This window comes from Coregonus lavaretus (genome assembly GCF_964263955.1).
Source record: "Coregonus lavaretus genome assembly, chromosome: 4".
NCBI lineage: Eukaryota > Metazoa > Chordata > Actinopteri > Salmoniformes > Salmonidae > Coregonus > Coregonus lavaretus.
Window position 1 is genome coordinate 614,345 of NC_139991.1, and position 67,739 is coordinate 682,083.

General features: G+C 45.6%; 3 protein-coding genes across 7 annotated transcripts; all 3 read left to right on the top strand.

The window, feature by feature from the left end:
* Positions 1-579: 579 nt before the first annotated feature.
* Positions 580-3,393, top strand: LOC311127208 (membrane-spanning 4-domains subfamily A member 4A-like). 2 transcript variants are annotated; one of them, XM_084159003.1, is made up of 7 exons: positions 580-722; positions 925-1,031; positions 1,176-1,286; positions 1,405-1,458; positions 1,567-1,728; positions 1,940-2,062; positions 2,507-3,393. In XM_084159003.1, exons 1-7 carry the CDS (start codon positions 716-718, stop codon positions 2,543-2,545), a joined length of 603 nt encoding a protein of 200 aa, XP_084015129.1. In that variant the 5' UTR covers positions 580-715; the 3' UTR covers positions 2,546-3,393. The 2 variants fall into 2 exon arrangements, with proteins under 2 accessions (XP_084015129.1, XP_084015128.1); XM_084159002.1 differs by lacking the exon at positions 580-722 and having other exon boundaries at positions 855-1,031.
* A 4,483-nt stretch (positions 3,394-7,876) lies between these two features.
* Positions 7,877-22,270, top strand: LOC311127937 (membrane-spanning 4-domains subfamily A member 4A-like). 4 transcript variants are annotated; one of them, XR_014613156.1, is made up of 8 exons: positions 7,877-8,003; positions 8,205-8,311; positions 8,728-8,838; positions 8,957-9,010; positions 9,119-9,280; positions 9,492-9,614; positions 12,405-12,568; positions 21,311-22,270. XR_014613156.1 is itself a non-coding variant. In XM_084159837.1 (7 exons), the coding sequence occupies exons 1-7, from the start codon at positions 7,997-7,999 to the stop codon at positions 12,411-12,413; spliced, it is 573 nt and encodes a 190-aa protein (XP_084015963.1). In that variant the 5' UTR covers positions 7,877-7,996; the 3' UTR covers positions 12,414-12,672. The 4 variants fall into 4 exon arrangements, 2 of the variants coding, with proteins under 2 accessions (XP_084015963.1, XP_084015962.1); XR_014613157.1 differs by lacking the exon at positions 21,311-22,270 and adding an exon at positions 17,197-17,399; XM_084159837.1 differs by lacking the exon at positions 21,311-22,270 and having other exon boundaries at positions 12,405-12,672.
* A 4,770-nt stretch (positions 22,271-27,040) lies between these two features.
* Positions 27,041-30,799, top strand: LOC311128537 (uncharacterized protein; the record flags this gene model as incomplete). Its single annotated transcript, XM_084160728.1, has 4 exons — positions 27,041-27,058; positions 27,193-27,258; positions 30,085-30,207; positions 30,648-30,799. 4 exons carry the CDS (start codon positions 27,041-27,043, stop codon positions 30,684-30,686), a joined length of 246 nt encoding a protein of 81 aa, XP_084016854.1. The 3' UTR covers positions 30,687-30,799.
* Between the last annotated feature and the right edge of the window lie 36,940 nt (positions 30,800-67,739).

Consider the following 67,739-nt stretch of genomic DNA (forward strand, 5'->3'; position numbering starts at 1 on the left):
TGTAAAAGGATTGATGGGACAATGGTGGACACGCTATTGCTATATTAGCTTTTATTTGTTCCAATCAAAGAGCAAATTAGGTAAATGAGTAAGACTTGACTTCCTGGTTTTCTGAGGCTTGTCTGGAACTTTGCTCTGGCAGTGTGTCTACAGCTGTAGAGGAAATTACAGTACCTTCATTTAATGGCTCCTTTCAGAGAAACAATGTGTTGGTGGTTGATCATGGAGTTGAGGAAAATAAACCTAGGGCACCAGTTGACTGTAGTTTATCAGTCCTCAGTTCTTTATCAGTTGGTTGTACAGGGCAACAACACCCTGACTCTGACTCCTATCAACCTGCCTAATTAGATGAATAAGCTGAGGGTAAGAAATATGCTGCATCTGAAATGGCACCCTACCCTATATAGTGTACTACTTAGGGTATCATTCTGAACACAGACATAGTCTACAACACTTTGCCAGTCAAAACCATCAGTTAGAATTTCCTGTCCTGCACTGAGGAAATCTAACAGTTAAGGGGGAGGAGTGTGTAAGACTGCAGAGGGGTCAAATTCCTCTGACGACAAGGGGGCGGGATTGGATAAAAAATAACGGGGAACAAAAAGAGTTGAGGGGCGTTGGTGGTTTTGCTCAGAATTTCCGTCAAAGGAAGTCTAAAGCAGACTATTTTAAAGATTATCGAAGATTTCAGAGATCTTAATAGCATCCAATAGTTATGGCAGGTAAAACAAATATAATTTAATTGCATGGTTAGTAAAAAACAAGATAATCTGGACTCTGATCTGCATGTTTGCTTTAAAAACAAACGCAATCTCATACCAGAACATTTGCATGTGATCATTTCAATATTTTCAGTAAATTGGGTTGTATTGCAGTAGGTTCAGCAGTCTATTGCTAGACAGTTTACTCAAATGCTCTTATCAGATGAAGAGGCCATGCCCGGCGTAGAGGGTCCCCTTGTCGCAGTCACATTTCAGAGGACTCCTCACCAAAAACAGAAGTACCTGGAGTCTGAACCGAAAGCATTGGGGGTAAATCATCCTGAGCACATAAAAGTGTAGTCTGGCAATCCATTTAAATGTCACTATAATGTATTATAATCTATGAAATGTTATTTAATGTTATTTAATCTGTAGCTCATTGTACTTTATCTCTCTCTCTCTTCTCCTCCTCAGGTGACTCAGATTGCCCTCAGTGTGTTCAATATCAGTTCTGTCATTGTCATTTTCAACAACAGCATGAGCATTTTTGTTGAAGACTTATCCCAAATCATTGGATCAGTGTTTGTGAGTGACCATCATACATGTGCCCCCTGTACTCACTTGATTGATGTTAAATGACAAGAAAATGAAAGAGTTGAGTGTTTAGAGGTTAACATGACTTTTACTGTTGTACTCTCTACAGGTGATCATAGCTGGGAGTTTGGCCATAGCTGCACAACATCTCCATCTTCCCACTGTAAGTTATGCAATTTGTAGGCGTACAAGTTCTTTGAGAAAACAAGTGATATATACTGTACCAGTGGCATCTCCTCTTCTCTGCTCTCCTCTCCTCCCTCTGTCTCAGCTGAAGGCCTGTCTGGGGATGCAGGTAGTTGCCTGTGTAGCATCAGTGTTCAACTTGATCTTCTCTGTGTCAAACATGGCTGGACACAAATATAGTTATGGCTGCTGGAAATACGTTGAAATCAACAGCACTGATCACGACAATACTTGCTATTCATTCAAAGTGAGTATGTACAGACAGTATGTCAGTATGTGTTGGATATAATTAAATGTAAATGGATGTGGAGAAAGGGGATGTTCAAACTGGGATGCTCACATTAGATGTTAAAGTGGGCTGAGTTTAAGAATATCCTATCAAATGTTTCATGCAAATACGTCATACAATAGGAAAAAACATGAAACAAAGTACACATTGCTCCATTTCTTGTCAACAGGATTCTACTGCACATTACTTTGCTGAGTTGGTCCTGATACATACTGCTCTCATCGCTATCTCTGTCACGCTGGCTGCCTACTGCTGCAAGGTGGTCAACTGCTGCTCCCCGGGACCACGAATGGTGAGTCAGTGTAGAAATGGAGCCAATAGAATCAGAAACGGACTGGCCATAGGTCAGTACTGGCAAATGCCAGACAGATCCATTGGCCAGTGGGCCAGTCTAAATGTTGGTTTTATCGTTGAATTATCATGATTTTATCATGATAGGAACGACAAGGGAAGAAAATGGTCCAGTGAGTTGTAAATGCACACGCCAATTTCTGGTCCCATGCAGTCCATCCCTGCCTAGAGCAGACATCACCTTGAAATGCAAAGTTTGATTGAAGGCCTACCAATACTATGCCTGTGGTGTGTCTAGAATGGGCTGGGTGGCCTGTTCACATCACTCAAATATTGTATTTGTCCAGATACCAAACAGAACATCTGCATTATCATCAGAAATGGAATGTTGTTATAACATGACGGTTATAACCTCTTAATTGAGTGTGTGAGTTCTCTCTTCTAGCCGGTGATCACAGTCCAAGTCCCTCCTGCTCAGCAATGAGGAGCGATACCATGTGAGGACCAACCAAGACAAGAGATCCAACCCCTTAACCAACCAGCAAAAAACATGTCTTATACTTCCGTCAACAAAAATATTTTAGGCCTATATTCCTACACATACACTGAGTGTACAACACATTAAGAACACTGTGCTTCCCACAGTTATGTCAAGATGGCTGGATGTCCTTTGGATGGTGGACCGTTCTTGATATACACGGGAAACTGTTAAGTGTGAAAAATCCAGCAGCGCTGCAGGTCTTGACACAAACCGGTGCGCCTGGCACCTGCTACCATATCCCGTTCAAAGGTACTTAAATATTTTGTCTTTCCCACTCACCCTCTGAACGGCACACATACACAATCCATGTCTCAATAGTCTCAAAACTTAAAAATCCTTCTTCAACCTGTCTCCTCTCCTTCATCTACACTGATTTAAGTGGATTTAACAAGTGACATCAATATGGGATCAATGCTTTCAACTGGATTCACCTAGTCAGTATATGTCATGGAACGAACAGTTCATAATGTTTTGTGCATTCAGTGTAAGTCACGCTGATGGATTTAATTTTGTAATTAAAAACTGCTTGACATGATGTAGCCTAATGTGAGTTCCATTTTATTAGAGGTCCTAGCAGGTGCAGGAACTATATTGTTTTGTTACTGTTGTCATTATATTTACTGGGTCTTCCTCCTTTTGGTCAATATCTCCACAACCAATTGGTAAAAAGTTGTAAAAAAAATAAAAAATAAATAAAAATAAATGTCAGGTTGGAAGAACCCTTATATTATGATATATGGACGGTTTCTAAATGGCTTACTATTCACCAATAAAGAATATACATAGGTTTACTACTGGCTCGTCGGCTATGTGGGTTAGAGCATGGTGCTGTCAACACCAGGGGGTTGGAGTGATTCCCACATGTGCCACATACTGAATGTAAGTATCACTGGCAACTGTAATTTGAGTCACTTTAGATAAAAGTTTCTACCAATGACCATATCATTATCATGTGGTATCACAGTGGAAAGAACCCAATTCAATATCATTTCCATTATTTCAATGTGCATGAACAGTGACAAAGTAGTAGTGGCTGGAACATGAAAGTTATTCTATTGTTTCTATTCAGTGAGCAACTAGCTCTCACTGTCTCACGTCAGAATTTGACGTTCATCCATATTCCTCAAACATCACTTTTTTGAAGTTGTTGCAAACCTCAAATTTCAAAGTGTTTAATGTTAAGTTTAGTCATTAAATCCAAAATATTAAGGTTAGGCATTAACTCAGAATGGTTAAGGTAAGGTTTAAGGATTGGGATAGGCTTAAAAAACTTGATTTGAACTTGCAACCTATGGAATCAGAGTCAGATGCTTACGCCCATCCCCTAGCAAAACTGAAGCCTACTTGAATGTAACAGCGCTCACTGTTGCCCCTAGTGGCCGGTTTCCAAGTCACCTCCTGACGTCCTTAGACAGAGATGGACTTCGAATACTGACTTGTATAACAGGTGACCTGGCTGCAGTGAGATCACAACATTATCAATGGGCCCACATTCATGAAGCGACTCAGAGTAGGACTAATGATGTAGGATCAATTGAGCCTTTTATCATAATGAATATCAGATTACATGGACAGTGGGAACCTGATCCTAGATCAGCTCTCCTTCTCTGAGACGCTTTATGAATAATGGCCCAGAGGTTCAATTTGTATTACAATGCCACACCTTTGTGGATAACGCAGCACTAGATATCAATTTGTAGATGGTAGATTTGGAGTAATGGTAAATGGATAACTATAATGTTATGAGCAAGGGATAGAGATAAGAGGCAGAGGGGCAAGGGTACAGCTACAAGTTTTATCCAAAGCCTAAAGAGTTCAATTAAATCATAGAACTGAATAAACTGACACAATATGACTATTATTATATGATTGAGAGCTCGATTCAATTTGATTTACGCTAGCTGACACCCGCATAGCTGGTGTTTTCACGCTGTCGGAAGTGGAACAGGGTTAGACCTGTCAAATCCACAAGCGGCTCTCGGTGTGGTGACACTGATGGTTTCTCGGAACTGATGGCTTCTACGGATGTGGCTAGAGTACAGCATTTTAGCTAAGCCTAACCCTTTTCCAAACCTTAACCTAATTCTCCTAAACTGCTACTTTAATTCTTCTAACTTCTACTTTACAGCCAGTGATTTTTGTGCTTCACACCAGAGTAACATAGCCCCAGCTCAATGATCTAAGAGCTGGGGTGTGAAAAACCTTGCATGCTTTCTGTCACACATCCTAAACAATTTGCTGCCTAGAAAATGTATGGAAATGCATAACCTGGTCAAATGAAACATGAAAACAACAAGGTAATAGGATTGATGTGGACATGTTATTGTTGATGATATTAGCTTTTATTTGTTCCAATTAAAGAGGATGATGGGTAAGTCTTGACTTCCTGGTTTTCTGAGACTTTGCTCTGCCGGTGTGTCTACAGCCATAGATGAAATTACAGTACCTTCATTTAATGTCTCCTCTCAGAGAAATAATGTGTTGGTGGATGATCATGGAGTTGACTGTAGTTTACCAGTCCTCTGTTTTTCATGAGTTGGTTCTACAGAACAACAACAACCTGACTCTGACTCCTATCAACCTGCCTCATTAGATGGATAAGCTGAGTGTAAGACATAGGATGCGTCTGAAATTCTAACTGATGGCACCCTTTTCCCTATATAGTGCAATACTTAGGGTGTCATTTTGAACACAGTCATAGCCTACAACAAGTTTCTAGTCAAAACCATCAGTTAGAATTTCCTGTCCTGCACTGAGGGAATCTAACAGTTAAGGGGGAGGAGTGTGTGAGCCTGCAGAGGGGTCAAATTCCTCTGACAACAAGGGGGCGGGATTTGATAAAAAATAACAGGGCACACAAAGAGTTTAGGGGCGTTGATGGTTTTGCTCAGAATTTCCATCAAGGAAGTCAAAAGTTGACTATTTTAAAGATTATCAAAGATTTTAGAGATCTTAATAACATCCACCAGTTACGGCAGGTTAAACAAATATCATTGAATTGCATGGTTAGCAAACATAAGATAATCTGGACTCTCATCTGCATGTTTGCATTGAAAATAAATTGAAAACAAACCCAACTTTGAATAGCCTACTCTCTCATTTTCAGCAGGGATGAAGCCAAAGTTCTCAATCTCTGCAGTTCTTGACACAAACCGGTGCGCCTGGCACCTTCTAGCATATCCCGTTCAAAGGTACTTAAATCTTTTGTCTTCCCCACTCACCCTCTGAATGGCACACATACACAATCCATGTCTCAATAGTCTCAAGGCTTAAAAATCCTTCTTGAACCTGTCTCCTCCCCTTCATCTACACTGATTTAAGTGGATTTAACAAGTGACCTCAATAAGGGATCAATGCTTTCAACTGGATTCACCTAGTCAGTATATGTCATGGAACGAGCAGTTCATAATGTTTTGTGCATTCAGTGTAAGTCACGCTGATGGATTTAATTTTGTAATTAAAAACGTTTTGGCATGATGTAGCCTAATGTGAGTTACATTTTATTAGGGGTCCTAGCAGGTGCAGGAACCATATTGTTTTGTTAGTGTTCTTATTATATTTCCTGGGTCTTCCTCCTTTTGGTCAATATCTCCACAACCGATTGATAAAAATATGTACAAAATATATATAAAATAGTAACAAATGGCAGGTTGGAGAACCCCTACATTTTGATCTAGGGAGGGTTTATTAATGGCTTACAACTCACCAATAAATAGGTTTACAACCGGACAAGCGGCTATGTGGGTTAAAGCATGGTGCTGGCAACACCAGGAGGTTGGAGTTGATTCCCACATGGGTCACGTACTGAATTAAGTATCACTGGCAAAGTAGGACTAATGATCTAGAGTCAGTTTTGCCTTTTAGATCATAATGAATATAAGATTACATGGACAGGGGGGACCTGATCCTAGATCAGCTCTCCCACTCTGAGACACTTTATGAATACGGGCCAAGAGGTTCAATTTGTATTACAGTGCTGCTCCTTTGTGGCAAATGCAGCACTGAAAATCGATTTTTAGATGGTAGATTTGGAGTAATGGTAAATGGATAATGAAAGTGTTATGAGCAAAGGTTAGAGGTAAGAGGTACAGGGGCAAGGGTACATCTACAAAGCCTTATGCAAAGCCTAAAGAGCTGAATGAAATCCAAGAGCTGAATAAACAGACACAATATTATAGTGATTATATGATTGAGGACTCGATTCAATCAGATTCGGCTAGCCAACACCCGCATAGCTGGTGTTTTGATGGTGTCGGAGGTGGAACCACTTTAGACCTGTCAAATCCACAAGAGGCTCCCGGTGTGGTGACACTGATGGTTTCTTTGAACTGATGGCTTCTGCGGTTGTGGCTAGAGTATACAGAATTTTAGCTAAGCCTAACCCTTTTCCCAACCTTAACCTAATTCTCCTAACGTGCTACTTCAATTTTCCTAACCTTCTATTTTAATTATTCTAACCTGCTACTTTAATTCTCCTAAAATGCTACTTTAATTCTCCAAACTGCTACTATACAGCCAGTGATTTTTGTGCTTCACACCAGAGTAAAATAGTCTCAGCGCAATGATCTAAGAGCTGGGGTGTGCAAAACCTTGCATTCTGTCACAGATCCTAAACAATTTGCTGTCTAGAAAATGTATTAAAATGCATAACCTTGTCAAACGAAACATAAAAACAACAATGTAAAAGGATTGATGGGACAATGGTGGACACGCTATTGTTATATTAGCTTTTATTTGTTCCAATCAAAGAGCAAATTAGGTAAATGAGTAAGACTTGACTTCCTGGTTTTCTGAGGCTTGTCTGGAACTTTGCTCTGCCGGTGTGTCTACAGCTGTAGAGGAAATTACAGTACCTTCATTTGATGTCTCCTCTCAGAGAAATAATGTGTTGGTTGATGATCATGGAGACGAGGAAAATAAACCTAGGGCACCAGTTGACTGTAGTTTATCAGTCCTCAGTTCTTTATCAGTAGGTTGTACAGGGCAACAACACCCTGACTCTGACTCCTATCAACCTGCCTCATTAGATGAATAAGCTGACAGTAAGACATATGCTGCATCTGAAATGGCACCCTACCCTATATAGTGTACTACTTAGGGTGTCATTTCAAACACAGTCATAGTCTACAACACTTTGCCAGTCAAAACCATCAGTTAGAATTTCCTGTCCTGCACTGAGGGAATCTAACAGTTAAGGGGGAGGAGTGTGTGAGCCTGCAGAGGGGTCAAATTCCTCTGACAACAAGGGGGCGGGATTGGATAAAAAATAACGGGGCACAAAAAGAGTTGAGGGGCGTTGGTGGTTTTGCTCAGAATTTCCGTCAAAGGAAGTCTAAAGCAGACTTTTTTAAAGATTATCGAAGATTTCAGAGATCTTAATAGCATCCAACAGTTATGGCAGGTAAAACAAATATAATTGAATTGCATGGTTAGTAAAAACAAGATAATCTGGACTCTGATCTGCATGTTTGCTTTAAAAACAAACGCAATCTCATACCAGAACATTTGCATGTGATCATTTCAATATTTTCAGTCAATTGGGTTGTATTACAGTAGGTTCAGCAGTCTATTGCTAGACAGTTTACTCAAATGCTCTTATCAGATGAAGAGGCCATGCCCGGCGTAGAGGGTCCCCTTGTCGCAGTCACATTTCAGAGGACTCCTCACCAAAAACAGAAGTACCTGGAGTCTGAACCGAAAGCATTGGGGGTAAATCCAGGCTCTGTCGTAGCCGGCCGTGACCGGGAGACCCATGGGGCGGCGCACAATTGGCCCAGCGTCGTCCAGGGTAGGGGAGGGAATGGCCGGCAGGGATGTTTGTAGAGCATGGCGTTTGCAACGCCAGGGTTGTGGGTTCGATTCCCACAGGGGGGCCAGTATGAAAAAAAATAATATATATATATATAAAATGTATGCACTCACTAACTGTAAGTCGCTCTGGATAAGAGCGTCTGCTAAATGACTAAAATGTAAATGTAAATGTAAATCATCCTGAGCAAATAAAAGTGTAGTCTGGCAATCCATTTAAATGTCACTATAATGTATTATAATCTATGAAATGTTATTTAATGTTATTTAATCTGTAGCTCATTGTACTTTATCTCTCTCTCTCTTCTCCTCCTCAGGTGACTCAGATTGCCCTCAGTGTGTTCAATATCAGTTCTGTCATTGTCATTTTCAACAACAGCATGAGCATTTTTGTTGAAGACTTATCCCAAATCATTGGATCAGTGTTTGTGAGTGACCATCATACATGTGCCCCCTGTACTCACTTGATTGATGTTAAATGACAAGAAAATGAAAGAGTTGAGTGTTTAGAGGTTAACATGACTTTTACTGTTGTGCTCTCTACAGGTGATCATAGCTGGGAGTTTGGCCATAGCTGCACAACATCTCCATCTTCCCACTGTAAGTTATGCAATTTGTAGGCGTACAAGTTCTTTGAGAAAACAAGTGATATATACTGTACCAGTGGCATCTCCTCTTCTCTGCTCTCCTCTCCTCCCTCTGTCTCAGCTGAAGGCCTGTCTGGGGATGCAGGTAGTTGCCTGTGTAGCATCAGTGTTCAACTTGATCTTCTCTGTGTCAAACATGGCTGGACACAAATATGGTTATGGCTGCTGGAAATACGTTGAAATCAACAGCACTGATCACGACAATACTTGCTATTCATTCAAAGTGAGTATGTACAGACAGTATGTCAGTATGTGTTGGATATAATTAAATGTAAATGGATGTGGAGAAAGGGGATGTTCAAACTGGGATGCTCACATTAGATGTTAAAGTGGGCTGAGTTTAAGAATATCCTATCAAATGTTTCATGCAAATACGTCATACAATAGGAAAAAACATGAAACAAAGTACACATTGCTCCATTTCTTGTCAACAGGATTCTACTGCACATTACTTTGCTGAGTTGGTCCTGATACATACTGCTCTCATCGCTATCTCTGTCACGCTGGCTGCCTACTGCTGCAAGGTGGTCAACTGCTGCTCCCCGGGACCACGAATGGTGAGTCAGTGTAGAAATGGAGCCTATAGAATCAGAAACGGACTGGCCATAGGTCAGTACTGGCAAATGCCAGACAGATCCATTGGCCAGTGGGCCAGTCTAACTGTTGGTTTTATCGTTGAATTATCATGATTTTATCATGATAGGAACGACAAGGGAAGAAAATGGTCCAGTGAGTTGTAAATGCATACGCCGATTTCTGGTCCCATGCAGTCCATGACTTCCTAGAACAGACATCACCTTGAAATGCAAAGTTTGGTTGGAGGCCTACCAATACTATGCCTGTGGTGTGTCTAGAATGGGCTGAGTGGCCTGTTCACATCACTCAAATATTGTATTTGTCCAGATACCAAACAGAACATCTGCATTATCATCAGAAATGGAATGTTGTTATAACATGACGGTTATAACCTCTTAATTGAGTGTGTGAGTTCTCTCTTCTAGCCGGTGATCTCAGTCCAAGTTCCTCTTGCTCAGCAATGAGGAGCGATACCATGTGAGGACCAACCAAGACAAGAGATCCAACCCTACTAACCAACCAGCAAAAAATTTTCTTATACATCAACTAAAATATTGTAGGCCTATATGCCTAGACATATGTCACACTGATGGATTTATTTTTGTAATAAAAAAAAAACATTTAGACATACGGTGAGGGAAAAAAGTATTTGATCCCCTGCTGATTTTTTACGTTTGCCCACTGACAAAGACATGTTCAGTCTATAATTTTAATGGTATGTTTATTTGAACAGTGAGAGACAGAATAACAACACAAATATATACATTGATTTGCATTTTAATGAGGGAAATAAGTATTTGACCCCTCTGCAAAACATGACTTAGTACTTGGTGGCAAAACCCTTGTTGGCAACACAGATGTCAGACGTTTCTTGTAGTTGGCCACCAGGTTTGCACACATCTCAGGAGGGATTTTGTGCCACTCCTCTTTGCAGATCTTCTCCAAGTCATTAAGGCTGACGTTTGGCAACTCGAACCTTCAGCTCCCTCCACAGATTTTCTATGGGATTAAGGTCTGGAGACTGGCTAGGCCACTCCAGGAACTTAATGTGCTTCTTCTTGAGCCACTCCTTTGTTGCCTTGGCCGTGTGTTTTGGGTTATTGTCATGCTGGAATTCCCATCCACGACCCATTTTCAATGCCCTGGCTGAGGGAAGGAGGTTCTCACCCAAGATTTGACGGTACATGGCCCCGTCCATCGTCCCTTTGATGCAGTGAATTTGTCCTGTCCCCTTAGCAGAAAAACACCCCAAAGCATAATGTTTCCACCTCCATGTTTGACGGTGGGGATGGTGTTCTTGGGGTCATAGGCAGCATTCCTCCTCCTCCAAACACGGCGAGTTGAGTTGATGCCAAAGAGCTCGATTTTGGTCTCATCTGACCACAACATTTTCACCCAGTTCTCCTCTGAATCATTCAGATGTTCATTGGCAAACTTCGGACGGGCCTGTATATTTGCTTTCTTTAGCAGGGGGACCTTGCGGGCGCTGCAGGATTTCAGTCCTTCATGGCGTAGTGTGTTACCAATTGTTTTCTTGGTGACAATGGTCCCAGCTGCTTGAGATCATTGACAAGATGCTCCCGTGTAGTTCTGGGCTGCTAAAACTTCTTAAGTAGATTTACATTTTAGTCATTTAGCAGACGCTCTTATCCAGAGTGACTTACAGTTAGTGTGTGCATACATTATTATTATTATTATTTATTTTTTCATACTGGCCCCCCGTGGGAATCGAACCCACAACCCTGGCATTGCAAACGCCAAGCTCTACCAACTGAGCTATATCCCTGCCGGCCATTCCCTCCCCTAACTTGGACGACACCGGGCCAATTGTGCACCGCCCCATGGGTCTCCCGGTCGCGACAGGCTACGACAGAGCCTGGATTCGAACCAGAATCTCTAGTTTCACAGCTAGCACTGCAATGCATGATGTAGCCTAATGTGAGTTCTATTTTATTAGGGGTCCTAGCAGGTGCAGAACCTTATTGTTTATGTTAGTGTTCTAATTATATTTCCTGGGTCTTCCTCCTTTTGGTCAATATCTCCACAACTGATTGGTAAACAAATAAAATAATAATAATAACAAATGGCAGGTTGGTAGAACCCCTACATTATGATCTATGGAGGGTTTCTAAATGGCTTACAATTCACCAATAAATTATATCCATATGTTTACAACCAGCTAGGCAGCTATGTGGGTTAGATCATGGTGCTGTCAAAACTAGGGTGTTGGAGTGATTCCCACATGGGGCACATATTGAATGTAAGTATCACTGGCAATTGTAATATAAGTAGCTTTAGATAAAAGCATCTACCAATGACCATATCATTATCATATGATATCACAATGTAAAGAACTGTGATGGAACATTTTATGTTTGTGCTTTTCTGTGTTCATGCAAGTGACTGATTGAACGAACCCTCACTATCAGTATCTGCAATTTGGCAGTACGCCCAGACACTTGTTTTCAGTTTCAAGCTCTCAGCTTAGAGAAGAAGCCTCGTGAGGTATTTGTCTATCCCTTAAATGACCCAGTATTGGTCGGTCACATGAATGACGCAAACGTTAATGATGAATTAATTATGAATCAATAAGCTAAATCATGCAAATATAACTTGTCTGTATATAAGAGATCTTGACAGATGTTCACCATGGTGCATCAAGTTTGTTGGAACCTCTCCAGTTAACTGTTGATAAACAATGATTAATTTAAGATTGACTTTGAGTGTCCCATGTGTAAGAATTTTCACTACAATTTGGCATCAATGAACAGGATGATTGATTCTGCCTGCTGAGAATGGCGCATTTTATGAAGCGTGAGGGAAATTCCTGTCTGACCAAAAGACGATGAGACCCGCCCAGACCAGACCCTTACTGTGAGCTTCCCAGGAGGAGACACATCATCCGCAAACAATTGAAGGACGGCAACTGATTTCAGTAAGTCAATTTAAATGAATTTGTATAAAAATACAAATAAATTATAAAAAATTAAATGAAGGCGAGTAATGCATAAAAAGGTACCCACAGTCTTATAGAGAGAAGGCTATTCACTAGTCTTATGAGAAGACTAGAGCGAGGGCGTAATGGTACCATGGAAAGCCCTGCTGACAGCTGTCTGTAGACATTTATAAGAAATGTCTACGTGGTCTGCAGCCACTACAAATAACACAAGGTGTTATTGAATACGGGGTGTTATTTATACGTATTGGAAGTAGCGACAAGAGAACCGTTGAAGATGCACATGGGGTAATGAGGGAGATTACCGAGCGTGTTTGGGAATAGTACTAAGTGAACGTGGATGTGAAACTTCTATGATGGTGAGAGATGACATATTAAGCTGATTTACATTTGGCTGATTAAAATGTGAATAATAAATGGATTTAAATTATTACTATTAAGATTGAAACTTGGATAGTAAGCTGATTGAAATTTGGATAATAAGACACTGAAATTGAGCTATAACGTACTGAGTGAATGAGAGCTGTCAGGGGACTAGCTCCAGTGTGAATGTGAGTTGAGTTTTCTAGTTCTGTGTGAGAGAGCTTTCCCATCTATAACGTTATATAGGGGTTCCGTCCACCACCACCCATCATAGTCTGGGACTACTAATAATAGCACAGGGTGTTCAAATAAAATAAAATAAAATTTTATTGGCCACATGAGCCGAATACAACAGGTGCAGACATTACAGTGAAATGCTTACTTACAGCCCTTAACCAACAGTGCATTTATTTTTAATAAAAAAGTAGAATAAAACAAAAAAGTGTTGAGAAAAAAAGAGCAGAAGTAAAATAAATTAACATTAGGGAGGCTATATAAACAGGGGGGTACCGGTGCAGAGTCAATGTGCGGGGGCACCGGCTAGTTGAGGTAGTTGAAGTAATATGTACATGTGGGTAGAGTTAAAGTGACTATGCATAAATAATTAACAGAGTAGCAGCAGCGTAAAAAGATGGGGTGGGGGGGGAAGTGCAAATAGTCTGGGTAGCCATGATTAGCTGTTCAGGAGTGTTATGGCTTGGGGGTAGAAGCTGTTGAGAAGTCTTTTGGACCTAGACTTGGCACTCCGGTACCGCTTGCCGTGCGGTAGCAGAGAGAACAGTCTATGACTAGGGTGGCTGGAGTCTTTGACAATTTTGAGGGCCTTCCTCTGACACCGCCTGGTATAGAGGTCCTGGATGGCAGGAAGCTTGGCCCCAGTGATGTACTGGGCCGTACACACTACCCTCTGTAGTGCCTTGCGGTTGGAGGACAAGCAGTTGCCATACCAGGCGGTGATGCAACCAGTCAGGATGCTCTCGATGGTGCAGCTGTAGAATTTTTTGAGGATCTGAGGACCCATGCCAAATCTTTTCAGTCTCCTGAGGGGGAATAGGCTTTGTCGTGCCCTCTTCACGACTGTCTTGGTGTGTTTGGACCATGATAGTTCGTTGGTGATGTGGACACCAAGGAACTTGAAGCTCTCAACCTGTTCCACTACAGCCCCGTCGATGAGAATGGGGGCGTGCTCAGTCCTCTTTTTTTTCCTGTAGTCCACAATCATCTCATTTGTCTTGGTCACGTTGAGGGAGAGGTTGTTATCCTGGCACCACATGGCCAGGTCTCTGACCTCCTCCCTATAGGCTGTCTCGTCGTTGTCGGTGATCAGGCCTACCACTGTTGTGTCGTCGGCAAACTTAATGATGGTGTTGGAGTCATGCCTGGCCATGCAGTCATGGGTGAACAGGGAGTACAGGAGGGGACTGAGCACGCACCCCTGAGGGGCCCCCGTGTTGAGGATCAGTGTGGCAGATGTGTTGTTACCTACCCTTACCACCTGGGGGCGGCCCGTCAGGAAGTCCAGGATCCAGTTGAAGAGGGAGGTGTTTGGTCCCAGGATCCTTAGCTTAGTGATGAGCTTTGAGGGCACTATGGTGTTGAATGCTGAGCTGTAGTCAATGAATAGCATTCTCACGTAGGTGTTCCTCTTGTCCAGGTGGGAAAGGGCAGTGTGGAGTGCAATAGAGATTGCATCATCTGTGGATCTGTTGGGGCGGTATGCAAATTTGAGTGGGTCTAGGGTTTCTGGGAAAATGGTGTTGATGTGAGCCATGACCAGCCTTTCAAAGCACTTCATGGCTACAGACGTCAGTGCTACGGGTCGGTAGTCATTTAGGCAGGTTATCTTAGAGTCCTTGGGCACGGGGACTATTGTGGTCTGCTTGAAACATGTTGGTATTACAGACTCAGTCAGGGACATGTTGAAAATGTCAGTGAAGACACTTGCCAGTTGGTCAGCGCATGCTCGGAGTACACGTCCTGGTAATCCGTCTGGCCCTGTGGCCTTGTGAATGTTGACCTGCTTAAAAGTCTTACTCACATCGGCTACGGAGAGCGTGATCACATAGTCATCCGGAACAGCTGGTGCTCTCATGCATGCTTCAGTGTTGCTTGCCTCGAAGCGAGCATAGAAGTGGTTTAGCTCGTCTGGAAGTATTGTGTCACTGGGCAGCTCGCGGCTGTGCTTCCCTTTGTAGTCTCTAATAGTTTTCAAGCCCTGCCACATCCGACGAGCGTCAGAGCCGGTGTAGTACGACTCTTTGCCTGTTTGATGGTTCGTCGGAGGGCATAGCGGGATTTCTTATAAGCGTCCGGGTTAGAGTCCCACTCCTTGAAAGCGGCAGCTCTACGCTTTAGCTCAGTGCGGATGTTTCCTGTAATCATTGGCTTCTGGTTGGGGTATGTATGTACGGTCACTGTGGGGACGACATCATCGATGCACTTATTGATGAAGCCAGTGACTGATGTGGTGTACTCCTCAATGCTATCTGAAGAATCCACGTACTGATGAGGGGATATGAACCAGGTGTGTGTAATAAACAAGACAAAACAAATGGAATGATGAGATGAGGAGCGGCAGTGTTTATAAGGCCAGTGACAATGAACACCGAAGCCTGCCCGAACAAGGAGAGGAGGCAGCTTCGGAGGAAGTCTTGACAGTGCCCCCCCCCCCTTGACACGCAGCAGCGCACCGACACCAACCTCGGGGACGGCCAGGAGGACGCAGAGCAGGGCAAGCCGGATGGTGACGGTGGAAATCCCGCAACAGGGAGGGATCAAGGATATCCCTCTCCGGGACCCAGCACCGCTCCTCCGGACTGTACCCCTCCAACTCCAAGAGGTACTGAAGGCCCCCCACCCAACGCCTGGAATCCAGCATGGAACGAACAGAGTACGCCGGGGCCCCCTCGATGTCCAGAGGGGGCGGAGGAACCTCCCGCAACTCAGACTCCTGGAGCGGACCAGTAACCACCGGCCTGAGGAGAGACACATGGAACGAGGGGTTAATACAGTAATCTGGAGAGAGTAATAACCTATATGTAACCTCGTTTATCCTCCTCAGGACTTTAAACGGCCCCACAAACCGCGGGCTCAGCTTCCGGCAGGGCAGGCGGCGGGGCAGATTCCGGGTCGAGAGCCAGACACGATCACCAGGCCTCACTGCGGTGGCGGTCAGCGTTGGCCTTCTGGCGAAGCACGGCGCGCCGAAGTTGGACGTGAGCAGCGTTCCACGTCTCCTCCGTGCACTGAAACCAGCCATCCACCGCAGGAGCTTCGCTCTGGCTCTGATGCCACAGTGCCAGAACCGGCTGATAACCTAAAACACATTGAAATGGCGATAGGTTAGTGGAGGAGTGGCGGAGAGAGTTCTGGGCATATTCGGTCCATGGCAAGAACACCGACCACTCCCCCGGCTGGTCCTGGCAGTAGGACCGCAGGAACCTACCCACATCCTGATTCACCCGTTCCACCTAACCATTACTCTCGGGAAGAAACCCAGAGTCAGGCTGACCGAGACCCCCAGACGTTCCATGAACGCAGTTAAAGGTACTGATAAAGAAATGTGTGAGTAAGATATGACTAAAATGTCACACCCTCAGTTAAACTAATAATGTATGACTATTAGTAGACTAGAGCTTAGAGAGTTAATCAAATGTGTTTATATAAGATGCATATTTGCCCAGCAACAGAGTATTTCTGTCTTGTAATTAGGCAAGCAGAAGTGCAAAACGATTGAAACCAATAACAGGAGACCGGTTCCCACACAGGGAGGGGGAGTGAAAAAGGCTTGCAGAATATTGTGAGAACAGCGATAACTATATATGGGAATAGAGAATAAATGCAGCCTGCCCGAGCAAGGAGTAGACTATGATAAGAACGTGTGTGTGTGTGTGTGTGTGTATGTCTGTGTATGTATGTGTGTGTGTGTGTGTGTATGTGTGACCTGATGGTCAGGAGAGCAGAGGATAATCACATGAGCTAAACCAGGTGTTAGCTTACAAGATGTGTACAGTGGAAAAATACAGCCCGCCTAAAGCGGGGTGGGATTTTTCCTCTGACGTGTGTGTATAAAAATATTGTACGTCCATTTTGTGGCAGAGCGCTCTCATGAATAAAGGCTGACCATTGCAGAAAGGGGTCTTTGTTTAATTTATTTAAACTATAGATTTACACCTCTGGGAATTATTCAAAGATTTAAGAAGTGTTTCACTTCAACCATTGAGATAACAAAATTCTCGTGACAGCTTGGTCCTTCGAGCCGGATATCAATACCCATCTTCTGTCATTCCGGGGGACACCGAAAACTGTGCACGGGAGGATGATATATCCGTATATACAAAGACCTGACCTCTGAGATTGAGGGTTAAATCAGGCCAGTGGTGAACTGGTTCACGACAGAAACAGTGACGATATCTAACCAAAATTGAGTCCTAGCTGCAAGAATAAGGTCAGTAATCTTTATTCATGTTTTTTGAGGGAATTGAATCTGTAACCTGCAGTAAAAATTAATAGTTTAAATTTGCTGTAGTGAGGTTCCGTCAATAATCCGAAACGGGATCGACATCCCGGTAGCCCGTTTTTAGACGTTTATCTAGAGAAAACCCAATGCGCCAGTATTCTAGATAAATATAAGACGGGGGGGGGAGGGGTGTAAGATCAAAAACGGAGTGTGGGTCCGAAATTGACTCCAGGTAGTTGAGGCCATTACCAAAAATAAACTAATCTTGTGTTGAGATAATTCCCCATCTCAATAGTGGACAAGGGGGAAGTGAACTTCTGCGTTTTTAGAAGTTTATCTAGAGAAAACCCAATGCCCCAGTATTCTAGATAAATAGAAAACGGGGGTGAAAACTTCAAGGAGGGGACAAAGATAGGTCGCGTGAGAAAGAAGGTTACTACAATTGAGTATTTTAAGAGAGGTATGGTTTTGAGGGACGTCTGGATGCAGACAAACTCGAATCCATGGTAAAACAGATGCACTAGGTGTGTAAAGGCAGAGCAGAGAGAGAGCGAGTGGAAGGGCTAGATACGGCCAGGATGTGGCTCTCTGAGTCTCGAAAGAGAGAGGAGGGTGAGAGACAGAAAAAGGAAGTTAAAGAGAAAGTAAAAAAGGAAGGTCTAAGACAGAACCCACAGCTCCCCCTGTAGAACGGTCTGGATCCAGATTATACCCCTCCTTGGCTTTGGAGCCTCCACCCCCTTACCAGAACCAAGGGGAAGCCGAGGGAGGACAGGGAGGAGGTGAGGATAAAGAAAAGGAAGAAAGTACAGTTGAGGTTCTTAAGAAACTTTTGGAACAGCAGCAAACCCAATTGGAATTGCAGAAAGTAACTAGAGTACTAGGGTACAATAGGGGCGTCAAGGGACCGAAGGGTGGAAGACCCAGGTCCCTGAGGAGACTTGAACCCCACAAACAAAGTCCAGTTAGGAGGGAAGAACAGGAGGATTCAGAGCTGAGCTCAGGAGGGAGTCAGTATGAGTCAGGAGATGAGGGAGTAGGAGGGGGCCGGTACCCAATGATAGCCTTACCCAATCCATTGGCAGGGGCTGAGGGATCCCCGGCAACCTTAGATGTATACAGGGCATGGACCCAGAGAGATGTGGTCCGAGCCGTAGAAGGGGTGGTACACCCGAAAACAGGAATAGAGGGATTCAGGAGAGATATGGAAGGGCTCACTGCAAGGTTTAAGTTAAACACGGGGGAATTGGAAAGGGCAGTGAGACAGATAGTGGTAGGAAAGGATTGGGCAGCTGTGAAGGGAGACTGGACCCCAGGAAGGGGGGACAGAGTTATTTTACAATGGGCCGTAGATGGAGAGTATCGAGATAAACTTAATCAACTATGTAACAATCTCAGAGATTACTACCATAGACATGCTGATTTTTCTAAAATCCATGAGCGCAAACAGGTAGCAGATGGACCATATCATCAACAATTAAAAATAGCCTTTTTAAGCGGAATGAGGCCTGAAATTTCTCAAACAATAAAAAAAGACCCTGATTGGCTGGGGCACAGCAACACTGAGGTTAAAAGGTATGCCGTTCACCAAGAGCAGAACGGGAGAGAAAAGAGGAGTAAGAGAGACCTGAAGGGAGTGCCAACACTCAGGGAGATAGGAGGCCAGAACAAAGGGGCAGTGTCCTGGAAATCACAGTCTGTGTTTTTTTTGTCAGTTCTGCTGGGAGTATATTTGATGAAGGGGATTTGTGTTGAATGAGAGGCTAGAGATTTCATAAAATAATAATTGGAATAATAATTATATATTAACTTGCTCACCCAAACGTAGACATACGTCATGAGTGAGACATAATTAATATGGGTTTCCTGAATAAACTGACCAGAAGTAATGTGGTTAAAGACGTAAGTTATAATATTGTACAAAGCCAATTTAGGGTTTCCATTAAGGAACGTCATTTTGTATCAGATGGTAAGACGACAAACCATTGTGATAGTAGTGGGATTTATTTGTCATTTTAATCACATAGAGTGAATAAATCTGTCTTTATGAGTGTGAATTACTTGTAGCCTACTTAGAAAGGACAGTTGCCTAGATCTGCTGTATTCTAAACAATGACAGATTGGGGGTTTCATAAGAGGTGCCTATAATTTTAGTTGATAACAGAGGTAATGGGATGTAGTTTATGACGCCTAGAGAAGCGAATGTCTTACAGTGGGGGAAAAAAGTATTTAGTCAGCCACCAATTGTGCAAGTTCTCCCACTTCAAAAGATGAGAGAGGCCTGTAATTTTCATCATAGGTACACGTCAACTATGACAGACAAATTGAGATTTCTTTTCCAGAAAAACACATTGTAGGATTTTTTATGAATTTATTTGCAAATTATGGTGGAAAATAAGTATTTGGTCACCTACAAACAAGCAAGATTTCTGGCTCTCACATACCTCTAACTTCTTCTTTAAGAGGCTCCTCTGTCCTCCACTCATTACCTGTATTAATGGCACCAGTTTGAACTTGTTATCAGTATAAAAGACACCTGTCCACAACCTCAAACAGTCACACTCCAAACTCCACTATGGCCAAGACAAAAGAGATGTCAAAGGACACCAGAAACAAAATTGTAGACCTGCACCAGGCTGGGAAGACTGAATCTGCAATAGGTAAGCAGCTTGGTTTGAAGAAATCAACTGTGGGAGCAATTATTAGGAAATGGAAGACATACAAGACCACTGATAATCTCCCTAGATCTGGGGCTCCACGCAAGATCTTACCCCGTGGGGTCAAAATGATCACAAGAACAGTGAGCAAAAATCCCAGAACCACACGGGGGGACCTAGTGAATGACCTGCAGAGAGCTGGGACCAAAGTAATAAAGCCTACTATCAGTAACACACTACGCCGCCAGGGACTCAAATCCTGCAGTGCCAGACGTGTCCCCCTGCTTAAGCCAGTACATGTCCAGGCCCGTCTGAAGTTTGCTAGAGTGCATTTGGATGATCCAGAAGAGGATTGGGAGAATGTCATATGGTCAGATGAAACCAAAATATAACTTTTTGGTAAAAACTCAACTCGTCGTGTTTGGAGGACAAAGAATGCTGAGTTGCATCCAAAGAACACCATACCTACTGTGAAGCATGGGGGTGGAAACATCATGCTTTGGGGCTGTTTTTCTGCAAAGGGACCAGGACGACTGATCCGTGTAAAGGAAAGAATGAATGGGGCCATGTATCGTGAGATTTTGAGTGAAAACCTCCTTCCATCAGCAAGGGCATTGAAGATGAAACGTGTCTGGGTCTTTCAGCATGACAATGATCCCAAACACACCGCCCGGGCAACGAAGGAGTGGCTTCGTAAGAAGCATTTCAAGGTCCTGGAGTGGCCTAGCTAGTCTCCAGATCTCAACCCCATAGAAAATCTTTGGAGGGAGTTGAAAGTCCGTGTTGCCCAGCGACAGCCCCAAAACATCACTGCTCTAGAGGAGATCTGCATGGAGGAATGGGCCAAAATACCAGCAACAGTGTGTGAAAACCTTGTGAAGACTTACAGAAAACGTTTGACCTGTGTCATTGCCAACAAAGGGTATATAACAAAGTATTGAGAAACTTTTGTTATTGACCAAATACTTATTTTCCACCATAATTTGCAAATAAATTCATTAAAAATCCTACAATGTGATTATCTGGATTTTTTTTTCTCATTTTGTCTGTCATAGTTGACGTGTACCTATGATGAAAATTACAGGCCGCTCTCATCTTTTTAAGTGGGAGAACTTGCACAATTGGTGGCTGACTAAATACTTTTTTTCCCCACTGTATTGTTGCAACTTTATTAGGGGGGGCTCTGACTGGGATGTTCATGTTGATGTTATGTGGATGTTGGTTAATTCTGTGTGTGAGAAGTCTTGTGTTCAGGTCTCTGGAGAAAGCAGTGACCCAGCAGATGCTGAGGTATGGGCCCATTCCCGACTCAGACCAATGGAATGAACGCTACATGCCTCCCGCTCTGGTGGAGGATGCAGAAGATTTCAATCCTGATGAACCTGAATTGAATGAGACAATTTTTTATGTTTAGTATGCTATCTTTTCAATGAAAGTTATAGTGAAAATCCTAACAAGGAGAGTTAAATTTGATAGCATGCAAGACAAATTGTATTCTTATTGTGTGATTCATACGAGTGATTCATTTTATGTGCAAAATAAGTTGTATGCCTTGTTGTGTGTTTCATTTTATAAGAATGTATTTTAAATTTGTGTGTGAAATTTAGTCAAAGGGTGGATTGATAAAGAAATGTGTGAGTAAGATATGACTAAAATGTCACACCCTCAGTTAAATTAATAATGTATGACTATTAGTAGACTAGAGCTTAGAGAGTTAATCAAATGTGTTTATATAAGATGCATATTTGCCCAGCAACAGAGTATTTGTGTCTTGTAATTAGGCAAGCAGAAGTGCAAAACGATTGAAAGAAATAACAGGAGACCGGTTCCAACACAGGGAGGGGGAGTGTAAAAGGCTTGCAGAATATTGTGAGAACAGCGATAACTATGTTTGGGAATAGAGAAAAAATGCAGCCTGCCCGAGCAAGGAGTAGACTATGATAAGAACATGTGTGTGTGTGTGTGTGTATGTGTGTGTGTGTGTGTGTGTGTGTATGTGTGACCTGATGGTCAGGAGAGCAGAGGATAATCACATGAGCTAAACCCAGGTGTGAGCTTACAAGATGTGTACAGTGGAAAAGTACAGCCCGCCTAAAGCGGGGTGAGATTTTTCCTCTGACGTGTGTGTATAAAAATATGGTACGTCCATTTTGTGGCAGAGCGCTCTCATGAATAAAGGCTGATCATTGCAGAAAGGGGTCTTTGTTTAATTTATTTAAACTAGAGATTTACACCTCTGGGAATTATTCAAAGATTTAAGAAGTGTTTGATTTCAACCATTGAGATAACAAAATTCTCGTGACAGGTACCCAGATCCAGCTGTCGAACTCCCAAATTAAGTAAGTCCTGGCCATTTTGTTTGTTTTTACCCTACGATTTCTACTACATACAGTGGGGAAAAAAAGTATTTAGTCAGCCACCAATTGTGCAAGTTCTCCCACTTAAAAAGATGAGAGAGGCCTGTAATTTTCATCATAGGTACACGTCAACAATGACAGACAAATTGAGAAAAGAAAATCCAGAAAATCACATTGTAGGATTTTTTATGAATTTATTTGCAAATTATGGTGGAAAATAAGTATTTGGTCACCTACAAACAAGCAAGATTTCTGACTCTCACAGACCTGTAACTTCTTCTTTAAGAGGCTCCTCTGCCCTCCACTCGTTATCTGTATTAATGGCACCTGTTTGAACTTGTTATCAGTATAAAAGACACCTGTCCACAACCTCAAACAGTCACACTCCAAACTCCACTATGGCCAAGACCAAAGAGCTGTCAAAGGACACCAGAAACAAAATTGTAGACCTGCACCAGGCTGGGAAGACTGAATCTGCAATAGGTAAGCAGCTTGGTTTGAAGAAATCAACTGTGGGAGCAATTATTAGGAAATGGAAGACATACAAGACCACTGATAATCTCCCTCGATCTGGGGCTCCACGCAAGATCTCACCCCGTGGGGTCAAAATGATCACAAGAACGGTGAGCAAAAATCCCAGAACCACACGGGGGGACCTAGTGAATGACCTGCAAAGAGCTGGGACCAAAGTAACAAAGCCTACCATCAGTAACACACTACGCCGCCAGGGACTCAAATCCTGCAGTGCCAGACGTGTCCCCCTGCTTAAGCCAGTACATGTCCAGGCCTGTCTGAAGTTTGCTAGAGTGCATTTGGATGATCCAGAAGAGGATTGTGAGAATGTCATATGGTCAGATGAAACCAAAATAGAACTTTTTGGTAAAAACTCAACTCGTCGTGTTTGGAGGACAAAGAATGCTGAGTTGCATCCAAAGAACACCATACCTACTGTGAAGCATGGGGGTGGAAACATCATGCTTTGGGGCTGTTTTTCTGCAAAGGGACCAGGACGACTGATGGTGTAAAGGAAAGAATGAATGGGGCCATGTATCGTGAGATTTTGAGTGAAAACCTCCTTCCATCAGCAAGGGCATTGAAGATGAAACGTGGCTGGGTCTTTCAGCATGACAATGATCCCAAACACACCGCCCGGGCAACGAAGGAGTGGCTTTGTAAGAAGCATTTCAAGGTCCTGGAGTGGCCTAGCTAGTCTCCAGATCTCAACCCCATAGAAAATCTTTGGAGGGAGTTGAAAGTCTGTGTTGCCCAGCGACAGCCCCAAAACATCACTGCTCTAGAGGATATCTGCATGGAGGAATGGGCCAAAATACCAGCAACAGTGTGTGAAAACCTTGTGAAGACTTACAGAAAACGTTTGACCTGTGTCATTGCCAACAAATGGTATATAACAAAGTATTGAGAAACTTTTGTTATTGACCAAATACTTATTTTCCACCATAATTTGCAAATAAATTCATAAAAAATCCTACAATGTGATTTTCTGGATTTTTTTTCCTCATTTTGTCTGTCATAGTGTCACGCCCTGGCTCTGGGGACACTTGTATGTTGAGCCAGGGTGTGCATTTCATTTGTTTATCTAGTATGTGTATTTCTATGTTGGCCTGAGTGGCTCCCAATCAGAGGCAACGAGTGTCAGCTGTCGTTGGTTGTCTCTGATTGGGAGCCATATTTAAACTGTCTGTTTCCCGTTTGTGGGATCTTGTTTCAAGTCTGTTTATGTTAGACCGTGAACTGTCACGTATCGTTTGTTGTTTTGATCGTGTCTCTAATTAAAGAGTATGTTTGCCTGCAACGCTGCGCCTTGGTCCTCTGTTCCCGACGAACGTGACACATAGTTGACGTGTACCTATGATGAAAATTACAGGCCTCTCTCATCTTTTTAAGTGGGAGAACTTGCACAATTGTTGGCTGACTAAATACTTTTTTTCCCCACTGTACATGCCAGCACCCACACACAACCCACCTGTTAATTAATATTTGTTAGTGGTTAATACTCTGTTTGATGTATTGTGTGGGGTCTTTTTATTTTTGTTTTAGTGGGTTTTTCACAGGTTAGAAAGGATGCTGTACACAAATGACATTTTCTGAAGTTTCTATTGTCAGAGTTTTGGTTGCACACATGTACATTCTCTTGACAAGAAATGTACTGAAAAACCCAATGTAAACCTGATACACAAAATGTTTTAAATGTTTTAAATATCTTAAAAATAAGGCCTGATCACCCTCACTAGAAAGATTGGAGACATTGGGTGAGATTTAACTGGGCTATGTAAACACAAATAATTAAGAAGAAGTTTATAATTTATCAATAGTCCTATGTTTCGGACCACGAGAAGGACAGAGAGAGAGCGCTGCCCCTGAATGAGGAACACCTATCTCTAGTCTATTTTACCATTACCTTATGGGAAACAATTATTTCCTTATGGAGTTATCAAGAGTTGTAACTCTAATTTGATTTGTTTTTCTAATTTGTTTATTTTTTATTTAACAGGCAGTGTTGTTGTTTTTTTGGATGCATTAATCACGATGTGAGTCATGTGTCCAAAGGGGAATTACCAGTCCCCTGGGGTACTAAATATGCAAATGTTATTATTCACATAAAAGGAATAAATATATGTTGGTAATTGTTGACAGTTACTACAAATGGATTTAAGAATTTGTCTGGATTTCCTGAATCAGGTAGTAGTAATAATTTGTCATACAGTAAATCATTTGTTAAGATTTCCTGAATCAGAAATGCCCTAAACTAAACTGTTGTTCTGGTCTGTCCTCTCTTGAGGTTATGGCGAAGGTGACCACAGATGGTATCTAGATGCATGGAAGGGATAATGTGACCAAGAACAGTGTGAAGCAATGGCGACAATGGCGTTCAATATGGTCCTTCTCCACTTCTACCCTGAGACCTGAGTCCAAGCCAGCAACCTGTACACATCATCCAGTCGAAGCTATCAACTGCTTTTTCTCTCATGCCGTTTCTCTCAGACTGCAACATGAGTCCACATGGAGTGAGCATGGAGAGAGATCCCGTACAAACTTGCTTGTGTACTGGTAGGAAAATGGACAAGACATAATGGACTGTAAAGGACAGTGGCGGTTCAGGTGAGAGACATTATCAAGGGCCATCCACTTTGAACATGTGCCATTGGGAGGACAAACTGAAACACTATCTGAAGAAGAACATGAAGAAATGCCAGAAGGATGAGTGCCCGGGAGGGAGGGGGGTGGTCTACCGTGCCCGTAATTGATTTAGGCTTATCCAAAATTGTTTATTTGGGGTATCATGTTGATTGCGGAGGTCTGCACACAGTAAAATGTATAGTAATTTAGACAAAAAATGTATTGAGATACCAATCTGTCAAGTGATGAGAAAAGTGAATGCTAGAAATATGAGATGAATATACTGTAAGTCAATGTAAATGTACATTCTGCCAGTATCAGTGTGTGCTAAGTTGAAGGTCTTAAATTAAAGTGATAGAACCAACGTGAAGCACTAAGGACTGTCATTCTAAATTTGGGTTGGATAATTTATCAATAGTTATAATTATGATTTGGAAAGGCGAGGCTTCTAGAAACAGAGCTATGCCCCTAAATTGTCACTAGATTGTAGCTTGGGCTAACCTTGGCCCAATCTCATTCTTATCAAGGTTGGTGTGAAACTGTTAGAACATGTGTTCTCTCTCTTCCCTGTGAAAGTCAATATGCATGTGCCCTAGACCAAATTCAGGAGATATCTATAGACGTAGAGAAAATTGGCAATGCTAAAAAAATGGTGTAAATTGGCTCTGCAAAAAAGAGAGGCTCATGACTATCTTTTGGCAGGTCAAGGGGGCACTTGTGCAATCATTGGCGATGAATGTTGTACTTTTGTCCCAGATAACTCTTCTAATATGACTGATCTCGCTGAATACATTGCCACTGTTGTTAAGAATAATTCCCCACAACCAGAGTGGATGCCTGCAACTTGGTTGGAATCCCTGTTTGGAAGTTGGGGATCCCAAATTGCCAAATGGGCTGCAGCGTGTGTTTTTTTCTTAGTTCGTCAAAATTGTGTTATTCAACATGGTGTGTATGTGTGTGTATTTTTCATAAATTCACTCCCATTAATAGAAGTATATCCTTTATTATGATGATAGTATTACCATACAAATTAGATTGTACAACCCAGAATAAAGGGTTTGAAATGATGAAGTGTTTAGTTTTCTTCTGTGTTGATTTCCCTTACTCAAATAGGAGCATAGAATATTTTGATATAGAAGCTAAAATCTAAATGCTTACATTAAAATGTAATGATTATTATCACACAAGTGATAAGAGGATGGAATGTGATGGAAAATGGTAAATGTTACGTTGGTGCTTTCTATTTACCAATTTCTGTGTTCTATGTTTGTGCTTTTCTAATATCCGTTTTCTGTGTTCATGCAAGTGACTGATTGAACAAACCCTCACTATCAGTAACTGCAATTTGGCAGTACGCCCTGACCCTTCTTTTGAGAACAAAATATATCTCAGTTTCAAGGTCTCAGCTTAGAGAAGCCTTGTGAGGTATTGGTCTGTCACATGCATGAAGCAAACGTTAATGATGAATTCATTATGAATGAATAAGATAAAACAAGTGAGATATACTGTACCATTGGCATTTCTTCTCCTCACCTCTTCTCTCCTCTCCTCTCCTCTGCTCTGCTCTCCTCTCCTCTCCTCTCCTCTCCTCTCCTCTCCTCTCCTCTCCTCTCCTCCCTCTTGTCTCAGCTGAAGGCCTGTTTGGGGATGCAGGTAGTGGCCTGTGTAGTGTCAGTGTTCAACTTGATAGTCTCTGTATCAAACATGGAAGGACCCCAGTGGAGGCTCCTCAGAGGAGGAAGGGCAGGACCATTCTCCTCAGTGAATTTCATAACAATTATCCTTTTTAGATAAAACTATACTACATATAATCACGTCACCAAATAACTGATTAAAACACACTATTTTACAAGAAGGTCTACAGTAGCCTCAACAGCACTCTGTAGTGTAGCACCATGGTGTAGCCGGAGGACCGCTAGCTTCCGTCCTCCTCTGGGTACATTGACTGCAATACAAAACCTAGGAGGCTCATGGTTCTCACCCCCTTCCACAGACTTACACAGTAATTATGACAACTTCCGGAGGACGTCCTCCAGCCTATCAGAGCTCTTGCAGCATGAACTGTCATGTTATCCACCCAATCAAAGGATCAGAGAATTAATCTAGTACTGAAAGCATAAACTACTGCTAGCTAGCACCGCATTGTATAAAATGTGGTGAGTAGTTGACTCAAAGAGAGAGAAAGACAATAGTTGAACAGTTTTAAACAAATTAATTTATTCCAAAATGAAGGAGAAGCAAGAGAGAAATAGAGAGATTTCATTGTTTTATTTTTCACTTTCATTTTCACTTACTTAGCTAGCAAATGAAGCTAGCTAGTTTAGCCTACTGAAACAACCTGCTCAAACAGAGGGATGCTATGTTAGCTAGGTGGCTATAACTTTCCAACACAACACTGGAACTCTTCCAAGTCAAGATAAGCTTTCGGTATTAGTAATTTATTGCCACCGGGGCCCGCCGGTGTAACTGCTTACTGACTGTACAATAATGTTACTGCATGATTGTAGTGGGTTTACTAACTCGTTAGTTCTATTAGCTATGCTGACTATGACGTTACTTTAGCTAAAATGGTGACAACGATGTAAGCTGTGTGTAGCAGTTTGGCTTGGAAAGGTTTTTTCACGTGGTCACATACAGCTGATGTGTTGTGCATTGAAGTCCACAAGCGAAGGGAAGAGAAAGAATGCAACGTGGCTGTTATGAGAGTGAACTCTGTTTACGGGTGATCGGGGTGTATTCATTCCGCCGGTTCTGTTGAAAAATGTTCCTTAAACGGAAGCAAACGGAACAAAACGGGGATAAACATATCTGAATTTGTCCGATAGAAACTCTCGTTTGCAACTGTTGGACTAATAATTACACCCTATATCAGCTAGATGCAGGCAAGAGTGTGCAAGGTGGTATTGAATTGTCTCTCGACCTGTGTGCACCTACGTTGTAAACTTTCATTTATAGGCTAGCTTGTAGCAACCTCATGATGGGTATAGGGAAAATGTGAGTATCATGTCGTAGCCTAAACCTATCGCTGTTACATTGAACTGGGTGAATGGAATATGAATGAGAGTCGTCTAATATTCTGTAATAGAAATACGGCCATGGTCATGAAAAAAAATGTGTCCTCCCTCATCTTAAATGGCACTAACCGCCACTGAAGGACCCAATTATGTCTGCTGGAAATATGGTCTAGGCAACCGCACTGATTACCACAAAACTTGCCTTTCATTTGATGTGAGTATTTACAGTATTTACAGTATGTGTTGGATATAATTCAACGTAAATGCAGCAGTGATGCTTATATTAGATGTTAAAGTGGGCTGAGATTGAGAAAGTCCTATCAAATGGTACATGCAAATATTACTTATTAAATGTGTAGAGGCAAATACACAATATATATAAAAGTACAGTGGATTCGGCTATTTCAGCCACACCCATTGCTGACAGGTGTATAAAATCGAGCACACAGCCATGCAATCTCCATAGACAAACATTGGTAGTCGAATGGCCTTACTGAAGAGCACAGGATGCCACCTTTCCAACAAGTCAGTTCATCAAATTTGTGCCCTGTTTGAGCTTCCCCATCAACTGTAGGTGCTGTTATTGTGAAGTGGAAACATGTTGAAGCAACAACGGCTCAGCCGCGACGTGGTAGGCCACACAATCTCACAGAACAGGACCGCCAAGTGCTGAAGCGCGTAGTGGGTAGAAATCGTCTGTCCTCGGTTGCAACACTCACTGCCGAGTTCCAAACTGCCTCTGGAAGCAACGTCAGCACAATAACTGTTCATCAGGAGCTTCATGAAATGGGTTTCCATGGCAAGCAGCTGCACACAAGCCTAAGTGTGGCAAGCTTCACCATCTGGCAGTCCGACGGACGAATCTGGGTTTGGTGGATGCCAGGTGAATGCTACCTGCCCCAATGCATAGTGCCAACTATAATGTTGAGTGGAGGACGAATAATGGGGGTATGTCTGTTTTTCATTGTTCGGGCTAGGCCCCTTAGATCCAGTGAAAGGAAATCTTAACGCTACAGCATAAAATGACATTGTATACCACTCTGTTCTTCCAACTTTGTGGCAACAGTTTGGGGAAGGCCCTTTTCTGTGTCAGCAAGATAATGCCCCCATGCACAAAATAAGGTCCATACAGAAATGGTTTGTCGAGATCGGTGTGGAAGAACTTGACTGGCCTGCACAGAGCCCTGACCTCAACCCCATCGAACTCCTTTGGGATTAATTGGAACGCCGACTGCAAATTCAGGCCTAATCGCCCATCATCAGTGCCCAACCTCATTAATGCTCTTGTGGCTGAATGGAAGCAAGTCCCCGCAGCAACGTTCCAACATCTAGTGGAAAGCCTTCCAGAAGAGTGGATGCTGTTATAGCAGCAAAGGGGGGACCAACTCCATATTAATTCCCATGATTTTGGAATGAGATGTTTGACGATTTTGGTCATGTAGTATATGTCATACAATAGGAAAAAAACATTAAAGAAAGTACACAATGCTCCAATTCTTGTCAACAGAATTCCGCTATACATTACTTTGCTGAGTTGGTCCTGATACATACTGCTCTCATCGCTATCTCTGTCACGCTGGCTGCCTACTGCTGCAAGGTGGTCAACTGCTGCTCCCCGGGACCACGAATGGTGAGTCAGTGTAGAAATGGAACCTCTAGAATCAGAAAGGGCCATAAGTCCATTTTGGCAAATGCCAGACGGGTCCATTGGCCAATAGGCCAGTCTAAATTGTGGTTTTAGCGCAGAATTATCATGATTTGGCTTATGATGAGGACAACAAGGGAATACAATTGTCCAGTGACTTAGAAATGCCCACGCCAATTTCTGGTCCCATGCAGTCCATCCCTGCCTAGAACAGACATCACCTTGAAATGCAAAGTTTGGTTGGAGGCCTACCAATACTATGCCTGTGGTGTGTCTAGAATGGGCTGAGTGGCCTGTTCACATCATTCAAATATTGTATTTGTCCAGATACCAAACAGAACATCTGCATTATCATCAGAAATGGAACGTTGTTATAACATGACGGTTATAACCTCTTAATTGAGTGTGTGAGTTCTCTCTTCTAGCCGGTGATCACAGTCCAAGTCCCTCCTGCTCAGCAATGAGGAGCGATACCATGTGAGGACCAACCAAGACAAGAGATCCAACCCCTTAACCAACCAGCAAAAAACATGTCTTATACTTCCGTCAACAAAAATATTTTAGGCCTATATGCCTACACATATGTCACACTGATGGATTTAATTTTGTAATTAAAAACTGCTTGACATGATGTAGCCTAATGTGAGTTACATTTTATTAGGGGTCCTAGCAGGTGCAGGAACCATATTGTTTTGTTAGTGTTCTAATTATATTTCCTGGGTCTTCCTCCTTTTGGTCAATATCTCCACAACCAATTGGTAAAAAGTTGTAAAAAAAATGTGGCTAATAATAACAAATGGCAGGTTGGTAGAACCGCTACATTATGATCTATGGAGGGTTTCTAACTGGCTTACAAGTTATCAATAAAGGATATCCATAGGTGTACAAGGTTTGAACAGGCTATGTCAGTTAGAGAATGGTGCTGGCAACACTAGGGTGTTGGAGTTGATTCTCACATGTGCCACATACTGAATGTAAGTATCATTGGCAATTGTAATTTAAGTAGCTTTAGATAAAAGCATCTACCAATGACCATATCATTATCATGTGGTATCACAATGTAAATAACCCAATTCAATATCATTCCCATTATTTCAATGTGCATGAACAGTGATAAAGTAGTAGTGGCTGGAACATGAAAGTTATTCTATTGATTCTATTCAGTGAGCAACTAGCTCTCACTGTCTCACGTCAGAATGTGATGCTCATCCATGTTTCTCAAACGTCAAATTTCGAAGTTGTTGCAAATGTGAAATTTTGAAGTTAAGTTGAGGCATTAACTCTGAATTTTTAAGGTTAGGGTTAAATTTAGGCATTAACTCCGAAATCTTAAGGTTAGGGTTAAATTTAGGCATTAACTCCGAAATCTTAAGGTTAGGCATTACCTCCGAATGGTTAACGTAAGGTTTAAGTTTTGTGATAGGCTTAAATAAAAACGTCAATCACTGGATTTGAACTTCCAACCTATGGAAACAGATGCAGATGCTTACGCCCATCCACCATCCCCTAGCAAAACCGAAACCTACTTGAACATAACAGTGCTGACTGTTGCCCCTAGTGGTCAGTTTCCACGTCATCTCCCGACGTCCTTAGACATAGATGGATGTCAAATACTGACTTGTATAACGGGTGACCTGGCTGCAATGAGAGCACAACATGAACCATGTAATGAGTAATGATCTAGGATCAGTTTTGCCTTTTAAATCATAATGAATATCAGATTACATGGACAGGGGGAACCTGATCCTAGATCAGCTCTCCCACTGAGACGCTTTATGAATAATGGCCCAGAGGTTCAATTTGTATTACAATGTCACCCCTTTGTGGATAACGCAGCACTAGAAATCTATTTGTAGATGGTAGATTTGGAGTAACCTATACGGTTATGAGCAAGGGATAGAGGTAAGAGGTACAGGGGCAAGGGTACAGCTACAAAGTCTTATACAAAGCCTAAAGAGCTGAATGAAATCCAAGAGCTGAGTAAACAGACACAATATTACCGTTATTATATGACTGAGGGCTCGATTCAATTTGATTGACCCTAGCCGACACCCGCATAGCTGGTGTTTTGACGGTGTCGGAGGTGGAACTGGGTTAGACCTGTCAAATCGACAAGCGGCTCCCGGTGTGGTGACACTGATGGTTTCTCGGAACTGATGGCTTCTATGGTTTTGGCTAGTGTACAGCATTTTAGCTAAGCCTAACCCTTTTAAAATGCTGCTAGATATGAAGTGCCCATCTCCTGTAATCCATTTGTAGATGGTAGATTTGGAGTAATGGTAAATGGATAACTGTAGTGTTATGAGCAAAGGTTAGAGGTAAGCCTAAAGAGCTGTCATCAAGTCCACAAGCGGCTCCCATTGTGGTGACACTGATGGCTTCTCGGAACTGATGGCTTCTACAGTTGTGTCTAGATGGAGTACAGCATTTTAGCTTGGCTTAACCCTAACCCTTTTCCTAACCTCAAACCTAATTCTCCTAACCTGCCACTATAATCTAGCCACAACCGTAGAAGTCATCAGTTCCGAGAAACCATCAGTGTCACCACACCGCCAAAACATCAGCTATGCGGGTGTCGGCTATCGAGGGTTTACACTTGATCTGATTGTATCTAGGCCTTAACTGCTGTACATTTGATTCGAAAGGTGAGCATTGGGCTCCCGAGTGGCGCAGTGGTCTAAGGAACTGCATCTCAGTGCTTGAGGCGTCACTACAGACCCCCTGGTTTGGATAATAATAATAATAATATGCCATTTAGCAGACGCTTTTATCCAAAGCGACTTACAGTCATGTGTGCATACATTTTTACGTATGGGTGGTCCCGGGGATTGAACCCACTTCCCTGGCGTTACAAGCGCCATGCTCTACCAATTGAGCTACAGAGGACCACCGGATCCAGGCTGTATCACAACCGGCCGTGATTGGGAGTCCCATAGGGCGGCGCACAATTGGCCCAGCATCGTCCGGGTTTGGCCGGTGTAGGCCGTCATTGTAAATAAGAATTTGTTCTTAACTGACGTGCCTAGTTAAATAAAGGTAAAATAAACATAGAGACTGGACTACAGTTTGAAGTTTGATTTTAAGCTTGCTTGTTTCAGTCGTTGCTTACTTTGATTTTTTTGATTTTATGTGTGAGTTCCCCTCATACTGACCGCCCCATATTGTCAAAGACATCACTGCTGGTATTCTGAACGATGGATATAGGAAAGGCATTAGCTCAGACTAGAGGCCACATCCTCTTTGAAGGTGGTTTTGGGAATGTGTTCGTCAAAAAGAAGCTGTTATAAAGAGGAAATGTCTAACAACAAAAACTGAATTTCTTCGGTATTAGTACCCAAATGATCATTGAGTAGATAAAGTAGTTTTTAAATGCATATTGTGAGGGACTTCATTTAATTCTCCTAGGAGATCTGTAGCACAGATTAGAGCGGCAGTCAAATTGTCATACCCAATAATATATGCTGCAGTGGTCTAAAGCAACCACTTGAGGGAACTGTTGTGTAAATTAGAGCATGCTATCTGTTGACTAGTGTGGACTGTGGGGCCTCATCTCTTACCATTTTCCTATGACACATTTGCTTTAGATTCCCCTGACACTAACCTTTCATCCATCACTTTCTATTAACTATAAGCTTCAAACGTTCTACAGAACTCAATCACAGAAGTGTCTGAGGCACAAATGATCAGAAATAGGGGTGTTTTTTCACCCACATCATAACTCTGTCTGTAGGGTGCACTGTGATCATTTACCAAGACATTTAGCCAGTTAATTGTCATTCATCTAAATCGGGAAATCACTTGATGTGAGACGATGATTAATTGGCTGTGTTTTGACAACTCATTCTAAATAAAACAGTGCAGGTGGAAATTTTAATGCTGTTTCTTCCTACAACAATAAAATACTGAAATACTCATTAATACAAAAAAGTATGCAGTGGAGGTGTGGGAGTGAGAGAAACGGGTGAAATAAATAGTTTAGCTATTGGGAGCATGTATCTATGCATCATGCTCACATACTGTGTTTCTGATGTAATGTTGAAAGAGCTCATAAAAACACAACGATGGAAACAACACATTCCGATTGCCATCTACTCCTCATGCATTCTTTGATCTGAGAAATAAAATACCAGCGGAAAAAAATATTTTTGGGGACTGTCTGTTGTTTTATTATTGTTATATTATCATTGTTTCCTCCTGTGTGCCATGATTAGTTTATTGCATTTTTCATTATGTTCTGAGGGGAAATCATCAAATGTCAGACAAAGGAAGTATGTAATGAAAGGCTGACTGGGGGGTGTGGTTTTAAAGTCTGTTTCTTCCTAAATCTGACAAGGAGGCAAGCCTACGACAGGGAGTAGCAGAGTGTCACACATGTATTGTCACACAATTGTCTTTATCCAACCAGCACAGCATAGTTATTGCTATATCTGATGAATATCTAAAGTTCTGTGATATGAACTAGGGTTGTGGCCTGGTCTGAGTCAATTTAAACGAACTGGCACACTGTGCTTTAGTATCCTTTCATTTAACCCAGTCTGACCATGGACATGAATATCTGGGATGATTTAATGAAAAGTTGCTTGTTTATGGTGAGTTCCTGGGTGTGGTACGTACAGATGTTACTGTGTTGTTGATACAGTCTTTGCACTTTCTAAATGATGCACTGTGACTGTAGACACAGCTTTATGATTTGTGTAAAAATGTAGAATTTAGGAAGCAGACAAAATACATCTTCTAGAGTAATATACAGTACTTGGCAGAAATCACTGCCTTATTTCTTCTTCTCTTATAGCTGAAACCATACCCATTCCAGGAGCAATGATGCTAGCCAAGTCTCTACAGAGTACAGACCATTCCTACTAATTTCATCCCTCAGTGATGAGGTGATTCTTGGGTCTGTGTGGGTCTCCAACGGTGCGGGACAACTTCTTAAATCTTGCCCAGACATATAATAATGTTTTTCACAGATATGTTACAGAGAGTCTGGCTACATTGTGTGTCTGATGATTAAGGGGTGGAAAGAAATCCCCAAATTGTTTGCAAAGGAGGATAATATATCCTGTTAACCCCTGGAGTCTATGCAGTCCTGCTGATATAACCTTGGAGCTAATTGTATCTCTCGTGCCAATTAGAAATCTCTGAACAAACAAACAGGAATATTCTGTCCATGCCGCTCTGTCATTGCTTGTCCATATATGTATATATTCTTAAATTCCATTCCATACTAGATTTGTGTGTATATTTTGTGAAATTGTTAGATATTACCTGTTAGATATTACTGCACTGTCGGAGCTAGAAGCACAAGCATTTCGCTACACCCGCAATAACATCTGCTAAACACGTGTATGTGACAAATACAATTTGATTTGATTTGAACAGGGAGTCAGATGACAGAAGAGCCAGGATCTAGCTGTCACTGTTATACTTGTTCTTTAGTGTAAAAAGACAGTAAGGACTAGTGTCTGGGTGCCAACGTCTTGACACACCAGTCACCACCAAGCTCTTATGCTCTGGGTCATTGGTTGTAATGAAGGATCAAACTGATGTTGATCTGTTGATGTGGTGCAGGCCTGTGAGCTCTGCAATGGACACCTAGTGACAGACTGACATGTCTATGAATAGCCAGGACTGGGACTTCTCCATATATCTACTGTAGCCTCTAGCTTGTTCCAACCACACAGTCTATGGATCCAGCTAAGTACAGATCCCTGGACCTGAGCAATGGAGTAATAAAGGGGAATCAAGATGCCGATGGGACTCCAAGTTTCTATGGTCCTCCAAATCACCCTGTGAAAGAGAAGGAGAGAAAGAGGGGGATTTTAGAGGGAGATAATGTTCATTTTTCCACAATACCCACAGAGAGCCCCAGCCAAACCCCGACATGGCGGAAATGTTCATCAGCATGTGGTTTATTGGACATTAAAGTAAAGTCCTGCTCCATATGGACTCAATTCAGCTCCCTGCACTGCACTAAAGCAGCTGCAAAGCACTAAATAACTTTACTCCACACAGCCATTTTAACCTGATGGCTATGAATAACATAGCACAGCACAGCCATTGCAGGCTTATGGCAGTGAATAATGTAGTTCAGCGCAGCCGTTTCACCATCATGCATTTTTCTGCTCTTAAGATATCAAAAACAAGTGGTGATCTTGACGTTAGGCCAGGTGCATCGAGTGTGCACGTAATGTGGAAGAAAAAATGTAGGCTAGGAGTTGTTTTGAATACTAAGATATTGTAATACAAGATGTGTGATTGTGGATGTGACTGCAAAATAAATCTGGACCGCTCTTGCTTTGTGCTTGGTGTTAGATCAGTCAGACAAGGATAGGACTGGGAGGGTAGAGTAGGTCCATCCATTACCTGATGGGATCAGTCACAGAGACATTCTCTATTTCCTTATCAGTGTTTGGACAGGAATGTAGTGTAGGTACCTATTACTACCTGTCTGTAAATTGGCTCCATGGTTCCATAGCCATCATCAGTAGCTGTAAATGTCAAGCGGACATCTTTCTTTTATTTTCTTTCTCCACAGACAGACAATAAAACCGAGTGCACTGTGAGGTCAGATTATGCATCATCATATCAAACTTTATGGACTGCTGAAATTCATGGGTTCCTTAAATCACTGCGCTGAGAACTTGTGGTGCGTTGGTCAAAATTAAACCATTAAATGCAGTGTAGAGGGTCCTCACTCAAAAAAGAGAGTTGAGCTCTGCTGAAATTCATAGAAATCTGGAAGATTAAATCGAAGGTGTGTGTGTCACGGTTCAGACAGACGACCAGAGGACCACAATTGCGTCACACCAGAAAGTTTATTAAAACTTAAGGGAAAAGGGAAGTAGGGAGTGAATGAAGGCTCCAGGGGTAACAGGGATCCCGTCCAATGTGCTGGGTCTGTGCCCCCCCCAGTGGCAGCGATGCGTCCTATGAAGCCGGTGGTGGGTGGTCCAGAAGTCCTGGGGGGGGGGAGACACAGACACAACAGGGCGGAATGAAACAAGGCAGCAGTACAGTTCAAGGGAAATCCAAAATACGTAGTAGCAAGGCAGAAGGCTGGTCAGAGTTACCGGGATTGAAGAGTAGTCAGGAGTCGTTATGGCAGAAGCAGGTCTGGATCTCCTGGGGCAGAAGAGTATCCAAAAATCAGGCAGGTCCGGGGTCACAAAACCAGGGTGAGCCAGAAGCGCGAGCAAACAGGTTCCGGGTGTGAGCTTTGCAGACGATCTGACACCGGAGAGCTGAAAGACAGGGCCTTAAATACTGGGAGAGGTAGTGGGTAATGCAGCGCAGCTGGCAGAGTAATAAGAGCAGAGCAGAGCAGGGACAGGTGGAGCTAGTTAGGCTGAGTAGAGAGAGTGGAGAGCAGAGTGGAAGAAAATTAAGGTGGTAACCCGGTGGAGTGAGAGGCTCATGACAGAACCCCCCCCCCAAGGGACGGCCCCAGAAGTCCCAAGAGCAACACCACGCCGGGCGGGAGGAGGGGAGCCGGAGGAGGGCTAGAACTCCTCCGAACGGTCCGAGTGAACGTCCTCATCCTCGGAGGAAGCCGGAGGGCCGTGGTCGGGAGATGGGACAGGTCCCGAGACAGGATCAGGCACAGGACAGGAAGCCGAGCGGGCAGGACGGTTAGGGACCCCTCTGGGGCGGCCCCTACGGATTGCAGGTTGATCAGGATGCCGTTGGTGGAAAGCGGTGATGAGAGTCCTATCCACAATCCGACTAGCTGGCACCCAGGTCCTTTCCTCAGGTCCATAGCCCTCCCAGTCAATGAGGTACTGGAGACCCCTACCCCTCCGTCTGGACCGAAGCAGGCGGCGGACGGTGTAAACCAGACCACCATCGACGAGCCGTGGAGGAGGAGGACAAGGCGCAGCAGGGACCAGCGGACTCTCATGGATGGGCTTAATCTTAGACACATGGAAAGTGGGGTGCACCCTCAGGGAATTAGGCAGTTGGAGCCGGACAGCAGTTGGGCTAATCACTCTTATGATAGGGAATGGGCCAATGAACCGAGGTGCCAGCTTCTGCGACTCCACCCTGAGTGGCAGGTTCTTCGATGACAACCACACCCTTTGACCAACATGGTAGGTGGGAGCAGGAATTCTCAGACGGTTGGCCCCGGTAGTGTAGCTGGCAACGGATCTGAGGAGTGTGGCTCGGGCTTGTGACCAGGTGCGGCGACATCGACGGGCAAAAGCAAGTGCAGATGGGCAAGTAACCTCCTCTTCCTGGCTGGCAAATAGAGGAGGCTGGTATCCATAAACACATTGGAAAGGGGACATACCGATGGCAGAGCAGGTCAGAGAATTGTGTGCGTACTCCACCCATGTCAATTGCTGCGACCAGGAGTGGGGGTTGCGTGAAGTCATGCATCGCAGTGCCTTCTCGAGCTCCTGATTAGCCCGCTCTGACTGCCCATTGGATTGGGGATGGAATCCGGAAGTCAGACTGACTGTGGCTCCCAGCAGGTGACAGAACTCCTTCCAAAAAGCGGAGGAGAATTGTGGACCACGGTCAGAAACTACATCCTTTGGCAGTCCGTGGATCCGGAAGACGTGTTCCAGGACCACCTGGGCGGTCTCCTTGGCGGTTGGGAGCTTGGGGAGGGGAATGAAGTGTGCCATCTTGCTGAAACGGTCAACTATGGTGAGAATGACGGTCATGCCACTTGAAGGGGGCAGCCCCGTGACAAAGTCAAGGGCGATGTGAGACCAGGGACGTCTGGGCACAGGCAGGGGCTGCAGCAATCCGGCTGGGGGCTGGCAGGACGACTTGTGTTGGTTGCAGATGGGGCAGGCTTGGACGAATTCCCGTACATCCTTTCTCAGAGAGGGCCACCAGAACCTCTGGGCGAGCAGGTTGTAAGTGCGGGTGGAGCCAGGGTGACAAGCTAGGCGGGAGTCATGTCCCCACTGAACGACCTGGGACCTCAGGTCTTCGGGGACAAAAAGGCGGTCAGCTGGGCAAGTGCTGGGACCTGGCTGGTTACGGAGAGCCTCCAGCACCTGTTCCTCAACAGCCCAGGTCAGAGCTGCAACGATGCAGGGACTTGGCAGAATCGACACAGGGTCCTTGGAGGGGGTGTCATCCTTCTGGAATTGACGGGAGAGGGCGTCTGGCTTGGTGTTGCGTGATCCAGGCCGGTATGACAGAGTGAAATTAAACCTGGTGAAGAACAGGGCCCAGCGGGACTGCCTGGAGTTCAACCGTTTGGCCGTGCGGATGTACTCCAAGTTCTTATGATCGGTCCAAACGAGAAATGGAATGGTGGACCCCTCCAGCCAGTGACGCCACTCCTCCAAGGCAAGCTTCACAGCCAGCAGCTCACGGTTCCCTATGTCGTAATTGCACTCAGAGGGGGACAACCGACGTGAGAAAAAGGCACAGGGATGGAGCTTCCTATCCTCCGCAGCCCACTGAGAAATCACAGCACCAACTCCCACATCCGAGGCGTCCACCTCCACAATGAATTGCCGGTCCACATCAGGCATCTGGAGGATGGGAGCGGAAGTGAACCTCACCTTGAGGGTACTGAAGGCTTTGTCGGCTGCTGGGGTCCAGGTGAAGGGTTGCTTGGTGCTGGTTAGAGCAGTGAGAGGGGCAGCAACGGTACTGTAGTTCCGGATAAACTTTCTATAGAAGTTAGCAAACCCCAGAAACTGTTGCAGCTTCTTTCTGTTCTCCGGAACTGGCCATGAAGTGACTGCTGATACTTTGGCAGGATCCATTTGGATACTTCCCTCTGCCACTATGTACCCCAGGAAGGCCACTGTCTTGACGTGAAACTCACATTTCTCTGCCTTGGCGTAGAGGGAATTCTCCAGAAGACGATGAAGGACTTGCTGGACATGGCGGGTGTGTTCAGACAGGTTTCTGGAGTAGATTAAGATGTCATCCAGGTAAACGAAGACAAACTTGTTTAACATGTCCCGCAGTACATCATTCACTAGAGCCTGGAACACAGCAGGAGCATTGGTGAGGCCAAAAGGCATAACCAGATACTCGTAGTGGCCTGTTGGTGTATTGAATGCGGTTTTCCATTCATCTCCCTCCCGGATCCGCACTAGGTGGTAAGCGTTTCTGAGATCCAACTTGGTAAAAACAGTGGCTCCCTGGAGCAACTCAAAAGCAGAGGTGAGCAGAGGCAGAGGGTAACGGTTTTTCACTGTGATGTCGTTGAGTCCCCTGTAGTCGATGCAGGGGCGAAGAGATCCGTCCTTCTTCCCCACAAAGAAGAAGCCAGCACCAGCAGGAGATGAAGATGAACGGATTAATCCTGCGGACAGAGAGCCATTGATGTAGTCCTCCATGGACTTTCTTTCAGGAGCAGACAACGAATAAAGACGACCCTTTGGAGGGGCTGTTCCAGGGAGGAGGTCGATGGCACAGTCGTACGGTCGGTGAGGGGGCAGAGATGTGGCTCTTGCTTTGTTAAACACCTCTCTGAGACCATGGTAGCATTCTGGGACATTGGAGAGGTCAGGAGCGGAGTTAGTAGGTACTGGCCGAGGGGGTAGCGCGGCAGCAAGCAGGCAGGTTCGGTGGCAGTCCTCTCCCCACTCCCTGATCACCCCGGTCACCCAGTCGAGCTGAGGGTTGTGCCGGCGGAGCCATGGGTAACCCAGGATGAGGGGTTGGCCTGGAGAGGGGAGCAGGTGAAACTGGATAGTTTCTTGATGGTTTCCGGACAGACCCATCGAGACCGGGGCCGTGACATGAGTGACCGATCCGAGTAAGTGTCCGTCCAGTGCCCGGGCAGGAATAGGAGGTGTCAAACGGAGGTTCTCCAGTCCCAGTTGGCGTGCCAGCTTGATGTCCATTATGTTGGCTTCGGCGCCAGAATCCACCAGAGCAGCCAGGGTGTGAGTTGAGTCAGAGAGGCGGAGGTGAACTTGCAGCAGGGGTTTGCGGTCGGAGGACTGGATGGTCATTGAACTCAACCGGACTCCCCCTATGCCCGGTGAGCTTCGGCCCTTTAAAGGGCAGGTTACCACACGATGTCCATCACCTCCACAATAGAGGCAGAGGTTTGAGGTGAAGCGGCGCTGGCGCTCTGCAGGAGTGAGAGAGGCTCGCCCAATCTCCATAGGCTCAGACTGATCAAGCTGACCTGGGTGAGTGGCAGTAGATGACAGGAGCCCAGTCGGATCTCTCCGAATGCCGGTAGTAGGTGGACCTTGGCGCCCCCTCTCACGACGACGGGTCTGTATCCTTCTGTCGATCCTGACAGTCAGTGCGATGGCTTCATCAAGAGTGGAAGGCAGTTCATGGGAGACCAACTCGTCCTTGATATAGTCAGCCAAACTATGGAAGAACGCGTCCACCAACGATGGTGTGTTCCAAGAACTTCGTCTAGCCAGGGTTCGGAAGTCGATGGAATGGTCTGCGACTGTACGTCTGCCTTGTCGAATACTGAACAGTTCACGAGACGCCTCTGCGGTTGGTGAATCCAGGTCAAACACCTTCAGCATCTCCTCAGCAAACAGGTCGAAGGTTGCACATGCGGGGGTTTGACGTTCGAACTCTGCTGTTCCCCAGAGTCGAGCTCGGCCCGTCAGGTGAGTGATGGCATACCCAACTTTAGCCCCCTCCGTGGCGAAGGTCCTTGGCTGCAAGGAGAACTGAAGTCGGCAGCTAGTCAGGAATGGCCGGACCTGGGTTGAATCGCCGTTGAACCGCTCGGGGTTTCCAATCTTGGGTTCCGGAGCAGCGGCTGCAATGACCGGGGCAGGTAACTCGGGGGTAGGGCTGGTGGGCAGACTGGCTGGGGTAAGGTTGGTGAGGAGTTGAATGATCATGGCGAGTTGTTGTTGCTGCTGCTGGAACTGCTGCTCATGCTCATCGGTTTCCATGTCGGGGAAAGTGTGCGCTGAGTCCATAATGGTCAGATCGTACTGTCACGGTTCAGACAGACGACCAGAGGACCACAATTGCGTCACACCAGAAAGTTTATTAAAACTTAAGGGAAAAGGGAAGTAGGGAGTGAATGAAGGCTCCAGGGGTAACAGGGATCCCGTCCAATGTGCTGGGTCTGTGCCCCCCCCAGTGGCAGCGATGCGTCCTATGAAGCCGGTGGTGGGTGGTCCAGAAGTCCTGGGGGGGGGAGACACAGACACAACAGGGCGGAATGAAACAAGGCAGCAGTACAGTTCAAGGGAAATCCAAAATACGTAGTAGCAAGGCAGAAGGCTGGTCAGAGTTACCGGGATTGAAGAGTAGTCAGGAGTCGTTATGGCAGAAGCAGGTCTGGATCTCCTGGGGCAGAAGAGTATCCAAAAATCAGGCAGGTCCGGGGTCACAAAACCAGGGTGAGCCAGAAGCGCGAGCAAACAGGTTCCGGGTGTGAGCTTTGCAGACGATCTGACACCGGAGAGCTGAAAGACAGGGCCTTAAATACTGGGAGAGGTAGTGGGTAATGCAGCGCAGCTGGCAGAGTAATAAGAGCAGAGCAGAGCAGGGACAGGTGGAGCTAGTTAGGCTGAGTAGAGAGAGTGGAGAGCAGAGTGGAAGAAAATTAAGGTGGTAACCCGGTGGAGTGAGAGGCTCATGACAGTGTGTGTTAATCAAAATGATAACAGCTTCCCTAGACAGACTAAATAAGCCACTCTAATGAGAGTGAGAGGGGGGATGGAAGATACAGGTGGGTACATTATTCTCCCAGTCAAATGATGGAGAGGTTAATTGGCAACAGGCTTTGCTGTAATAATGGTAAGAATGGGAGAGTGGTTTTCTGTCTCTTATTGACTTGTATGTTGATAAGATTGGTGTCCAATTAGTCAGTTCTCTCTAAGGCCGGCGAGCGAGGGAGGGAGGGAGGAACTTAAAACAAGAACCGGATAGAACCTATTTTAAAGGGAACAGAGCAAGGATGTGTGTGTGTGTGTGTGTGGCCGCAAGTGTGTGTGTGTGTGTCAATCGGGATTTAATTGACAGGAAGATTAAAGCTCACATCTGAGAGACGAATAAGCTTTTTGTGGGCGCCAGCAAAGCCAAAAAAATAAGGAGAGTCTGGTCTCCTCTCCAGTGCCTGCCTGCCTGCCTGCCTGGCCGAGGTTTGGGGTGCGGCGGGCACGGCCACTCAAGGTTAGCGCTGGGGCCCCCGCTGAGCGCGTGCTGTCTGAGATGGGTCCTACTTGTTGGACATTCATTATCAAACTCTGTTTGCTCCTTTCATCTGCAGCACTCAACATAAACTACAGAGGCACCTTGCAGCTTGACATCTCTCCATTCATGCTGTACCTTTAACAGCATGCTGCCACTTCAAAGAGGAAGAGCTGCCTTTGATGTTGCAAAAAGAAAGATCCTCAATGATCTACTAAAACCAATGCAGCAACTTTTTGGAGGGAGCAGGCTGGCTGCTTTATTCATCTCCAACTAGCTCACTCTCTTTGAGTTTGAGAAGGGTTCTTCTTCTTAATGTCCAACCTGTTCTGTTCTTCCTGTCCATGGCAAGTCCTTCCTTTGCAGTCCCTTACTTTGCAAGTCCTTCCTTTGCAGATCCAGCAAACACAGAAAACCCAAGTTAGCCTTCTTAAAAGACAAGACACCAGAGCAGGTGGTTAATTCATTTTTATTCAATTTTTTTCAATTCAAAGGGCTTTATTGGCATGGGAAACATATGTTTACATTGTTTATTATCTATTTCACTTGCTTTGGCAATCAAAAATAAACAGTGAACATTACACTCACAAAAGTTCCAAAGGAATAGAGACATTTCAAATGTCATGTCTATGTACAGTCGTGGTCAAAAGGTTTGAGAATGGCACAAGTATTGGTCTTCGCAAAGTTCGCTGCTTCAGTGTTATGAGATATTTTTGTCAGATGTTACTATGGTATACTGAAGTATAATTACAAGCATTCCATAAGTGTCAAAGGCATTTATTGACAATTACATTAAGTTTATGCAAAGATTCAATATTTGCAGTGTTGACCCTTCTTTTTCAAGACCTCTGCAATCCGCCCTGGCATGCTGTCAATTAACTTCTGGGCTACATCCTGACTGATGGCAGCCCATTCTCGCATAATCAATGCTTGGAGTTTGTCAGAATTTGTGGGTTTTTGTTTGTCCACTCGCCTCTTGAGGATCGACCACAAGTTCTCAATGGGATTAAAAATGTCGATGTTTTGTTCCCCGAGCCACTTAGTTATCACTTTTGCCTTATGGCAAGGTTCTCCATCATGCTGGAAAAAGCATTGGTCGTCACCAAACTGTTCTTGGATGGTTGGGAGAAGTTGCCCTCGGAGGATGTGTTGGTACCATTCTTTATTCATGGCTGTGTTCTTAGGCAAAATTGTGAGTGAGCCCACTCCCTTGGCTGAGAAGCAACCCCACACATGAATGGTCTCAGGATGCTTTACTGTTGGCATGACACAGGACTGATGGTAGCGCTCACCTTGTCTTCTCCGGACAAGGTGTTTTCCGGATGCCCCAAATAATCGGAAAGGGGATTCATCAGAGAAAATGACTTTACCCCAGTCCTCAGCAGTCCAATCCCTGTACCTTTTGCAGAATATCAGTCTGTCCCTGATGTTTTTCCTGGAGAGAATTGGCTTCTTTGCTGCCCTTCCTGACACCAGGCCATCCTCCAAAAGTCTTTGCCTCACTGTGCGTGCAGATGCACTCACACCTGCCTGCTGCCATTCCTGAGCAAGCTCTGCACTGGTGGTGCCCCGATCCCGCAGCTGAATCAAATTTAGGAGATGGTCCTGGCGCTTGCTGGACTTTCTTGGGCGCCCTGACACCTTCTTCACAACAATTTAACCTCTCTCCTTGAAGTTCTTGATGATCCGATAAATGGTTGATTTAGGTGCAATCTTACTAGCAGCAATATCCTTGCCTGTGAAGCCCTTTTTGTGCAAAGCAATGATGATGGCACGTGTTTCCTTGCATGTAACCATGGTTAACAGAGGAAGAAAAATGATTTCAAGCACCACCCTCCTTTTAAAGCTTCCAGTCTCGTTATTCTAACTCAATCAGCATGACAGAGTGATCTCCAGCCTTGTCCCCGTCAACACTCTCACCTGTGTTAACGAGAGAATCACTGACATGATGGCAGCTGGTCCTTTTGTGGCAGGGCTGAAATGCAGTGGAAGTGTTTTTTTGGGATTAAGTTCTTTTTCATGGCAAAGAGGGACTTTGCAATTAATTGCAATTCATCTGATCACTCTTCATGACATTCTGGAGTATATGCAAATTGCCATCATCAAAACTGAGGCAGCAGACTTTGTGAAAATTAGTATTTGTGTCATTCTCAAAACTTTTGACCACGACTGTACAGTGTCTCTGTCTGTTTCTCCCATAATCTAAGGTCTTTCCTCCTCACACTGCTTTAATCATATTAGTGTCTCCCCCACACCTTAACCTACACAATTTGATCGTTCAATTGTATTTAAGCTAAAACAAACAGTCACAAAGCAGACTATTTCAATGTCACGGTTTCGGCCGAGGCTGCTCCTCCTCCTTGTTCGGGCAGGCTTCGGCGGTCGTCGTCCCCGGAGTACTAGCTGCCACCGTTCGATGTTTCATGTTTGTTTGGTTTTGTCTGTTTGTAACACCTGTCCCTTGTTAGTGTTTGATTGTGTTCCCTATTTTAGTTTCGTATTGGGTCAGGTGTTATGTGTGATTGTTTGTGTCAGCTGTTCTTGTTGATGGTGTTTTTGCTATCATTCTGTTTATTTTGAGAGTCCGCACTGCGTGCGCCTTTTCTTGTTTTTACGCACTGTGTTGTGTGTGTTTTGTCGCTCTTGCCTCCCGGTTGGGTTGGCTATTTCTCCTGTTTGGAGTTGTTTTTTCATCACTAAAGACTGTTGACGAACACTTTTGTGCCTGCGCTTGATTCCCTGCACCACATCCACACTCAGCGTTCTGACAGAATCACACATCACCCATGGAATCAGCAGGAGCAACCGCGCCAACAGCGAGCATGGAAGACCGTCTTCGTGGGCAGGAGGACCGGATTAACCAGGTCTGTCATGCCCTGGAGGGGGTGATGAACACTCTCCACCGATGGGAGACCAGCGGGGTACCCACGGCCCCACCTACCGGACCATCCCCATCGGTCAGTCCTCCTGTCCAACTTCCGGAACCCAGTGGGATTCGGCTCTCGCTCCCGAGGGCGTACGACGGCTCCGCTGCCGGGTGTCAAGGGTTCCTGCTGCAAGTGGAGCTCTACCTCGCCACCGTACACCCGGCGCCCTCGGGACACGAGAGCGTGTCCGCCCTCATCTCCTGTCTCACCGGCAAGGCGTTGGAGTGGGCCAACGCCGAATGGAGGAGAATGGACGCCGCTACCACTACCTATGCAGAGTTCTCCCGCCGCTTCCGTGCTGTGTTTGACCATCCACCGGAAGGGAAGGCGGCGGGGGAGCGTCTGTTCTACCTCCGACAGGGGATGAGGAGCGCCCAGGACTTTGCTCTGGAATTCCGGACTCTAGCGGCAGATGCAGGGTGGAATGAGCGGGCCCTCATAGACCACTTCCGTTGCAGCCTCCGGGAGGACGTCCAGAGAGAGTTGGCGTGCAGGGACACCTCGTTGACGTTTGACCAACTTGTCGACATGGCCATTCGGCTGGATACCCTGCTCGCCACCCGTGGACGTCCCGGGTGGGGTTCGCCCATTTCACCCTCCAGCACCTCCGAGCCGAGCCCTATGGAGCTCGGGGGTGCTGGCGCTAGAGAACGGAGGAGTAGGAACCCGAGGGGGGCCGTTCCCTGCACTAACTGTGGCCGTGGAGGGCACACCGCGGCTAGGTGTTGGGGAGGGTCCCCCGGTGGAGGAGAAGGCAGGCCACGCATTGGGGGGTCCCCCCAGGTGAGTAGGCGCCCTACTTACCCAGAGCTTTCTGTCGTTCACCTAACCTTGCCTGTTTGTTTTCCACAGGTTGCACCTCGTTCCCAGCATAAGGCGCTGGTAGATTCAGGCGCAGCTGGGAATTTTGTAGATCGCCAGTTCTGTGTAGAGTTAGGGATTCCTCTCCTTCCCGTTGATAAGCCTTTCCCTGTTCATGCCCTAGATAGCCGTCCGTTAGGATCTGGGTTGATTAGGGAGGTCACGGCACCCCTTAAGATGATGGCGCAGGAGGGTCATGAGGAGACGATTCAGCTCTATCTGATTGACTCTCCTGTGTATCCGGTGGTGCTGGGCCTTCCCTGGTTGATGACCCATGACCCTACTATTTTGTGGCGAGAGAAAGCTCTTAAAGGGTGGTCTGCTCAGTGTGAGGGGCGGTGTCTGGGTGTTTCCATAGGGGCGACCTCGGTGGAAAGTCAGAATCTAATGCCAGCACTGCATATTCCCCCCGAGTATGAGGATTTGAAACTGGTGTTTAGTAAAACTAGGGCGGCGCAGCTGCCACCTCATAGACTGGGGGATTGTGCGATAGATCTCCAGTCAGGAGCAGCTCTCCCGCGGAGCCATGTGTATCCCTTGTCTCAAGAGGAGAGGAAGGCAATGGAGACGTACATCGCTGAGTCTCTGAGACAGGGATACATACGGGCCTCCACTTCACCCGCTTCCTCAAGTTTCTTTTTTGTGAAGAAAAAGGATGGAGGTCTGCGCCCGTGTATTGATTACCGCGGTCTCAATCAGATTACGGTGAAGTACAGCTATCCACTTCCTCTGATTGCGACTATGACGGAGTCATTACACGGTGCTCAGTTCTTCACAAAATTGGATCTCAGGAGCGCATATAACTTGGTGCGCATTAGAGAGGGCGATGAATGGAAGACAGCGTTTAGCACGACTTCCGGACATTACGAGTATCTAGTCATGCCATATGGGTTGATGAATGCTCCCTCAGTCTTCCAATCCTTCGTCGATGAGATTTTCCGGGACATGCAGGGACAGGGAGTAGTCGTGTACATAGACGATATTCTGGTGTACAGTCCTACCCGAACAGAGCATGTAGCCCTGGTGCGCCGAGTATTGAGGAGGCTGTTGGAGCATGACCTATATGTCAAGGCAGAGAAATGTCTGTTCTTTCAGAAGTCGGTCTCCTTTCTGGGTTATCAGTTGTCTGCGTCAGGGGTGAAGATGGAGGTGGACCGGGTGTCAGCTGTGCGTAATTGGCAGACCCCAACCACTGTGAAGGAGGTGCAACAGTTCTTGGGTTTTGCAAATTATTACCGGAGGTTTATCCGGGGTTTTGGACAGGTGGCAGCTCCCATCACGTCTCTGTTGAAGGGGGGTCCGGTGCGCTTGCGGTGGTCAGCTGAGGCGGACAGGGCTTTTGGGAAACTGAAGGACCTGTTTACCTCGGCGCCGGTGTTGGCACATCCGGATCCCTCTTTACCTTTCCAGGTAGAGGTAGACGCGTCAGAGGCCGGTATAGGGGCCGTTCTCTCCCAACGGTCTGGCACACCACCTAAACTCCGTCCCTGTGCTTTTTATTCTAAAAAGCTCAGTCCGGCGGAGCGGAATTATGACGTAGGAGACAGGGAGCTGTTAGCCGTGGTACAGGCCCTAAAGGTGTGGCGGCATTGGCTTGAGGGGGCTCAACACCCTTTCCTCATTCTAACTGACCACCGTAACCTGGAATACATCCGGGCAGCTAGGAGACTGAATCCTCGCCAGGCCCACTGGACTATGTTTCTAGCCCGGTTTGTGTTTAAAATCACTTACATCCCTGGGTCCCAGAACGGGAAGGCAGATGCTCTGTCTCGGCGGTATGACGCGGAGGAGAGGTCCGTTGAGCCCACTCCCATACTACCAGAGTCTTGTCTGGTTGCACCGGTGGTGTGGGAGGTTGATGCCGAGATCGAGCGGGCGTTACGCACCGACCCAAGTCCTCCACAGTGTCCAGTGGGTCGGACGTATGTTCCGCTCGAGGTACGCGATCGCCTCATTTATTGGGCTCATACGTCCCCCTCCTCTGGACATCCGGGTATCGGCCGGACAGTTCACTGCCTTAGCACTAAGTACTGGTGGCCAACGTTAGCCAGGGATGTGAGGATTTATGTCTCCTCCTGTTCGGTGTGTGCCCAGTGTAAGGCGCCCAGACATTTGCCCAGGGGTAAGCTACAACCCCTGCCCGTTCCACAACGACCCTGGTCCCACCTCTCGGTGGATTTTGTTACCGACCTTCCCCCCTCACAGGGGAATACTACCATCCTGGTCGTTGTGGATCGGTTCTCGAAGGCCTGTCGTCTCCTTCCCATGCTGGGTCTACCCACTGCCCTACAGACCGCTGAGGCTCTGTTTACCCATGTCTTCCGGCATTACGGGGTACCCGAGGATATAGTGTCTGATCGAGGCCCCCAGTTCACCTCCAGAGTGTGGAGAGCGTTTATGGAACGGTTGGGGGTTTCGGTAAGCCTTACCTCGGGTTACCATCCGGAGAGTAATGGGCAGGTTGAACGTGTTAACCAGGATGTGGGTAGGTTTCTGAGGTCTTATTGCCAGGGCCGGCCGGAGGAGTGGGCGAGATACGTTCCTTGGGCCGAGATGGCACAGAACTCTCTCCGCCACTCCTCCACCCAACTAACCCCTTTCCAGTGTGTGTTAGGGTACCAGCCGGTTCTGGCACCTTGGCACAAGAGCCAGATCGAGGCCCCTGCGGTGGATGAATGGGTGCGGCGCTCGGAGGAGACATGGAACGCTGCCCACGTACATCTGCAGCGGGCCATCCGTCGGCAGAAAACGAGCGCCGATCTCCACCGCAGTGAGGGGCCTGTGTACGCACCTGGAGATCGAGTCTGGCTCTCGACCAGAAACCTGCCCCTCCGCCTGCCCTGCCGGAAGCTGGGTCGGCGGTTTGTGGGGCCATTCAAAGTCCTGAGGAGGTTGAACGAGGTGTGTTACAGGTTAGAACTGCCTATTGACTATAGGAATATTAACCCCTCGTTCCATGTGTCTCTCCTCAGGCCGGTGGTAGCTGGTCCACTCCAGGAGTATGAGATAGAGGAGACTCCTCCGCCCCCGTTGGACATCGAGGGGGCTCCGGCGTACACTGTGAGGTCCATCCTTGATTCGAGACGCCGGATGGGGGGTCTTCAATATCTCGTGGAGTGGGAGGGGTACGGCCCGGAGGAGCGGTGCTGGGTGCCGAGGAGGGACATATTAGACCAGTCCCTGCTGACCGAGTTCCATCGGGGTCATCCTACGCGCCCTGCTCCGCGTCGTCCTGGTCGTCCCCGAGGCCGGGGTCGGCGCACGGCTGGAGCCGCGCGTCAAGGGGGGGGTACTGTCACGGTTTCTGCCGAGGCTGCTCCTCCTCCTTGTTCGGGCAGGCTTCGGCGGTCGTCGTCCCCGGAGTACTAGCTGCCACCGTTCGATGTTTCATGTTTGTTTGGTTTTGTCTGTTTGTAACACCTGTCCCTTGTTAGTGTTTGATTGTGTTCCCTATTTTAGTTTCGTATTGGGTCAGGTGTTATGTGTGATTGTTTGTGTCAGCTGTTCTTGTTGATGGTGTTTTTGCTCTCATTCTGTTTATTTTGAGAGTCCGCACTGCGTGCGCCTTTTCTTGTTTTTACGCACTGTGTTGTGTGCGTTTTGTCGCTCTTGCCTCCCGGTTGGGTTGGCTATTTCTCCTGTTTGGAGTTGTTTTTTCATCACTAAAGACTGTTGACGAACACTTTTGTGCCTGCGCTTGATTCCCTGCACCACATCCACACTCAGCGTTCTGACATTCAATCATCATCCTCAGTCATAAAATAGTTACTGATTACATGCAATGTCAGCTTGCGGTAAATAATATGTGGCTCCAGAATCCAGTAATGATGACATGAAACAGGAAATACACATGGCGTGCGCAGACACACACGCACACACTCATCCATCTGGGACCAATCTAAACCAGTTGTTTCCTTTGAATCCTATGTTGCAGTAATTTGCAGTTTTTTCAAAGGATCTGTAAAGCTTGTGGAAATGACAAATGTGTTTTTGTTTTTCCTGTTTGTGACAGAGGCGGAGCCTTTAAATCTGGTGCAGAAATCACAGATATAAAAGGAGAAAGTAGGCGTTCTTCTTGACTGGTTTGTGGCCATCTTTAATCTTAAACATTGCTGGGAAATTGGGCAAAAAAGCCAGTTTGTTGGCCATGTGTGTAGACTGCAGACCCTCACTTTTGGGAAGATGGAGCAGGGAGGCAGGGCAGGCTGGATTACTAGAGGCTGGGGCTGTGAAGGCTACTGTAGGCCGCCCCCTCCACCCCTCCCACCGGTCAACCACACCTGAACACATAGACAACAAGTGCATCTACATTGATTTTCCGCTTTGATCTGTGTGCTGAGATCTGTTGACTTTTTTCCTTTTCAAATCAAGAGTAATTTCCAATCTAAAAGCGGCAATTACAGTCTGTTGGATATAAAAGGCCTGAAGCTACTGCCCCCCTTCATCCTCCATCCACCCAGACACTGAATAATTCACCACAGCAGAGTTCATTAGCAATCAGGCTAACTCCATTACAAACATATCCTTAGTGGCTGGAAAATCCAATGGCAAGCAAACCTGTGGAAATGTTATTATTACTGTACTGACTGACTGAGTCTCCTGGCATGAGAACACCTGGACCATTTAGTTAGTACTGTAGCTCCATGCCCTCGGAGCAGTTTCTGGATAAAATGATTGGGCTCTTACTTTTCATGTTGATTAAACATCCATCATCCTCTTGCATTTACAGAAAAGTGTAATCTGATTGTTTAAAGGTGTAAAACTCATTATGTGATTTTGAAAACGTTCACATACTGCACCTTTGGTCCAAAGACATTAAGACATTACTTCACCTCCCTTTCTATGAGTGACAGCTAAGCGTGTGCCCAGGTAGAGCTGGAAAACAGGTCCCGGCTAACCTTGTCCCAGGCTAATTGCTAACGAGCCGGCTGGTGGATGAGGCTAGGTCAGGGCTAACAGTGATGGCCCACGATCAACACTGTAGGATCAGAGATGAGGGGGCGATGCTGCCTCTTCACCACACACGTACATACTCACCGAGTGATTATAGGGATGGCTGTTTAATCCAGCCAATTGTCATCTCATAAAATTTTTCAAAAAGCGAGGCCCGGTGCAAATGTCAACAGACAGTGAAAAGTGATATTCAGTGCCAGTGACTGACTACAGGGGCAGACGGCTTGAACTTCAGCTCCTTTGTTAATTCAATAAACTTGACAATTATTGAAGTGGCTTTATTTTCTACCCCTTCTTTTCTACACATGAAAGGCTGCCACACCAATTAGCCTTCATTCTATTTTCCCTCTCTTTTTTCCCTCTTTCTTTTCATGCTCTTGAATCGGCAGAAACCGGCATATTCCAATAATTTGCATTATCCTGTGAATCTGGGCTTTGAAGTTCTGATATGCTGTAAGAAATAGGGGCCCACTTATCCTGCATGAAAAAAAAATCAAAGCTCATAAATACGCTGGAACAGATGTACATTATCATTGGATTTGCTTTTTTCTCTTTGCTCCTATATTGGTAATAGAGTACCCCATATCCTTCTCATCCTTAGCGTTTAGCATCTCGTCTCTACAGAAGCTAGCACCCCACTGGGCCAATCCGCACTTCAAAGCTCTCACTGTCTATCTGCTGGAGACAAAGAGAACACATATGGCAGCCTCTCATTTTCCCACAATATCATTGCTTCTCCTGCTTTCGGCAACAACAAGATAGGGTTCATCTCCACCCCCTCCCCAACACCCCCACCTCCTCCCACCCGACTCCCACTCCCATCGCTCAACAACACACAATCTAAGGGTGTTTTCACATAGTGTCATCTTTAAAATAACCGATCTCAGTACTTTTTAAATTGAACTCTGGGGTCAAAAAAAGCCAAAGAACTCAGTTCTCTTTGTATTCACACTGCTCTTGCTTTGAATGAGGACTCTTTTGCAGATTCACTTCACCTATTTTGGGGTCCGAGTCCTCTTTGCATATCAAATCAAATCAAATTGTATTTGTCACATGCGCCGAATACAACAGGTGTAGATCTTACAGTGAAATGCTTACTTACAAGCCCTTAACCAACAATGCAGTTTTAAGAAAGAATACCTAAAAAAATAAGAATTAAAAGTAACAATTAATTAAAGAGCAGCAGTAAAATAACAATAGAGAGGCTATATACAGGGGGTACCGGCACAGAGTCAATGTATGGGGGCAACGGTTAGTTGAGGTAATTGAGGTAATATGTACATGTAGGTAGAGTTATTAAAATGACTATGCATAGATAATAAACAGAGAGTAGCAGCAGCGTAAAGGGGGGGGGGGGGGGGGGGCAATGCAAATAGTCTGGGTAGCCATTTGATTTGATGTTCAGGAGTCTTATGGCTTGGGGGTAGAAGCTGTTTAGAAGCCTCTTGGACCTAGACTTGGCGCTCCGGTACCGCTTGCCGTTCGGTAGCAGAGAGAACAGTCTATGACTAGGGTGGCTGGAGTCTTTGACAATTTTTAGGGCCTTCCTCTGACCACCTGGTATAGAGGTCCTGGATGGCAGGAAGCTTGGCCCCAGTGATATACTGGGCCGTACGCACTACCCTCTGTTAGTTTGTTGGTGATGTGGACACTAAGGAACTTGAAGCTCTCAACCTGCTCCACTACAGCCCCGTCGATGAAAGGAACTTGAAGCTCTCAACCTGCTCCACTACAGCCCCGTCGATGAGAATGGGGGCGTGCTCAGTCCTCCTTTTCCTGTAGTCCACAATCATCTGCTTTGTCTTGATGATCACATTAATAATTCACATTGCTATGTTTAGAAAGGAACCAAGATCTTTTTCCAACATTCACTCAATGCATTCTGGGTTTTTACAAAGTGCAGGACAAGCCATTCCATCAGAATGTGTTATCGGACAGCTAGATATACAGTGAGGGAAAAAAGTATTTGATCCCCTGCTGATTTTGTACGTTTGCCCACTGACAAAGAAATGATCAGTCTATAATTTTAATGGTAGGTTTATTTGAACAGTGAGAGACAGAATAACAACAAAAAATTCCAGAAAAACGCATGTCAAAAATGTTATAAATTGATTTTCCATTTTAAATGAGGGAAATAAGTATTTGACCCCTCTGCAAAACATGACTTAGTACTTGGTGGCAAAACCCTTGTTGGCAATCACAGAGGTCAGACGTTTCTTGTAGTTGGCCACCAGGTTAGCACACATCTCAGGAGGGATTTTTTCCTACTCCTCTTTGCAGATCTTCTCCAAGTCATTAAGGTTTCTAGGCTGACGTTTGGCTACTCAAACCTTCAGCTCCCTCCACAGATTTTCTATGGGATTAAGGTCTGGAGACTGGCTAGGCCACTCCAGGACCTTAATGTGCTTCTTCTTGAGCCACTCCTTTGTTGCCTTGGGCGTGTGTTTTGGGTCATTGTCATGCTGGAATACCCATCCACGACCCATTTTCAATGCCCTGGCTGAGGGAAGGAGGTTCTCACCCAAGATTTGAAAGTACATGGCCCTGTCCATCGTCCCTTTGATGCGGTGAAGTTGTCCTGTCCCCTTAGCAGAAAAACACCCCCAAAGCATAATGTTTCCACCTCCATGTTTGACGGTGGGGATGGTGTTCTTGGGGTCATAGGCATCATTCCTCCTCCTCCAAACACGGCGAGTTGAGTTGATGCCAAAGAGCTCCATTTTGGTCTCATCTGACCACAACACTTTCACCCAGTTCTCCTCTGAATCATTCAGATGTTCATTTGTAAACTTCAGACGGGCATGTATATGTGCTTTCTTGAGCAGGGGGACATTGCGGGCGCTGCAGGATTTCAGTGCTTCACCGCGTAGTGTGTTACCAATAGTTTTCTTGGTGACTATGGTCCCAGCTGCCTTGAGATCATTGACAAGATCCTCCCGTGTAGTTCTGGGTTGATTCCTCACTGTTCTCATGATCATTGCAACTCCACGAGGTGAGATCTTGCATGGAGCCCCAGGCAGAGGAAGATTGACAGTTCTTTTGTGTTTCTTCCATTTGCGAATAATCGCACCAACTGTTGTCACCTTCTCACCAAGCTGCTTGGCGATGGTCTTGTAGCCCATTCCAGGCTTGTGTAGGTCTACAATCTTGTCCCTGACATCCTTGGAGAGCTCTTTGGTCTTGGCCATGGTGGAGAGTTTGGAATCTGATTGATTGATTGCTTCTGTGGACAGGTGTATTTTATACAGGTAACAAACTGAGATTAGGAGCACTCCCTTTAAGAGTGTGCTCCTAATCTCAGCTCGTTACCTGTATAAAAGACACCTGGGAGACAGAAATCTTTCTGATTGAGAGGGGGTCAAATACTTATTTCCCTAATTAAAATGCAAATAAATTTATAACAGTTTTGACATGCGTTTTTCTGGATTTTTTTGTTGTTATTCTGTCTCTCACTGTTCAAATAAACCTACCATTAAAATTATAGACTGATCATTTCTTTGTCAGTGGGCAAACGTACAAAATCAGCAGGGGATCAAATACTTTTTTCCCTCACTGTACATACTTACATTTGGAAGCTAATAGATTGCATTTAGTTAAAAGATGAGACATAATTATAATCAGAAAATAATAACATAATAAATAGCAGAAGAATACCTGCAGATTAAATACCAGTTAAATGTAACTAAATGTAATTGAAAATGTAATCTATGTAATCCCCCGAAGTCATTATTTATCATGAGAGCATACTAATGCTGCATATCTAAGAAAGGTTCAAATCTGATTTCACTGGTAAAACATGGTTATAAATTGCTGAGGACACAAGCTCAAGTACACAGTACAAATATGATACAAATATGAAAATATGAAATATTTTATGTGATGTATTTCCTATTCAACAAAACTGTATGAATAAGGATTAAAATGACTTACATGCTTTCTAAATATAGTATAATCAAATTATACAATGACAAACTATAAGAGTTGACCTTCCTTATAACTGTAAAATACATATTTGTATGTTTAGTATTAGAGAAAATGTGCAGATTTTCTAAAGGTCTCTCGATCAAAACGTCTGCCCCCATCGCTGTGAACATCTCACATAGCTTTAGCTTGGCTTCCTGACAAACAGAAAGTGTTTTTTTGTTTAAACTCGTTTAATTATTTTAGATTACTGGCTATAAATCAATCTCTGAATGTGCTACAGTGACGGAACCACTCTCCAGGCATATGCGTTGTTAGTGGCTGTGATGTAGGGTTCAGCCAGGAGTTGATGGACAGTCGTAAGAGCGAATGAAATAGTAGGAGGGACATCCCAGCTTCAATTGGTGTCAGATTTCACATCCTGCTTCACACAGGCAAAAGAAACATACTCCTGTGTCTGTGAGTATCTGGGCTACCGCTTAATGCAAAACATTTCGATTTACCGTATGGTGTCCACAGATCGATTTATAAGCGAAAATGTTGGTCGGAACCGGTACCAGAAACACGCAGGTCCCCAAAACAGGGGACTTTACATTTAAGAGGTATAATGCTGTAATTGAAAATTGTACACCCAATGTAGGCTACTGCCCCTTTGAGATAGGGTATAAAATACAATTCTATGTTGTGATTCTGTCACGATTCTCTAAAGCAGAACCCAGAAACAGACCAGGACAAGGTGAGTAGAACGAAGGTGAGTATTTATTTACAGATTCAAATGTGGAAGCAGAATAATCCAGGAGATGGAGCGGGCAGTGGAGGTGAGTTGGTGGGAGTGAATAGGCAGATCCAATGATGTCACAGAAGCCACCGACGACCAGGCAGGGGTGGGGTGAATGTTCCAGGAGAATGACTGTAGACAGAGTAAACGAAGGTAAGTACACGGCAAGCAAAAAGTACAAAACAACAAAAATAACTCTAGTAACTTTGAGGCTGATACGCTGACACAACATACTGTTCATGGCTAACGATCCGGTAGGGAATGGATGTCAGGTCAGAGCTTATGAAGTGGAGAGGTGATGATCAGGACCAGGTGTGCAGATAGCTGATGAGATGCAGGTGCGGGTAATAGAGAGATCTCCCGCCTAGCTTCGTCGCCCGGCAACCAGACAGGGTGCGATCAGGACCCTCAGGAAACAGACTCCAGGACAGAAAACAGGCAACACAGGCAGAAACAGACTCAGGAAGTGGGATTCATGACAGATTCTCACCAAATATGTTATCTTCTCACACTATTCAAACCCCAAAATCGAATAAACAGCTTATGAAGCTCTCAGCCTAATAGATCACATATTCCAAACAAATAATCTGAACTAAAAACTCTACACATATTTTGGAATTTCTCTGACCTATCGATAATCAATATCCAAAAGCAGCACATCATATTTTCTCTTTTGTGGCACCACTGTGAGGGGTTATGGCAGGGGAAACTGTGTTGCAGTAGTCTAGTGTGTGGTGTGGGAATAATGACAAGCGAACCTGAGGAGCTTTTTGTTCACATTGCCCTAAAAAAGGGAACCGGACTCTGGAATTCAAGCAAACCGATTTCAGACCACCTCTCAAGATGGTCTCAGTTCGGTTCGCTTCGGGGCTCTTTTGAGGGATTTGAGTTCTTTGGAGTGTTCACACTGCACAAGAAATTAAGCGAACCGCACTGAGTTCACAAAAATATATTATAGTTCACAAAAATATAGTTACTCTAAGGCTGCATTTATACAGGCAGCCCAATTCAAAGATTTTTTTCCAGTAATTAGTATTTTGACCAATTACATCAGATCTTTTCACATCAGATCTTTTTCAGTGCTAATCTGATTGGTCAAAAGACCAATTCCTGAAAAAAATATTTGAATTGGGCTGCCTGTATAAATGCAGCCTTAGAGTAACCAGGGGTGTACATATGAATGAGTAATGACTTGAGATTGTAGCTTTAAATACCCACTGTGTGATGGGAATGGAGCTCTTCCTCAGCTGAGTGAACATAGCACCATCCTAACTGCCTTCTTTCCAACTTGTTCTCCCCATGTCTCTCAGGGGCCATCACAGACTAATCACTCACTGTATTACAGTGGAGTTAGGGCTCATCTATAAATGATCAGGACTTGTCTTCTGCTAACTGCAAATTCTGCAACCTTCCACACACTATAATAACCCTTTGACCTGGTTTCATCTGAATGCTCACACACAGAGCACCAAACACACAGACACACACAGAAAGAGAGAAAGAGAGAGAGAGAGAGAGAGAGAGAAGACCACATATTCACCCTGCACACCCTAATTGACAAACAAACAAACCAAAACAAAGTCTTCTCATGCTTTGTTGATTTCAAAAAATCTTTTGACTAAATTTGGCATGAGGGTCTGCTATACAAATTGATGGAAAGTGTGGTTGGTGGAAAAACATACGACATTATAAAATCCATGTATACAAACAACAAGTGTGCAGTTAAAATTGGCAAAAAACACACACATTTCTTTCCACAGGGCCATGGGGTGAGACAGGGATGCAGTTTAAGCCCCACCCTCTTCAACATATATATCAACGAATTGGCGAGGGCACTAGAACAGTCTGCAACTCCTGGCCTCACCCTACTAGAATCTGAAGTCAAATGTCTACTGTTTGCTGATGATCTGGTGCTTCTGTCACCAACCAAGGAGGGCCTACAGCAGCACCTAGATCTTCTGCACAGATTCTGTCAGACCTGGGCCCTGACAGTAAATCTCAGTAAGACAAAAATAATGGTGTTCCAAAAAAGGTCCAGTTGCCAGGACCACAAATACAAATTCCATCTGGACACCGTTGCCCTAGAGCACACAAAAAACTATACATACCTCGGCCTAAACACCAGTGCCACAGGTAACTTACAAAAAGCCGTGAACAATCTGAGAGACAAGGCAAGAAGGGCCTTCTATGCCATCAAAAAGGAACATAAAATTCGACATACCAATTAGGATCAGGCTAAAAATACTTGAATCAGTTATAAAACCCATTGCCCTTTATGTTTGTGAGGTCTGGGGTCTGCTCACCAACCAAGAATTCACAAAATGGGACAAACACCAAATTCAGAATTCTGCAAAAATATGTACAACGAAAAACACAAAATAATGCATGCAGAGCAGAATTAGGCTGATACCCGCTGTGATGGGTGAGTTGAAAGAGTCAGGCGCAGGAGGGTAAATCACAGAATAACTGGATTTATTCAGGAAAATAGAGTTACACAGTAATGTGTCAAAACGGTCCATTGCGCAAAAAAGGCACACTGGAACCAACAAGGCACACAAAATACAAGGAGCTCCACCGAGCTTCACTAGCCTCACAATAAACAATCACACACAAAGACAAGGGGGCAGAGGGAACACTTATACAGGTACTGGTGAGGGGATATGAACCAGGTGTGTCTAATAAACAAGACAAAACAAATGGAATGATGAGATGAGGAGCGGAAGTGGCTAGAAGGCCGGTGACAACGAAAGCCGAAGCCTGCCAAACAAGGAGAGGAGGCAGCCTCAGAGGAAGTCGTGACAGTACCCCCTCCCTTGACGCGCAGCTTCAGCAGCGCGCCGACACCGGCCTCGGGACGACCAGGAGGGCGCGGAGCAGGGCGAGCCGGATGGCGACAGTGGAAATCCTGCAACAGGGAGGGATCGAGGATATCCCTCACCGGGACCCAGCACCGCTCCTCCGGACCATACCCCTCCCAATCCACGAGGTACTGAAGGCCCCCCACCCGACGCCTCGAATCCAGGATGGAACGGACGGAGTACACCGGGGCCCCCTTGATGTCCAGAGGGGGCGGAGGGACCTCCCGCACCTCAGACTCCTGGAGCAGACCAACCACCACCGGCCTGAGGAGAGACACATGGAACGAGGGGTTAATGCGGTAATCTGGAGGGAGTACTAACCTATAAGTAACCTCGTTTATTCTCCTCAGGACATTGAACGGCCCCACAAACCGCAGGCTCAGCTTCCAGCAGGGCAGGCGGACGGGCAGATTCCGGGTCGGGAGCCAGACCCGATCACCCGGTACAAAGACAAGGGCCTCACTGCGGTGGCGGTCAGCGTTGGCCTTCTGGCGACGCACGGCGCGTTGGAGGTGGACGTGAGCAGCGTTTCACATCTCCTCCGCACGCCAAAACCAGTCGTCCGCCGCAGGAGCCTCGGTCTGGCTCTGATACCACGGTGCCAGAACCGGCTGATAACCTAAAACACATTGAAATGGCGTTAGGTTAGTGGAGGAGTGGCGGAGAGAGTTCTGGGCATATTCGTCCCATGGCAAAAACACCGACCACTCCCCCGGCTGGTCCTGGCAGTAGGACCGCAGGAACCTACCCACATCCTGATTCACCCATTCCACCTGCCCATTAGATTCGGGGTGAACACCAGAGGTCAGGCTGACCGAGACCCCCAGATGTTCCATGAACGCCTTCCAGACCCTGGATGTGAACTAGGGACCCCGGTCAGACATTATGTCCTCTGGCACCCTGTAGTGCCGGAAAACGTGTGTAAACAGGGCCTCCGCAGTCTGCAGGGCCGTGGGGAGACCGGGCAGAGGAAGGATGCGGCAGGCTTTGGAAAAGCGGTCCACAACGACCAGGATGGTGGTGTTACCTTGAGAGAGGGGAAGATCAGTAAGGAAGTCAATACACAAGTGGGACCATGGTCGTTGTGGAACTGTTAAGGGTTGTAACTTACCAGCTGGGAGGTGCCTAGGTGCCTTACTCTGGCCGCACACCGAGCAGGAGGAGACATACACCGTCACGTCCTTAGCTAAGGTAGGCCACCAGTACTTTCCAGTCAGGCAGTGCACTGTACGACCGATACCTGGGTGACCAGAGGAGGGGGACGTGTGTGCCCAATAGATCAGACGGTCACGGACAAGAGAAGGCACATACTGCAGCCCAGCTGGACATTGCGGTGGAGATGGCTCTGTGCGTAACGCCCGCGTCCATCGCCCATACTACCGGCGACACAATGCAGGAGGTCGGGAGTATGGGGGTGTTGTCTATCGGCCTCTCCTCTGGGTCGTACAGCCGTGACAGTGCGTCTGCCTTCATGTTCTTCGTACCCGGGATGTAAGATAGGGTAAAATCAAACAGGGTGAAGAATAGGGCCCACCTGGCCTAGCGAGGATTCAGCCTCCTCGCTGCCCGGATGTACTCCAGGTTACGGTGGTCCGTCCAGACGAGGAAAGGGTGTTCCACAACCTCGAGCCAGTGCCTCCACACGGTCAGGGCTTTGACAACAGCCAACAGCTCCCAATCACCAACGTCGTAGTTCTGCTCTGCCGGGCTGAGCTTCTTGGAGAAGAAGGCACAGGGGTGGAGCTTGGGTGGCGTGCCCGAGCGTTGAGATAGGACAGGGCCTATCCCTACCTCGGACGCATCCACCTCCACTATGAATGGTAGTGATGGATTGAGATGGGCCAGTACCGGGGCTGAGGTGAACAGAACCCTTAGGTTACTGAAGGCCCTGTCAGCCTCAGCAGACCAGCGGAGCCGGGATGGCCCACCCTTCAACAGTGATGTGATGTGAGCTGCGACCTTGCCAAAGCCCCGGATAAACCTCCAATAGTAGTTGGCAAAGCCAATAAAGCGCTGCACCTCCTTAACTATTGTTGGATTCGGCCAATTACGCATGGTTGAAATGCGATCTCCCTCCATCTCCACACCTGAGGTGGTAATGCGGTATCCAAGGAACGAGACGGACTGTTGGAAAAACAGACACTTTTCTGCCTTGGCATGAAGGTCATGTTTCAACAGTCGGCCCAGCACTTTGCGAACCAGGGACACATGCTCGGCGCGCGTAGCGGAATACACCAGAATGTCATCGATGTAGACCACTACACCGCAACCAAGCATGTCCCGAAACACCTCATTCACAAAGGACTGGAAAACGGATGGAGCATTCATCAAACCTTAAGGCATCACCAGGTATTCGTAATGCCCCGTGGTTGTGCTGAATGCTGTCTTCCACTCGTCTACCTCTCGGACACGCACCAGGTTGTACGCACTCCGGAGATCTAATTTTGTGAAGAAGCGCGCCCCATGCATTCACTCGATCACAGATGGAATGAGGGGTAGAGGATAACTATAACGTATTGTCCCCTTGTTCAGTGCTCGGTAATCAATGCAAGGGCGCAGACCTCCGTCTTTCTTCTTCACAAAAAATAAACTCGAGGAGGCGGGCGTAGTGGAGGGACGTATGAACGCCTGGCGCAGGGACTCGGAGACGTATGTCTCCATAGCCTCAGTTTCAGCCTGTGACAGGGGATACACATGACTCCTGGGAGGCACAGCGTCTACCTGGAGGTTTATCACGCAGGGTGGTCACCTGCGTTTTGGAAAACGCATGCGCCAGATTGAGGTAGTCGGGGGGAATGCGCACGGTGCAGGTAGTGTCTGGACATTCCATCGTGGTTGCACCAACAGAAACACCTAGACACCTACCCTGACACTCTCGCGACCACCCCGTGAGAACCCTCTGCGGCCATGAAAAGGTGGGGTTGTGTAGTGCTAACCAGGGAAGACCTAACACAACAGGGAAATCAGGAGACTTAATAATAAAAAAGGTGACTTGCACTCTATGGGTGTTGTGCGTAACCATAGTGACTGGTGCTGTAAATTCCCTAACGACAGTTGACCTAATGGTCAACTGTCAAGTGCTCTGATGGGGAGTGTAATGGATAGGGGAACCAATGTAATGCCTAGTCTATGTGCAAATGGCCTGTCCATAAAGTTCCCAGCTGCGCCTGAATCGACCAGCGCCATACACTGGGGAACTACCGTGTAATCAGGAAAGTGGATGTGTAGGGTACAGTGCACAGCAGAGTGCTCTGAATGAGTGTGGGTGTTCGATACCTGGGTTGAAGGAGAGTGCCCTGCCTGCCGCCTCCAGACCCAAAAGAACGCAGACGACAGCATGCAGCAGAATATCCTCCCGTGCCACAAGAGTGACACTGGCGCTGTCGTTCTCCGCTCTCCCGGTTCGCCGCTCCACCCAGCTCCATCATCTCGTGATCTGGGTTGGAGGGTAGAACGGGCATGCCCCTTCCAGGACGTCCTCTAGAAGCCAGCAGGTTGTCCAACCGGATGGCCATGTCCACCAGTTGATTGAAAGACAACGTGGTGTCCCGGCAGGCTAGCTCCCTTCGGACGTCCTCTCGTTGATGGCACCGGAAGTGATCGATGAGGGTCCGCTCGTTCCAACCGGACCCAGCCGCTAGAGTACGAAACTCCAGGGCGAAGTCCTGTGCGGTACTCGTCCCCTGCCTCAGGTGGACCAGCCGCTCGCCCGCCTCTCTACCTTCGGGCGGGTGATCGAAGACAGCCCGAAAGAGGCGAGCAAACTCCCCGTAATTGTCCAACGCGGCTCCTCCTTCACTCCAGACTGCGTTGGCCCACTCCAGGGCTGTCCCCGAGAGGCAGGAGACGAGGGCGGACACCTTCTCCCGCTCCGATGGAGCAGGACTGATGGTCGAGAAGTTTATTTCAATTTTTTGGACGAATCCCTGGCAGAGGGCAGCTGTCCCGTCAAAATCCCATGGTCGAGATATGTGAATCCCTCTGGGTGCTGGATCCAGTCACTCAGCTGGTCCCGAAAGATTGGGTTCTCTCCTCTCCAGGCGTTGGATGACCTGGAGAACCCGATCCATCGCTTCTCCTAAGCTGGTTAGCATAGTCGGATGCTCCCGGACCCGTGCCACGACTCCAGGCAGGTGCTCCTCTCCTGCTGACTCCATGTTCGGGTGTGTGATTCTGTGATGGGTGAGTTGAAGGAGTCAGGCGCAGGAGGGTAAATCACAGAATAACAGGATTTATTCCGGAAAACAGATTTACGCAGTAATGTATCAAAACGGTCCAGTGCGCAAAACAGGCACACTGGAACCAACAAGGCACACGGGGAAAATAACCTGGCTATACAAAATACAAGGAGCTCCACAGAGCTTCACTATCCTCACAATAAACAGTCACACACAAAGACAAGGGGGCAGAGGGAACACTTATACAGGTACTGATGAGGGGATATGAACCAGGTTTGTGTAATAAACAAGACAAAACAAATGGAATGGAATGATGAGATGAGGAGCGGCAGTGGCTAGAAGGCCGGTGACGACGAACGCCGAAGCCTGCCCGAACAAGGAGAGGAGGCAGCCTCGGAGGAAGTCGTGACACCCGCTAATTATCAAAATCCAGAAAAGAGCAGTTAAATTCTATAACCACTTAAAAGGAAGCGATTCCCAAACCTTCCATAACAAAGCCATCACCTACAGAGAGATGATGTCAGGAGGTCAGTGTGATGTGGTAGGACGAAGTCAGGCGCACGACACAGAGCTAATCGAAAACGTACTTTACTCGTAGGTAACGGAAATAACATAACCTCCACGCAGGGAGGAACAAACCCGCTCACCAGACGACAACCAAACATGAACAAACACGCACAAAACACAGTGGGAGCCAGAGGGTTAAATAGGGAAGAAATCAATACATAATGGGAACCAGGTGTGAACAATAAAGACAAAACAAGTAGAACACAGAAACATAGATCGGTAGCAGCTAGTACTCCGGCAACGACGAACGCCGAAGCCTGCCCGAGCAAGGAGGAGGAGCAGTCTCGGCTGAATCCGTGACAGATGAACTTGGAGAAGAATCCCCTAAGCAAGCTGGTCCTGGGGCTCTGTTCACAAACACAAACAGACCCCACAGAGCCCCACGACAACAACACAATTAGACCCAACCAAATCATGAGAAAACAAAAAGAGAATTACTTGACACATTGGAAAGAATTAAGGAAAGCTTTGACTATGTACAGACTCAGTGAGCATAGCCTTGCTAGGCAGATCTGGCGCTCAAGAGAAGACAGGCTATGTGCATACTGCCCACAAAATGAGGTGGAAACTGAACTGCACCTCCTAACCTCCTGCCGAATGTATGACCATATTAGAGACACATATTTCCCTCAGATTACACAGATCCACAAAGAATTCAAAAACAAACCCAATTTTGATAAACTCCCTTATCTACTGGGTGAAATACCACAGTGTGCCATCACAGCAGCAATATTTGTGACCTGTTGCCACAAGAAAAGGGCAACCAGTGAAGAAAAAACACCATTGTAAATACAACCCATATTTATGTTTATTTATTTTCCCATTTGTACTTTAACTATTTGCACATTGTTACAACACTGTATATAGACATAACGACATTTTAAATGTCTTTATTATTTTGGAACTTCTGAGTGTAATGTTTACTGTTAATATTTATTGTTTATTTCACTTTTGTTTACTATCTACTTCACTTGCTTTGGCAATGTTAACATAGGTTAACAAGGTATGTTAAGATTGCCAAAGCAAGTGAAGTAGATAGTAAACAAAAGTGAAATAAACAATAAATATTAAAAGTAAACATTACACTCAGAAGTTCCAGCATGCCAATAAAGCCCTTAAATTCAAATTGAGAGAGAGAGAGAGAGAGAGAGAGAGAGAGAGAGAGAGAGAGAGAGAGAGAGAGAGAGAGAGAGAACCAAAGCAAGCAACTGAGCCAGATATTGATCTGAGGTCAGTCTAATTATTCCTGTGGTGATATCACTCTGGTGCTCATCATGCTAAACCAACCTGCCTGCTCCACTCTGCTTTGCTCTGAGAGGATTAACAGGAGGCTACACACACAGTAGACGGAAAAAAAGGAGAACAGAAATTCAGCAGAGCAGATACTTACAGACAGTACAGGACAAATCCAACACCTTACAGCAGTGCAATTTCCAATTCCTGCGTTAGTTAAACATAATACCAGCGAGTTCAAAAAGACATGCCAAAGTCAAACGAATCCAAGAATACAAAGAATGACTTTGAAAGAGTGATCTTAGATATTGCTGTGGTTTCTATACCCACTCCTGGCTAACACATCTCCATGTAGACCCTGCAGTGGGCTGGGGATACGATTGATGTACTAAAAGATTAAATGAAGAAAGGGAGCTTCGGAAATGGCGTGTTTTGATGTGTCAGTGTTGGAGGGATTGATACTGTTTATCATGATGCCGACTTCTCCAGACACACACATGTGGATGATTTAAATGGGCTGTATTTGGGATAGAATGGCGTGTCACGTTGCCGAGAGACACGTTGCCGCGGACACTCTGTGGTCGTCCCAATGAGAGATAAGAGCTTAAGCTGCATATCAAAGTGTGTGCATGTAGAGAGCGTGGCATGGCGGGCAGCTGTGGCCAGACAGATTTGGGAGCCCACCAAGACTCCATGGGGTGGGATGGAAAGGATCCTCCCCCCTCCTCCCCCTCTCCCTCGTACTCCCTCATCCCCACATGTTCCCACGAACAGCCACATCAAACAAACACATACATGGCACATCAAAACACACACACAGACTAACGCACACACAAGCGGATAAAACGACCCGAAATAAACCCAAACGCACTAACATCACAATGAGGAAATGTATGCATAGAAAACACCATGGGCACAGAGGTCCAGTAGAAACAGATTCCAAGACACACAGATAGGCGACCTGCGGTAGCTTAGATCCCACTCACACTCCCTCATCCATGTACATCCAACACAAATACACACAGCAGCACCACAGAACAAATCCACACAAAGAGAAGTCAGCAGACGTATTCTAGGGAACAAGTTCATACTTTAATGAAAGGATATTTCCCTTGGCACAGTTCTGCTATCAAATAAATAAAGCAATTAATCAAAATCTGTCTATATAAACTAAACAAAGTCATGAAAAAGCCATTAGGGAAAAGAGAGAAAAGGTCTGGTCTGCTATTGAGGAACTGAACAGCAAGTGCTAGACATGTTTCATTTACAACAATCACCAAGAAGAAGTGAGAGAAGTGAGAGAAAGAGAGACAACTACCCTTCCCTGCTAGCACTGATTGGCACAGCGGATATTGTAGAGAAGTGACAAAATAGTAGGCAAGTGTGATAGCTTGGCAGAAATACTGTATATTCGCTCAGTCATTCAATTATTATAAATACGTTTATTCCTTCTACATGATACTGGTATAACCTTTCTGCAGTCCACATACTATTTACATTAGTTAAACATGTAGATACATTAATTTGACAAAACATAACTTAGTGGTGGAATACAGTGAGAAAATGTAATTCTGTCTTGTCTGTAAATACTGAAACTGAATACATTTACAGATGGAGAAGATACAGTGGAGAATTCTGGAGCAGAACTTTAGATGCCGGTGAAGCTGGAGTGTCCCTTTAAAAGAAGCATAGTGTGCACCCAAATGGCACCCTATTCCATACAGTGCACTACTTTTGACCAGAGACCCTGATCAAAAGTAGTGCATTATGTAGGGAATAAGGCTCCATTTCAGACGCACCATAGAGATATCTGTTCCAGTGGCTACCCCAGCACCACTAATACCACAGTACTCTAGAGGCACTTTGCACCATTCATCTAGTGTCTGTGGTGTTGGGGGAAGATGGCGGAGGGATTGTAAATTTAACTGAGGATGAGAACCCAAGCAGATCCCTGCCTATTAGCCACGGTGTCTGTCTGAGGAGATCACTGAGCTGTGCAACTGAGTGATCCAGAAACCTTCTCAAACACACACACACACACACACACACACAAACACACCTAACGAGGACCACCATGAAGGGAGACGTGGCCCCTCTGCATCTCTCTGGCTTGATATAGTCCCCAATGCAGCCACAA

What these genes read in the sequence shown, in the direction of transcription:
- LOC311127937 (XM_084159836.1), top strand. An exon ending in CTGAACCGAAAGCATTGGGG is followed by an intron (nt 8,312 to 8,727) that starts GTAAATCCAGGC and finishes TCTCCTCCTCAG; the next exon opens with GTGACTCAGATTGCCCTCAG. An exon ending in GCTCCCCGGGACCACGAATG is followed by an intron (nt 9,615 to 10,058) that starts GTGAGTCAGTGT and finishes TCTCTCTTCTAG; the next exon opens with CCGGTGATCTCAGTCCAAGT.
- LOC311127208 (XM_084159002.1), top strand. Translation starts at nt 912, where the DNA reads ATGCTCTTATCAGATGAAGAGGCCATGCCCGGCGTAGAGGGTCCCCTT. An exon ending in AAATCATTGGATCAGTGTTT is followed by an intron (nt 1,287 to 1,404) that starts GTGAGTGACCAT and finishes TACTCTCTACAG; the next exon opens with GTGATCATAGCTGGGAGTTT. An exon ending in ATACTTGCTATTCATTCAAA is followed by an intron (nt 1,729 to 1,939) that starts GTGAGTATGTAC and finishes TCTTGTCAACAG; the next exon opens with GATTCTACTGCACATTACTT.